Genomic DNA, 72,089 nt, shown 5'->3' with positions numbered 1-72,089 from the left:
TCTCTCTGCCCATAAATTCTATGTTCTGTGGGCTTCCCTCTCACTTCACCTGACGAAAGATCTATGCTCCAAAAGCTTATGATTTCAGTTAAACCTGTTGGACTATAATCTGGTGTCATGTGATTTCTCGTTGTCTACCCCAGTCCAACACTGGCACCTCCACATCATGGCTGAATTATTTAATTGGAACACATACTTTAAGCGTAAACAAAAGGCACACCTCTTTCCATACAAAACATACTGAATTCAAGCAGTAACTGATCACATACTTTCTATCTACAACACTAATATTTTGTATATGATTTTCTGCTTTCCTACATTTCTTACTATAGTCATAATGTACAACTTCTAGCTCCAGGATTCTATCAGAATCAAATCAGATTAGGCATAGTGCAGTATATGAAGCATCTGCAGGACATCTACAGGTTTTAGTTGCCCTTTTTTTTCTCTTTCTGAGTCACCTTAGCCTAAAACTAAAATTAGTTTGATACCTTCGCACTCACAATTTATTAAATACTCATGATGAACTGTTGAGTTTTGCTATAGTAAATTTGGTCTATACAGATATGTCCAACTCTGGAGGATATAGGCATTCTCAAGATAAGAAAGTTTGTTAAAAAATGATTATTTCAATCTTTTTTTTAAAAATGGCAACCATTCCATCATCATTCAATGATACCGATCTTCTTCCAGTGACAAAGTCAGTTACTCAAAACAGATTATTTTTTTCCAATAAATTCAGTTTTCAGTCACTGTTCTCCGACCTGATTGCCAACATTCCTCCTCTCACAAAGTATCAATAAGCCTCTGTATTATAGTTGGCATCCAGTTTTCAGGAGGTTAACTGTTTCATCATGTCTCCTACTTCAAAATAATGTTGACAATCCATCAAAACAGGACTTGTTTGATCCTACCCACCCAGAAGGAACAACAATGTCTCAACAACACCAATCCTAGTGCCTTCCTACAATTTGTAATCTTAACTTGCTCTTTTGACCAGGTGAGTGGGAGCAGGAACAACAGGTAGTCTTTTTATCAAATATGGATAGCAACTTCCACTATTATCAATGGAGCTCCGAGTATCACTGTAGTAAAGGTCCTGCGCAAGAAAGTACTGAAGTTGTCTTGCCAGGCCAATTATGTGACCAGAGAAGCTGGAACCAGAAGATGACCAGAAAAAAAAATACTTTTTTGACTCCTTGCACTGATTAGGGCAAGAAAAACAGAAAATGTTGGGCCTCCTCTATCTTTGGCTTTACTCCACTGACATTGATACTTATTCAAATTCTGTACCAATCACTCACCTGATGGATTCTGATTTCAGGCAATGATCTTTCTCTGCAGAAATATTGTTCTGTTTGCCAATATATATGCTTTCCTAAAGACCATCCTTGTAGTCATCTATCCAGGTGCCACTCCATAAAAGGAAATTTGGCATGTCCGTAAAGATTCTTAACAATTTTCATAGATGCACCATAAAAAGCATTCTATGCAGATGCATCACAGCTGGGTATGGAAACTGCTCTGCTCAGGACTGTAAGAAACTACATGGAGTTGTGAATACTGTTATGGACCAGATCAGGCCCCCCCCCAAAACATTTTAAGAAGGTAGCCCAGACCCTAACTATTCTAGTTGTTTTCAGCAGATGTTAAGGTGGACATTCTAGGAGTGAGGCAGCTGGTCAAACCACTTGGCTTCAAGTAAAACAGAATTTATTTACACACCACCAAAGGAAACACAAACATAAGAAAAAATAATTTAGAATAACAATGATTTGAAAACCTAACCAACACAATCTAACTCAACAAACAGCTGTTCCAAATTCCTGCAACATCCCATAAACACGCCCCTTGGCTAAAAGGTAAATTCAAAACAGGTTCTTACAGGAGAGAGAGAGATGGCAGAGAGAATCAGCTAGGGATCATTTGCAGAATGGAACCTCTTTTCGCTCCAGCAGCTGTTTCTCTAGGTCCCCAGCTAAAAGCTAAACCAAACTAGAAAAATCCTTGAACTGGGAGAACTGGTCACTCCTCTTTCATTGTACAAGTGTTTTAAAAAACCCTAAAGGCCTCCTCTGATTGTTGACTCAGGCAGTTCGGTTAGCTATTATTAAAGTAGCCAGTTCAGATATATCGTAACCTCTGCCTTTGTGACCCCTCTCGTAAAAAAGCCAAGGGCAAAAACTGCTTCTTGTTACCGGAGCAGCATCATCACAATACAGTCCAGTCCATCACACACACAAACATTTCATCAATTAACATCATCTATACTTTTTGCTGCATCAGAAAGGTAGCCAACATAATCAAAGACCCCTGCCACCCGGTTATAATCTCTTCTAATCCCTCCTGTCAGGCAGAAGATATAAAAGCTTAAACACACATACCAACTGATTCAAGAACAGCTTCTTTCCTGCTGTTGTTAGACTTCTGAATGGACCTCTCAAACTTTAAATTTAATGCTAATTTTGCTTTTTGTGCACCTTCTCTGCAGCCAGAACATTGTAGTCTTTGTTCTATTCTATTATCCTAATGCACTTTGTATGGTGTGGTCTGCCTGTACTGCATGCAAAACAAAACTTTTCACTGTACCTGGTACATGTGACAATAATAAATCAAGTTAAATAAAAAAAAGAAGCTAACTTGGCATTCTTGAATGAAGGAATAGAAAGCCTCCCCTATCATGAGATTCCCTCCTTTGACTTATCCAAATTACACACCAACCTGATGTTGACAACTGTCTCTAGAGACACCTGATGCGCAAAATACTACTGCTGCCCAGCAGACTGAGTTAGGTATAGTATATGAAATAACTCCACAGAAGCCGGTATCCTGCCACCAAGTCAAGCTGCCCCTCCTGTCTCTCTCGCTAAGAGGAGCTTTGTGTCTGGCACTGGTGTTCCTAATGCTGTTTCACCCTTCCCCCCCTTCCCTCAGGTCTGGGAAGATCAGATTTAACCTGGTGCAGAGTCTTTTTTCTATTAGCAACTGTGCTGGATGTATCCCTGTAATTCTTGAGGGATGGTTCTGCAATCAAATAGGAACAGGAGTAGACAAACAGGAGGCTGGAAGAACACAGCAAGCCAGGCAACGTCAGGAGGTGAAGTCAATGGTTTGGATGTTAACCCTTCTTCAGGACTAGATGTAGGGTTGGGGGAACTACAGATAAAGAGAGGGAGGGGTGGCGTGGGAAGAGTAGCAGAATGGTGAGATAGTGATAGGTGGACACAGGTAGAGGGTATGACCTGGCTGGTCAATGTGAGGAATGAATCCAGTTGGTAGCTGGAAGGAAAGGTTGGTAGGTGAAACGGAAGGGAAGAGGTGGGGCTAGAAAGGAAGCTGAGAAATGGGTGGGAAGGTCATTTGAAATTAGAGAACTCAATGTTAAGCCCTCTAGGCTGTGGACTGCCCAAGTGGAAGATTTGCAGTCTGATTCATAGAAACAATGAAGGAGAGTGAGGATGGACATGTCAGAGGGGGAGTGGGAGGGGGAATTGAAATGGGTGGTGACCAGAATTCAGGCTGACCATTCCAAATAGGAACTGGGACTGTTTGGTATCGAATGAAGCTGTAGGCTTTTCTTTAAGCCTGCCTTCAAGTTTCAGACTGCTCTTTCCATCATACCATTGACAATGGATGGATTGAAGCTGACCTTATATGCCGAATGCCATTTGACTTTAGGAAGTACTCGAATTCCTTGTTGATAAATGATTGCCCGTTGTCTGTGACCAACTTTTGCAGTACACGGGCTCACAGAAGTGTTGGTCACAGACATGGTCCCCATGTTTGATGAATGAACTCTATGCATGTCTGATCACTTTGAGTGTGTGTCAATAATGACTAAGAGCATTGAAATTATGAAAGGGCCAGCATAGTCAATGTGTAACAATAACCAGGGTTTGTCTGGCCAACCCCATGAATGTGAGGGAGCTGCTGGCAGTAATTTATGTCCTTGTTGGCACTGGGCACTGCCACACCAAAGGGGCTCTGTCCACATCCAAACCTAGCCACCAGACATAACTTCTCGCCAATATCTTCATTTTGGACTCCCTCGGACGACCCTGGTGGGGTTCAGCGATTATCTAGTGGTGACCTTTGTTCAGCACAATCGCTCTTGCTTTCCATAATAAAATGCCACCCTCTACGATGATCTAATCTCACTGGTTCAAGAAAGTTTTCAATTCTGTTGTGATAGCCCTTTCATTTTACCCATCACTATCAGCTGTTTTAGTTTCGCCAGGACCAGATCTTTTTGGGACCACAGTCTAATATTGTCAGATTTGAATGGAAGGATGTCCAGAAAGTTTAAAACCAGAATTGACTCTTCCAGTGATGGCACTATGAGAGTGTATGCACCAGCGGGAGGCAGTTCAAGGCATCCGCATTTGCAACTTAGCTTCCCAAATGGTGTTCCAACTTGTAATTGTGCACACTTAGAATGAGAGCCCATTGCTGAATTTGACCTGAAGCTATGGACAGCATGGCCTTGTCCTCTTTGAGGATCCATAGCAAGAGTTATAAGTTTATGTCTGTCAAAGTATTGGTGGAATTTTCTCACACAAACGTTGACTGCCAAACCTTCCTTCTCTATTTGGGCATACTAGCCTCAGCGCCAGCCAGTCTGGGAAACACACACAGTCTGGGCATGCCTCTCCATTGGGCCATCTGTGAGCCAAAGTTATCCTGATACGGTATGGGGAAGCATCACATGTCAGCAAAGATGGGATTATAGTGTGCCAACACTTTAGACAATGATAGCTGCTTCTTCACTTCCCTAAAGGCCATGTCTTGGCTATAAGACCATTTCCAAGGCTGACCTTTTCTCAATAACAGATGTAAGAATGCCAGGATAGGGGCAAGGTTAGGCATGAACTTTCCATAAGAATTCATTAATCCAAGGAAAGACCTAAGCTCCTGTACAGATGTGGGAGCTGTGACACCTTGGATCATCCTCACTTTATCTTCCAAGGGTGTAACCCAGTATTATCAACTCTGTAGTCCACTTGGGGTGTCTGGGACACACATATTTCCATTCTTACCATCACTGAATACCCTACTATCAACATCCTGAAGGATACCATTGACCAGAAACTAAACTGGACCAGTCATATAAGTACAGTTGCTACAAGAGCGCATCAAAGGCTAGGAATTCTGTAGTGTGTTAATCATCTCAAAGCCTGTCCACCATCTACCAGGCACAATGCAGGAAAGTGATTGATATTCCCCACTTGTCTGAATAAGTGCAGTTCCTAAAAGACTAACAAAGACTGACATCATCCTGTTCAAAGTTCGTTAGAAAGTATCTTCCAAACCCATAATCATTTCCAAGATAGGGACAGCACATATATGGGGATGTAACTACCTGCAAGCTTCCTTCCAAGCTAGATGTGGAAATATATCACCATTCCTTCTGTATTCCTGGGTCAAAATCCCAAAACTGCATTGCTAACATCATTGCGGCCTACCTACACGACATTGCAAGAAATTAGTGGTGAGCTGCTTTCATACTTCATAATGTAATAATTCAGCAAATTGTACGAAATTAAATACAGTAAATTTGGTATTGGAGGACGCAAAAATGGATAATGACTTTTGGGAATTCTTTTCAGCCACGGGCACAGAACCAGCTTGTTCTTTGATGAGCCAAGGAACCACCAAGACGTACAAACTTCCTATCGAGCACCTGGATTATAGCTTTGTGGAGAAATGCACTGATGTGAAGTATTTGGAAAAAGTTCTTATTGTGCTAAAGTACACAGATTATAAATATTTCACATCTGTGGCGTGAAACAATGTTGTCAGTAATATTAAATGGCATTTTTGAAATCTGGGAAGATTGTCTGGAAATTTATTACACAATATTATCGTGCAAATTTAATCAAGTGTTTTGTACTTAAATGAAAGAATCCTGTCCTAAAAGGTGTGATATTCCAGAAATGTGGTTAATGTGTCGTACCAGGTACAACCACTAACGTGTCCTGGATCCTGTAAAACACTTTTCTAAAACAAAAAGTCTGATTCACAGTGCCATATCAAGCTAATTTTGGATGATTTCATCTGTTGTCTCATATATTCTCAATTGTAACTCATCGTCATAGAGATGTACAGCCTGGAAACAGCCCCTAGGTCCAACTCTTTCACGCCGACCAAATATCTGAAATAAATCTGGCTCCATTTACCAGCATTTGGTCCACATCTAAACCTTTCCTACTCATACACCCATTCAGATGCCTTTTAAATACTGTAATTGCACCAGCCTCCAACACTTTCTCTTGCAGTTCATTCCATACACGCACCACCCTCTCCATGAAAAGATTGCCCCTCAGGTCCCTTTCAAATCTTCCCCCTCTCACCTTAAACCTATGCCCTCTAGTTTTGGACTCCCCTACCCTGAGGTAAAGAACTTATCTATTTAATCTATCCACTGTCTCTCATGATCTTGTAAATATCTGTGAGGTCACCCCTCAGCCTCTGATGCTTGAGGGAAAATAGCCCCAGCCTCTTCAGCCTCTGATGCTTGAGGGAAAATAGCCCCAGCCTCTTCAGCCTCTTCAGCCTCTCCCTATGGCTCAAACCCTCCAACCCTGTTAACATCCTTGTAAATCCTTTCTGAATGCTTTCAAATTTCACGATGTGCAGGTACGTTATTGGACTGGGATGGACACAGTTAAAATCACACACCACCAGGTTTTTCACTGTGGCACGTCAGAACTGGTGATCGACGAGTTGAGAATCGTATACTGTGTTCCGAAGAGGGCATCCTTGAGCATCTTCAACCCTGCAACCTGCAACCCATTCTAAAAGATGAAAGACTTAACAGCATCTAGGTTTGTTCAATATATCATTTCAGCTGTATGACACTAATCTTTTGGTATCTTATGATCCTGCTCCACAGCTACCTGATGAAGGTGCAGTGCACTGAAAGCTAGTGCTTCCAAATAAACCTGTTGGACGATAACCTGGTGTTGTGTGATTTTTAACTTTCAGGTTTCATAACATCCTTCCTATTGAAGGGAAATCAGAATTAAATACAGTATCCAGAAGTGGCCTAGCCACTGTCCTGTACAGCGTACAACATGATCTCCCAGCTCCAATACTCAAATGCTCTCACCAATAAAGGAAAGCATACCAAACACCGCCTTCACTATCCTGTATCCTGTAACTCCACTTTCAAGGAGCTATGAACCTGCACTCCAAGGTCTCTTTGTTCAGCAACACTCCCTAGCACCATTAAGTGTATGAGTCCGGCCCTGATTTGCCTTTCCAAAATGCAGCACATCACGTTTATCTAAATTTAAACACCATCTGCTACACCTTTGGTCTATTGGCCCTCTGATCAAGGTCCCTTTGTACTCTGAAGTAACTGTCTTCACTGATCATTATACTTCCAGTTTTGGAGTCGTCTGCAAACTTACTAATGATACCTCCTTACCCCACATGTTCAAATCATTTATATAAATGACGAAAAGCAGTGGACCCAACACCGATTTTCTTGGCCACTGGTCACAGGCATCCAGTCTGAAAAGCAACCCTCCCCCATCAACCTTTGACTTCTACCTTCAAGCCAGTTCTGTATCCAAATGGCTAGTTCTTCCTGTATTCCATGTGATCTAACCTAGCTAATCAGTCTACATGAGTAACCTTTTTGAATGCCACACTGAAATCCATATAGATCATATTCACTGTTCTGCCCTCATCAACCCTCTTCGCTATTTCTTCAAAAAACTCATTTAAGTTAGTGAGACACGATTTCCCACACACAAAGTCATGTTGACTATCCTTAATCAGTCCTTGCCTTTCCAAATACATGTAAATCCTGTCCCTCAGGATTCCCACCAACAACTAGCCAGTAGTTCCCTGACCTTTCTCTACCAACCTTTCTTAAATAGTGGTACCATGTTAGCGAACTTGCAGTCTTTTGGCACCTTACCTGTGGCTATCAATAATACAAATATCGAACAGATATAATGAAATGGAATTGTGTTTGCTGTATATCCCACAAAAACATGAGCAAGGAGCCCAACAATCATTTCCCTTGATTCCCACAGAGTTCTAGGGTATAGCTGATGCAGTCCCAGGGATTTATCCACCTTCATGCATTTTGAGGCATTCAGCACCTCCTGTGTAATATATGGACATTTTTCAAGATGGCACTATTTATTTCCCCACATTTTATATCTTTCGTATCCTTCTCCACAGTAAACACTGATGCAAAGTACTCGTTTAGTATCTCCCTCAGAAAGGTTGCAGTTCTGCACATAGGCAACCTTGCTGATCTTTAAGGGACACTATTCTCTTCCTGGTTACCCATTTGTCCTTAATTTATTTGAAAAGTCCCTTTGGATTCTCCTTAACCCTATTTGGCAAAGCTATCCCATGTCCCCTTTTTGCCCTCTGGGTTTCTCTCCTAAGTATACTCTTCTAGGGATTCACTCGATCCCTACTGTCCGTACTTAAGGTACACTTCCTTCTTATTCTTGACCAAAACCTCAATTTCTCCAGCCATCCAGCATTCCCTCCACCTACGAGCCTTGCCCTTCACCTTAACAGGGACGCACTGCCTCTGGACTCTTGCCACCTCATTTTGAAGGCTTTCCATTTTCTAGTCGTTCCTTTACCTGCAAACATCCGTTCCCAATCAACTTTTTAAAGTTCTTGCCTAATACTGCCAAAATTAGCCTTCCTCCAGTTTAGATCTGTGTTATGAGGTGGCATGGTGGCTCAGTGGTTAGCACTGCTGCCTCCCAGCACCAGAGTCCCAGTTCAATTCCAGCCTCAGGTGACCATCTGTGTGGAGTTTGCACATTCTCCCCGTGTCCATGTGGGTTTCCTTTGGTTTCCTCCCACAGTCACAAAGATGTGCAGGCCAGGTGAATTGGCCATGCTAAATTTCCTATAGTGTTAGATGCATTAATCAGAGGGAAATAGGTCTGGGTGGGTTACTCTTCGGAGGGTCGGTGTGGACTGGTTGGGCCGAAGGGCCTGTTTCCACACTGTAGGGAATCTAATCTAATAAGGGCCACTACAGAAGCTGGCCCAACCAGAGACAACCAAATTCCACGCATGACTTTTTTTAAAGAACTGTTCAATGTTCCTATCATATGGTAATATTATGCAGCTTGGGATGTTTTACTACATTAAATGAGCTATATAAAAAAATCAAGACAAAAGTAGGCCATTCAGCCTCCCTGCTCTGCCACTCAACAGGATCATAAATGATGCAGCATAATTCTCATGGCTATTTTTCTGCCAGTTCTCCAAAACCTTTGATTCCACTACTGACCAAGAATCCATCTATCTCAGAGTGTTCCACATAGACGCACATTGTCATTGTTCCTTCACCAATTTGCACTTGGAGTAACAATCTATAGATTGAGATTTTCCATTTTAATTTTAACCCAAGCTCCTTAAACTCTCTCAGCATAACTTTATTCCAAGTTTTACCTGTGACTTATTCCTATATGAATCATAACAACTATATTCTAGACAAGGTTCTTCTTCAACTGTGAGGAGATACCCTAACCCTGGCAGAAGGCAGGCAGTACAACCTTTGGAAATCTCAGTTATGGCTGCAGAGAACAGTATCTATCTTCCTGACTAAACTATCACTTCACATTCTACTTTTATTCCCCCTATTTGGGTGGCTTCCTGTTACCCTGCTGCCATGGTCAGTTTACTCATCCACCTGCAGACATGCCTTCATCATACAGTCAAAGACACATGTTTGATAGAGGCAAAAATAAACCTTAAACTCTATCTTCCCAAGCTTTTGGCTATCTGCCCTTTGTTTTTTATTTGTTCATAGGGATTATAACCCAGCGACAGTGGCAGTATAGTCTAGAGTCAGGGTTGGTATGTGGTTTGTGGGGGAATTGCAGGTGGTGGTATTACAATGCACCAGCTGTCCATATCCTTCTAAGTGTTAGACATTGAGGCTTTGGAAACCTCTGTTGAATAAGCCTCAGGTGAATTACTGCAGTGCATCTTATTAAGGGTAGGCGCTGCTGCCACTCTACATCCGTAATGAAGGAAATGAATGTTGAAGGCGATAGATGAAAAGTCAGATCAGCATTTTATCAATAGTGCTAAGCCTCAAGTGGTCTTCAAACCACACTCATCCAGACAAGTGGAGGGTATTCTACCACAGTCCTGACTTGTGTCTTGAAGATTGTGGACATACAATGGCAAGACATGAAGGAAGTTACTTTGCAACAGAATTCCTAGCCTAAGGCATGCTCGTATAAGCACACGATTTAAGTGGCTGGTCTACTTCAGTATCCAGTCAATGGTGACACCCAAGATGTTGATGGTGGGAATTCAGCAATGGCAATAGAATTGAACAACAGTGAGCAATGGTTAGATTCTGTCCTGTTGGAGATTGTAATTATCTGGCGCCACAACTCAAGAACACAACTCACGAATGCCACAACTCAAGCCTACATGTTGTTTTGATCATGCTGCGTTTTGACAGACTGCTGCAGTATCTGAAGGCTCATGAATGGAGCTTCTCATGGTTGGAAGGTCATTATTGAAGCAGGTGAAGATGGTTGGGCCTAGGATACTACCCTGAGGAAATTCTGCAGCTGAAATGACTGAAGTCCAGCAACCATCACCATCTTCTTTTATAGAATCATCGTGATTTTACAGCACAGCAAGAGGCACTTCAGCCTATCATGTCACCACTAGTTATCAAGCATCTGTCCATTCTAATCCCATTTACCTACACTTCACTTGTAGTTTTATATGTAACAGCATTTCAAGTGTCCATCTAAATATTTCTTCAACGTTGAGGCTTTCTCCCCTTTCACGCTGTGAATTCCAGAAGCCACAACCTTCTGGGTGAAAAACATCTTCACCAAATCTGTTCGAATTCTCCTGATCTTTACCTTAAAACTGGGCCCTGGTTATTGACCGCTCCATTAGCGGAAAATGTTTCACCTCAATCTACATTGTCTATGTGTTTCATAACTTTGTACAGAACACCTCAACTAAATCTGCCTCGGTCTTCTCTGCCCTAAGGAAAACTGCCCCAGCCCATCTAGTCTCTCTTCATAGCTGAATCACTCCAGTCCAGGCAACGTCCTTATATATCTCTTCTGTTCCCCTTTGGTGGAGTGACGTGCTTCCTATAATATGGTGACCAGAACTGCATGTAGCATTACAGTTGGAGCCTAACTAATGTTATACAGTATACAGCTCCATCATCACTTCCCTTACTTGACTAATAAGGACAAATATCCCACAGGTCATCTTAATTAGTTTATCTACTGTTACCTTGAAGGATCTATGGACACATACATCCATACCCCTCTGATCCTCTGTACCTCCTAGAGTGCTACCATTCAACATGTACACCCTTGCCTCAGTAGTCCTTCCAAACTGATCCACTCCACTTTTCAGGATTAAATTCTATTTGCCACTGTTCAACCCAACTGTCTACATTATTCTGTAGTTTTAAGCTATTTATCATACTTCCACCAAGTACTTTGTACTAGATATGACACCAAACAGCAAAGTTTCCTACCCAATTCCAATTTATTCCAGTCTTGGTAGGGATTCTTGACGTCATTCATGGTCTAATGCTGCTTTGATGTCAAGGTCAGTTGCTCTGACCTCACCTCAGGAGGTCAGCTCTTTTATTTGAACCAAGGCTGTAATAAAGTTGGAACCCAAGCTAAGCATCAGTGATAATTTGCAAGTGCTGATTAATAGCACTGTTCGTGACAATTCCCATCACTTTACTGGTGATGGCATGTAAAGTCTTGCGTTGGTAATTGGCTGGTTTGGATACTTCCAGCTTTTTCTGTACAGGATGTACCTGGGCAATTTATGCTTGAAACATTGATTCTCCTGCTCCTCGGATGTTGCCTGACTGGCTGTGTTTTTCCAGCACCACACTCTTCGACTCTAATCTCCAGCATCTGCAATGCTCACTTTCTCCCTGTTTTCCACATTGTCAGGTAAATGCGATTGTTCTAACTATACAGAAACAGCTTAGCTAGGATATACTGATAGTCCTGGAGCACAAATCTTCAGTGTTGCTGGGAAAATATTGTCGAGGGCCTGTATTCTTTGCAGTGTCCAGTATTCTCAGCAATTTCTTGTTATTGTATGGAGTGCATCGATTTGCTTGAAGACCAACATCTGTAAAGCTGGAGCCCTCAGGAGTGAATGTTAGTGGATGGTATGGAAGTTATTCTGGCAGTTATGTAGTTAACTTAGTGTTGCAATTTATGCCCGGGATCATGTTACAGGGCTCCAGTAACAGATAATGGTAGTGCATTGTGATAGATTAGTTAAATCACTGGAAGATGAACTAATGCTGAAGATGATGGTATTGTAATGTGATGGAGGGAACTAGTGTGGTAGGCAATGATTAGTTTAGAAAGGGAAAGACGCCAGTATGATTGGGTACACTAATGCTATCAGATAAGTGCAGCAAAAATAACTGTATAAATTGCAGGAGAACAAAGCGATTGTGGGGAGTCAGGAAGACAGTTTGCTGGCTCCCATAGCTTTGATTTTGCGAGATTAAGGTTTAATTTTGTAAAGGATTTTCTGCGTCTCCTGGTAATTTTTTTTATAGAACATTGAGCAATTCTTCCACAACAATGGTAGGGTGGATGAATTAGTAAATAAACAAGATGGCAGGATGATATTAGTAGGGTGATAATCACGTAGAGTTGCAGGCAGGCTAGTTAGGTTGGAGGAGTTATCAGTTTGGGTGCCAATCAAATTAGGCCAGGTCATAGGGATTTAGGGCACAAGATTATTTTTATTCATTAATGGAATGAAGGCGTCACTGGCTAGGCCAGCATTTGTTAGCCATCCCAGAGGATAGTTATGAGTCAACCACATTGCTGTGGGTCTGGAGTCACATGTAGACTAGACAAGGTAAGGATGGCAGTTTCCTTCCCTAAAGGACATTAGCGAACCAGATGGGTTTCATGGTCATTATTAGACCCTTAATTCCAGAAATTATTTATTTAATCCAAATTCCAGCATCTTCTATGGTGGGATTCAAATCCAGGTCCCCAGAACATTACTTGGGTTTCTGGATTAACGGTTCAGTAACTGATCTGCTGGAGGGGGGCAACAATGCTCCAGTTTGGGAGGGTAAAGCAGTAGATGGGATGGGGTCAATGTGAGTGACTGAGGAGTTAGTGGTGGAGTTACTGAAGGGTTAGACTAGAATTTTATTCATAACATTTCCTAGTTAACTGTTCAGATAAGTACTCTAAACTGGAGTTGGAGGCATTTTTGGAGGGTTCTGGAGATCAGAAGTTGCTCATCAGAAGTTCAAACATTCCACATTATACAAACAGAGTCAACATGTCATGACCTTTGCAAGATTCTGATAGGCATCATGGGTCATGCATCTAGTCTCCAACAATCAGGAGACCAGAAGATATCTGGGTCATCCTTGCTGTCAGTTGAGGTGGGAAAGGGGGTAAAAATGTCACATTTCTCATTCTACTGCAACAATAGAGGTTAAGAGACAAGTGGATGACAAGAGTTTTGAAATTAATTAAATATTTGCTGAAAAATTAAGTCAGCAGATAGCTGTAATAGCAAAGAAAAGTCATTAAACCAATTGCTTCTCAAGCTGCTGTTTTGTCACCAAATGGCTGAGTATTAAAAATTGCTGTACTTTTATAGGGGACTGAGAGGAGTGCCAAATCTAAATGAAACAGTACCAAATGCAGATTCATTATGAATTACTAACATTTGGACTAATGTAAAGCCTGTTGCAGTATTTCTACATATTTACATACACACGTAGACAAAATTACCTATACGGGTGATTCAATCAAACTCTGAAGAGAAGCTAAAACTAAAGATAACAGCAATTCCTCCACCACCACCACCCCCAAGACAGTCAGATAGATTTTAAGAATCTATTAGTCTCATTCACGACGTTAATAAAGCAACACTCCCTTCCTTCCACCCCTATAAATACCATCTTCAATACACAGATGGATAGGAATAGAGCAAGCGTGATGGCGTGAGCGCGATGTGATATGAGAAGCCGAGTTTTTTTAAAAAATTAACAGATTTATTCCTCCTGCCTTTGACACTGATCCTATTGAATGGGAGCGGATCCCATCATCTCCACGCTGATGTTTTGGGTCTTCTGCTCACGGCTGGGAGGTCCATAAGGACTGATGGTTGCGGATAAACCGCCCGCCGTCCGGCGCGTTGTCGTGGGAACGAGGGCCGGGGCGGGACCAACAGCATCCGGGTGCCAGACCGAATCTATATAAGTGTGTGCCGGGGGATAGGCTGCTCTTTTTCTATCCTGTCTGCTGACGTTGCTGTTGTTTGTCTCCTGCACCATTGTATGCGAGAGTCGCGCCTTCTACTTTCGATCAGGCTCACCTTTTTATGGCAAAGGGCAGTTGTCATCTTTCTCTTGTGGGTCCCCCTATTACTTTTTAAAAATTCCGCCTAAAAAGAGAAGACGCTTTACCAAATCTTTTGGGCCGTTATCTCACGTGAGTATATATTCTGTCGGCATTGAGGGTGGTTGTGGAAAGGAGGAAAGAGAAATGTTTCCGAAATGTCTAAACTCATCAGTCGATGGTGGTGTCAGAGAAAAAGCTTTGAGTAGTGATCAGGTAGGGCCCCGTGTAGTAAGTGATATTGACATTGAAGCCGTGCGAGGGTGTGTTGGTAAGGGCGCGATGGTGCTCTCTGTGCTTGTGTGGACAGCTGGGCTTTGCTTGGCCTTCAACATCATCATAATCCTCCTCCTCCCTTCAAGTGGGAAGGAGGGCGAGCACTATTCCCTTATTCCGCCTCCGCGCTCTGGGCAGGTGCACGATTGGTGAGACCTTCCCCTCTCCCAACTTGTGTGGCTGGATGGGCTGTCAATCAGCTGACATCAGCGCGCTGTGACGTCGGGCTCAGCCCGTTGAATGGAAGTGACGGTTGAGAACGGAAATTTTGAAAAGAATTTTGAAAAAAATAACCGATCAGTAGCCATGGGGATTTAAGCGAATTATCTCCTTTGCTGTCGGTATACATATACATTTATGCGCAGATGTCTGCATGTATATGCATACATATTTAAATTCCGAATTCCTACTAAAGCTTTAATCATGACAGGCAGTTTTGTTTTTCATATTCCCCCCACAATTTATCCGTACACACACACACACATTATATGTGTGTATATTTGTGTGTATTTAATAACTTGATGTTAACGGCGCTGTCAGATACGTTATAGTCAGCAAGTGGCGCAGTGATGGCCGCCATCCATGTGACAGGAGCAAGCCGACGCAACACCTGTTCTTCAAACTTGACGAGAAGGCAGTAAAAGACTCCACTTCTTCCTTTAGGAAAAGTGGTGAAGGCTTCTGATCAAACTTGCAAAATAATTATCTTAATTCCTCCGCTTTAAAAGTATAACGCTGAAAGGCGCAAGCCTGGTTGGTCCTGTTCCTGGGTGGGTTAATAATGTTAGCAGTCGACTGAAACAGTTTAACGCCGAAACAACAACAAAAGTGATCGAATCCGGCCGTTAATTCTGTTTTCCGACTTTATTCGTGGCTGCTGCCAGACGAACTGAGTTTTTCCAGGTGTTTGTTTTTATTGCAAAATCAATCGTTGTGATCCAAGAACAGCCCTCTTTGTCCGTCCCCCCCCAAAAAAACATAAAGTAACACAGAATAATTGGGAACTTTGACGTTCCAGAATAATGGAAACTTGAAGGCGTGTTTTCTTCAATTGTAATTTTCCCTGTGCCGGTTATGTTTGTTTTGGCGACAAGAAACTTTCCAACAATCGTCCCTGGTCTTTAACAGGGAAAAATCATCAAGGGATCATTTCCTGCGCCGCCCGTCAACTTTTGAATACTCGATATTGACACGTTTCCATGTCTATTTACTTTGAAATGAAATTTGTTAACCCCGTCGGTACTTCACCTTAATCCATAAGGTGCAGGATCGAACACCGTGCATTCGGGCTTCTCGTATATGGCAAATAAAAAGTCTCTTTTAAAGCAGTTCTCTCTTCAGTGAACTAAATCAAAACCATATAATGCAGTTTTGTTTGGATTTCTCCCCCACTCCATCTGTTTCTGCGCATAAGAACGCGCGCCGGTCCAAGGAGAGGGTGGAAGATCTGTGGGTGCCGGTGATTCTTTATTTTAAATAATCGGTGGTGACAAATGTTCCGGTTGGGGCCGGCGCAGGCCACATTGATGCTATTGTTGCGTATGGATAATGGCACCGGCTGCGTCTGTGGTAATAAATACAGAGTGAAGGGACAACTGGAGCTGGGCATGCAGGAGTGTGCAGACAGCACATCAGACCATAGCTGATTTAAAACAAAACATTGTCAACGAGTGAAGTCGGTCACAGCTTTCTTAAATGTTTCAGGTAACACTGCCCGTTTTTATTTTAAAGAATCACCGGGTAATTGTTTTGCACTGTGGAAAATAGCTTGTTTTATCATCATCGCGCCTTCAGTTTTACTACAAGTTCTCCCATTAATAACCTGAAAGTTCCTTCGAGAGAAGTTGGAGTTCCTGTGGTCATTGTCAGTGGCCAATCTTATTTTTCCCCAGCTCCATACGAAGTATACTGTTTTATTTTGATATTAAGTGGATAAGTTAGAACAGAAATGGCCTTCAGTAATGCTACATTTGACTGTGAAATGGATTTAGTAAAGAATGACGATAGTCGTTTTATATATACTTTTAGTTAAGAATTAATTCAAATAATGTAGTCATTTGCTATTTACTGAATTATAAATGTCTTTATGGTAGAGCACCAATTAAATGTTATATGTGAAGGAAACCACTTGGTGAAATTGCCACTGAAGCCTGACTTGAGGCACAAGGAGCAGCCCAAGAAAGCTTGATTTCTGGTTCTTGCTCTAAAGATTATCTGCAGCATATTGTACAACAAACAGGCAATAAAGTGTGCTTTAAAAATTAACTGCACATACCAGTGATGATGATAAAAGAGATTGAATGGAAGCTTACTGGTGAGCAAAAAAAAATTCTTGCTTTCTTGAAAATTGCAGAAGATATTCAGTAAGCCTGTAGATTTCAGACTTCTGGCTGTTGAGAGTATGGAGAAACTCTTAGAGTTACATAATTTAAGCACTTGAGTAACATGTTGATAAGGAAGAAATGGGATAGTTGCAGGAGCTTTTTTTTAAACTTGTGGATGCTTGAGTAGAATTTAGCCTGATGACCAAACATAGTTAACTATGCATCTTTAGGACAGCTGAGAGTTGCAACTGAGTGAAATGTAGAGCAACACATGCTGGACAGTTGAACAAATGTGCATTCAGTTGTGATATTCATCTGATTGTTATCTATAAACGTCATAGCTGATTGCATTTCAGTCAGAAGAGATTCAGCTGTTTACTGGCACAAAAATAGATTTTTACCTTTTAGCTGACTCATGACTCCTAGAAAATTATCCTTACCTTTACCATTTCATAATAAACTTGAATTTCTCTGACTTGTTGTCATACCCATTTTGACCACCACTCAACTCCACATTTAATAATGTAATTGAATAACATTAAGGGCTTAGACCATCAGATGCAGAAATAAATCCATTCAGCCCATCGAGACTGTTCTGCCATTCAATCATGGTTGATTAGTTTCACAATCACATTCTCCCACTTTCTCCCTGTAACCCTTGATTCCCTTGATACTCAAGAGCCTGTTTATCTCAGTCTTAAATATACTCAATGACCTGGCCTCCACAGCCTTCTGTAGCAATGAATTCCATAGATTCACTACTCTGGCTGAAGAAGTTTCTCCTTTTCTTCTCTAAAAGGTTTTCCCTTTACTCTAAGGCTGTGCCCTTGGGTCCTAATCTCTCCCATCAATGGAAACGTCTTCTCAACATCTACTCTGTCCAAGCCATTCAGTATTCTCTGTTTCATTTAGATCCCACTCATCCTTCTAAACTCCAAGTATAGACCCAGAGTTCTCAAAAGTTCCTCATATGTTAAGCTTTTCATTCCTGAGCATTCTTGTGTACATCCTCTGACCACAGTCCAGAGCCAGTACATCCTACATGAAATATGGACCCAAAACTCTGCATAGTACGCAAAATGTGGTCTGACTAGAGCTTCATAAGAGCCTCAGAAGTATATCCTTCTGCAGATCCCCCCCACAACAATCACCTCAATGCTACCTGTTCTTCCAGCTATCTTTGTATTGTCTGCAAACGTAGCCAGAATTCCCTCAGTTACTTCATCTAGATTGTGAATGTATAAAGTGAAATTTTGTGGTCCTGGAACTAAGCTTTGCAAAACACCACTTGTCACTGCTGTCATCCAAAGAAGGACCTTATTGTTCACACTTATGAGCAAAACCAATGTAGTGTTCAAAATCCCATGCAAGGACTACACAAAACACTACATAGGACAAACAGGAAGACAGCTAACGGTCTGCATCCATGAACACCAACTAGCCACGAAATGACATGACCAGCTCTCCTTAGTAGCCATGCATGCAGATGACAAGCAACATGAGTTTGACTGGGACAACACTACTCTTATAGGACAAGCCAAACAGAGAACAGCCAAGGAAAGCCTAGAGGAATGGCACTCATCCACAAATTCAATCAATAAGCACATCAACCTGGACCCAATATACCGGTCACAGCAGCGGACAGCTGGAACTGACAACCAGAAGCGGCAGATCCAAACCACTACAAATGCCGGAGGAAAGATCACAGAAGCGCTTCACAGGAGGCTCCCAAGCACTGAGGATGTCACCGAGACAGGGGACGAAACGTCTGCAACACAAATTCCCAGCTCGGCGAACAGAACCACAACATTTACACTCTCTGCTTTCTGCTAGATAGCCAGTCTTCTATTCATGGTAACTTCTTAACTGGTGGCATTCAATACTCTTTATGTAGCCAAGTATCTTATGTCTTCTAAACTGCTGTTTCAGCTTGGAATATGCAGTATTGAAATATAACATCACTAGGTCTACACCATTTCAGAGTAGTACTGAAATATTATTCCAGAATGCATCACTTCATATTGTGCTCGATGAAATTCCATGTGTGTGTGTCTGCTCGTTTCATCAGTCAGTCTGTCCATTTCTTCCTTGAAGTCTGTAATCCTGTATAGCATTTACTCCATTGACAAGGTTTGACTAATCTACAAACAGTTCCCCATACCTATATCAAGGTAACTTACTTTGGCTTGGTTCTTGTATCTCCTGGCCTAATAGCAAAGTCTTGGGGACTTCGATCAGAAAATCTGCCATTATCAGACGTGATCAAATACACTTGTGCTAGAGTTCCCTTCCTCTGACAACTATGGGTTTTTCAGTACAGTTACTGATGGTAATATCAAGCTATCTTGATAACCAGTGAAGCCCCCATCCAGGCTATATTCTGTCTTTGCTCCCCTTCTGTGGTTCCTCCAAGTGATATTTTCAGGAATACTGAAGGCCGTGAGGTGATGACCAATAATTGCCCTGAACCCTTTTGTATATTTGATCTGGGGCCTGAGTCATCTTAACTTTGAGACTTGGGGCTGTTTCCACATGACTAACATGCCTGCAGCTGAGATGGTTCTGTCCTGGTTGAATAGGGTATCTGAGATTGTTACTAATTTTAATTATTCAGTTAATAACAATTCTTATTCTGTAGATTAGCCCTCTAAGTTGTCAGATAGGAATTGAAATATGACATCACTGGGTCTACACCCATTTCAGAATAATAATATTTAGATTATATTGTATCTCCATATTCCTTCCAGAATGCATGACTTCACATTGTGCCAGATTAAATTTCATTGACTCTATCTATACTTGCCTCTGCCTCAAAGCAACCAACGTAATCAAAGATGCTTCCTACTCAAGTTATACTTTTTCACCCTCTTCCGTTGAGCTGAAGATATAAAAGTTTGTATACAAGTATGAACAGATTCAGAGCAGCTTTCTCCCTGCTGTCGTTAGACTTCTGAATTGGCCCCCTCAAATTATAAATTTAAATGTTGATCTTGCGCTCTGTGTATTTTCTCTATAGTTGTGACATTTTGTTCTTCACTGTAATATTAGCCTAATGTACTTTGTATGGGATTATCTGCTTGTATTGCACACAAAACAAAACTTCTCACTGTACTTAGATACATGTGACAATAATAAGTCAAATCTGGTTGACCGGACTGTCTGCTTTGTGTCCATATCTAAGTCACAGTCATCAGATTTTATTTTTCTTAGTTTTTAAGATTGGCTCTCAGTGCCTGTAAATTGGATTCCATGACACACAAATAAACAAAAGTATGTATCAGTATTTATCATGAAGCAATCTCCACAGTTGAGCAGAACAGACTGCAGTCCATATAGGGTAAGGGAGCAGGCTGTCCATATACGGCAAGGGAGCAGGCTGCAAGAAGAGTGTCTTTTCTTTATGTAGCCAAGTGTGCCTTCAATCATACCGCTGACAATGACTTTGTGTAGTTATTTGAAATCTGACTTGTGAAATAATGTTTAGGGTATGTGCAAACAACACAGTCATCTAAGGTTGGAATCGAACCTGATGCTGTGAGGCAGTAGTGCTAACCATTGAGCCACCTCTTTAATTGTGTGAATATTGCCTCCTACAGAATCAAATCAAAGGCACATTGATTGCTTTGTGGCAGGAAAATAAGAAATCAGTTCATTAAGAGCTTGCATGGTTTTACTGGGTGAAGTTTGTTTTGTTTTATTTCTTCAGGGAAATGGAAGGCCAGCATTTATTGCACTTCTGTATTTGCTCACAAAAAGTTGGGAGGTGGGGGAGGTACTGGCTTTCTTACGCTGTTGCCATTCATGTAATGTAGGTATATTCAGCCCATTAAGTCCACTTCAACCCTCCAAAGAGAATCCCACCCAGAACTTCACCTGATGAAGGAGCAGCGTTCCAAAAGCTTGTGATTTCAAATAAACCTGTTGGGCTATAACTTGGTGTCACGTGACTTCTGACAGGGTACAAGAGTACAGTGAAAAGTGTACTTGGAGAAAGTCTATCTTTTTAGCTTTAGTTCTTATTTTCCTAACTTATACAATGTATATCTGTAATGTAGTGTAAAGTTTTTCCTTTATTTTATCTTGTTATATCTAAGATTTGTACCTCAATACTTTGTATCCAAGACGGCATGTCTTGGCGACATTGCACAGCGCAAGAAGGCCATTCAGCACCTCAAAACTGTTCTGTAAAATGTTCTGATTTTCTATCTAAGCTGCAACTTCCCATATTCCATGATTCCCCATAGTATCCAACATCTGTTGACCTGCCCTGGATCCTCAATGACTGAACATGCAGAGTGCTCTCTGGAGAATTCCAAATGTTCAAAAACTTTTAAGTGAAGAAGCCCCATCTTGCTCTAAATAATTGAATAATATTTATTCTGAAACAGTGCTCTATAGTTCCAAGTGCCCCAGTCAGTGGAAACATAGCCTTTACCAAGCTTATCAATTGTTTCGTTTAAATGAATTCCTCTTTTTGTAATCTCTAGGGAATATATGCCAAGTCTATTCAATATCTTTATTTGAGAACGAGCCTCTCATTCCAGCAGCCAGTCTAGTGAACCTTTGTTGCATCCTTTTAAAATAGGTATATTGCTCCTTTCGTAAGGAGATCAAACCTGTGCATCATGCTCCAGTTATAGCTGCACCAAGCTCTGTATGTCATAAGATTGGCTTGCTCTTGCATTACAAGTCCTTTGCGATAAAGGTTTTCCAAATTGATTGCTGTACCTGCATTCTATGGTTTCTATACAAGGATAGAAGTGTCCCTCAGCAAGATAATTCTTTCCAGTCTATTATGGATTCTGCGTTTTTAAAACATGTGTACAATTTCACACCTTGCAGTATTTTCCATCTACCATCCTTATTTAATTTATCTACAGCAAAACTTTTTAACTGACACCTTATGAATCAGCACTCTTGATAAACCGGCACACATTATATCCTTCAAATACCATGACATTAAAGCATTATTCTATCCAATTACTATTGTTTTTAGAATTTTAGTTCAATGAAAGTATACTTGTTCAAATGAATGGCATCACAAAATATCAACAGTTGATTCAGTTTCGTGACAATTTCTCCTTAAATACTGAGATGTCCAAGTAGTCAGTTGAGGTTGAGAGTGAGAAGGCTGTCTGCTGGTAAGTTTTATTTAAGGCAGAATTGCATTATCGATGAGTCATACTGTTAAATAAAGTATGACAGTGGCGTCAATATCCCCTGCATTGCATTTCTATTACTTAGTGGTTTTTTTTAAATTGATTATGCGGGCCTCCTGATTATCTGATCAATATTTGATCAATCGGTATGGTTCTAATCCTATGTGATGGATAATAAAATGTTAGCCTACTTATCTAATGTTGTATCATCAGTAACTGGGGTACATCTCACCAAACCTGCTTATTTAAATCATTGATGTAGATTTGAAAATAGCTAAGACCCCAGCACTGATTCGTATAGTATCCCATTAATCATAGTCTGCCATCCTGTTTAAATCCTGTAGTCCTCTTTGGCAGATATTATAAACCTGATTCCAGTCTCAAGGGAGGCCCAAACTCTTGGATAGTGCCTCATTGAATGTTTTTCGAAAACTGAAATTCATTTTATCCACCTTCATTCACCTTTATCCATTCTGCTGGGTACAATTTGTAAAAGCACTTGTAACAAATTTGCCACATACTATATTCCTTTCATAAATCTGTTTTACTTTGTCCAATTGTATTATATACTTGAAACAAGGCACTAATAAAACTTTTAGCATTTTCACTCATTGATAATGCTGCAGTGTGTCAATGTAAAAATGTATCTGAGGTAACTAACGCAAGGTGGAAAGCTGCCTTTCATTTATATAAAAAATATTTTTGTGCTGTAGGTTTTGTGTGTATAAGTACACAGATGCTTACAGCTATGATCACCCACTGTTTTCCTTTCATGTGTACAGAATCAAAGTGGAGATGGTTACTTCTTTATTCTTGAAAGTGATCATTTTTGTAGATTGGTATAACATATTTACCTACTAATATTTCACGATGGATTTTCATTAATGATAACTTTATTGAAAATTTCATAAATTGGTGGAATCGGCAAAGTGAGTAGTGAGACTAAGCAGCAACGATAAATTGTAAATCATTGATAATGTAAATGTTATCAGTGCTGTTACCTGCAAACTAATTTAGCTTGTGCTATCCTGGTCAAATGAAGAGAAAAGCTTACTGTTATGTTCTAGTGATAGATCTGTAAGTGGCTTTTTGTTGCTAGATTTTCATTCATAGGGTTAGAATTAGAATAGGTATGGCAAGCAGGCAGCATTGTTCACACATTCTGTTCAAAGCATCATGTCCCATATTAGTTAGCTTTTATGACATTTTCACAACCACATTTAAAACAATAAATTTACTGCTACAAATTTAAGGCCAGGTGTCATTTATTAAACCTGTGAGGTATCATTTTACAGTGTAACTTGATTGTTCTTTTAAAATGGGCATTTGATGATTAACAAAATTGGTCTTGGTGGATTCATGTTAAAGGAAAATATAATAACTTGGAGTGCAGAGCATTTAAATTTGATCATTGCTAAGAAAGATGGAAAGTTTGATTATTCCCATTTGTTCAATGTAATGTTTCCTGTTAATGATATTTGCGCCTGTTGAAATTTTCTGCTGTTTTTGATTCTCTTTGAATTGAACCGTCAACACATTACCAAATTATAGGTTATCATATGTTGTCAGTGCAAATATGGATTGGGTTGCAACTGTCTAAATTCATTTTCTTTAACTCCTTTACAAAAGGAGTTAGGAGACTTCAGTGTAAAACTCATTGAATGGGCAGTGAGTTCAGCTGCAGAGTCACTGCATTCACCAGAAAAAGTTGTTCATTTTTTCAAAAAAAAAAGCCTTAATAGAGCAAATTCATGGTTTTTCCACATTAATTCAGTATGGTATTTAGATCAGAGACCTTATGTTGAAGTGCTATGGAACAGGACAATGAGTAGAGTAAGAAATTTAATTGATAGATACCAACATAGAAACAGTAAATATTCACTTTCAAGTTGGTTATAGTATTGTTTGATAATGATCAGTATAGCAACTCATTTATTACCTATACTTCATCCCTTGATATCCTTACCCAACGAAAAACTGTAGATCTTGGTTAATTGATCCAGCATGCACAACCTTTTTGGGTAAAGTTTGCCATGAACACTTTTGGATGTGCGAAATTATTTATTTTAAATTACCTAGCTCTCATTTTAAGATGCTCACTGGAATTCTCCATGCAAGACAATCTTTTTTTCTCTATCCACCCCATTTGAATTCCTTTATCATTTCAAGATCTTACACAGATCAATATTGAGAATATCTGAATAAAGGTGATGGAACTTGCCATGAAATTTAACCCTTTGGTATAATTCTGGTGCATCTACACTGTGCTTAGTCCAAAGCTGTTTTATCTTTTCTGTGGAACAGTCCAAAACTTGGACATAGTGTTTCAGAAAGAGCTGACCAAGGTTGAGTGCAACTGAAGAGCACTTTGCTTTCAATTTCAAGCCCTTCAAAGAAATGTAAGCCATTAATTCACTCTTTGTTATTTGTAAAACATTTATAATTTGATGTTTCTTCCACTTGTGCACTAGCTACTAGTGATTTGTGTACATGGACACAAAATCCCTTTGTTCCATTACAGCCTCAAATCACTTAATGAAGGAATTATTCTGTTTATCCTGGATGACCTTGATTTAAGAATGGACAACTTGACACTATTATATTGAACTTTATTTCCCTTCTGCTCCCAGTTGCACAACCTGTGTGTTTCCTTACTAAATTTCACTTAGCGTTGGATCAATAAGTATCACCTCATCCAAATTATTAATACATACATTGAATATTTCAGATGCCAGGGAATATCAATGGTCATGTTGCCATCAATCAGGTAATTACCTGGTTTCTATCTCTTGTACTTCAACCTAGTTAGGATGAGAGATATTGGGACGTGATGTTGTAGTGGTATTATCATTAAACCATTAATCCAGAGACCGATAATATTTTGGGCATGTGGGTTTGATTCCTGACATGGTGGAATATGAATTTAGTGAAAGTCTGTAATTAAGAGTCTAATGAGGACCATGAAATCATTTTTTGTTGCAACGTAACCCATCTGGGTTCACTAATATGAAGGAAGGAAACTGCCATCCTTACCTGATCTGGCCTTCTTGTGACTTCAGACTGACAGCAGTATGATTTGACTTTCCCTGGGCAATTAGGTGTGTACAATAAATGCTGGCCTGGACAGCAATGCCAACGTTTTGTTAATGAATCAAAAAAGAAATTACCCACTGTACTAACTTGTCTTCAAACTCTGTAGTTTCCAGTGTGGAAATCAACGTCTATATTTGTACAATCTAAATGAATGACAATAAGTCATCAGGGAGATGAATTAAACTAGTTTCTTACAGCAAAGCTATGAAGTGAATTTATTTATCTATTAAGGTTAGTGTTGGCTGTCTAGATTACAAGAGAAAGAATGCTACTTGAAAATTATGGCTATGACGGGAGATTGGATAGGCTAGAGTTGTTTTCCTTACAGTGGAGTTATTTAATCGAGGTGTGTATAATACTGAGGGGCTTGAAAAGAGTCGAAGAGAAAGACCTGTTTGCCCAAGTAGAGAGGCCAGTTGCTAACAGCATAGATTTCAAATAATTGGTAAAAGGATCAAAGCAGATATAAGGAATATCTTTTTCATCCACAAGGTGTTGGATGTCTGGAATTCATCGTCCAACTTGGTGGTTGTGGTGAAAACTCTGAATTTATTTGAAAAGAACCTGGATTAGTTCCTGAAGAGTTGTCACATGCAGGACTTCACACTAGGTGCTGGTTAATGGGATTAGAATAGGTGTCTAGTTTATTGACAATGGGGTGAGTTGCCTCTTTCTGTGATATAACTATTTTATGGTTTTATAGTGAAATCTCAATCTGCAACCTGTCAAAAAAATTCAGAGAAAAATTTAAAGTGTAATAACCTGGTGCACTGACTTTTTTGCATTTTTCCTTGTGGAAATTACTCGAGCCTGCAATTTCATAGGATACTAGCATTGAAGTAAGGAAAGTTCTTTTTTCAGTCATTGCATTGTATTTAGCTGTTTGTATGTCCACTGACTTTTTAAAATAAATCACGTTACAGGGCAGAATTTCTGTTCGGGTGTATAACAATTATCCAGAAGGTCTGGGAGTAACACTCTACAGAGAACAGTTCGACTTCAACGCCGAGCCACCTTGGGACCCCAGCTGATAGTGGTGGTGTTCCATCTCCCGACTTGTCCATGTAAGAATAGTCTATTGGTTGAAATATGTAAAAACAAATGCTTTTTCTTGCTATTACTGTATTTACTGACCAGACGAATCATTTTACATAATGTCATTGTATTCTAAAGTTAGAGGTGATGCTGGGTATCTTTCTGAATCAGTAGCGAGCCTCAAACTATCAAAAAATGGCAATCTGTTAATAAACATCTAAATGGGTGTCTTTAGGTTATCATCTTCCAATATTCAGTGTTCATTAAAGTGCTTCATAAAATATTCCACATAGACAGCAAGTTAAAATGCGAATAATCTACTGATAAAATAAGAGAATTGTAATTCAGTCCTTATTATAACTTATCATAGTGCACTGGCATCTCTTGGACCCTGCATCACACTATCTTTGACAACTTCTCTAATGTTGTTAAATTATCAAATGTTTATCTGATTTCCAGTGCTAGAAGATCAGAAATTTCTCCAATTAAATATTTTGCAGAAGCTGTTGATTTGGGTTTCTGCTCCAGCTCCAATTTCTGTCTACCCTGGCAACGAAAATAGATAGAAAAATATTTTGCTGGAAAAGCGCAGCAGGTCAGGCAGCATCCAAGGAGCAGGAGAATCAACGTTTCGGGCATAAGCCTGAATCCTGAAGAAGGGCTTATGCCCGAAACGTTGATTCTCCTGCTCCTTAGATGCTGCCTGCCCTGCTGCGCTTTTCCAGCAATACATTTTTCAGCTCTGATCTCCAGCATCTGCAGTCCTCACGTTCTCCTAACTAAAATAGATTAGATTCCCTACAGATTCTCCACAGTGTGGAAACGGGCCCTTCAACCCAACAAGTCCATACCGACCCTCTGAAGAGTAACCCACCAAGAAACATTCCCCTCTGATTAATGCACCTAACACTCTGGGCAATTTAGAATGACCAATTCACCTGACCTGCACATCTTTTGGACTGTGGGAGGAAACCCACGCAGACACTGGGAGAATGTGCAATCTCCACACAGACAGTCAGCTGAGGCTGGAATCTAACCTGGGGCCCTGCTGCTGTGAGGCAGCAGTGCTAACCACTGAGCCACCATGCTCACATCCTTGATGCCATACTTAACTCTGGAATGAGTGTCTGACCATGTGTATCATTAAATAAGAATACTAATTTCCACCCAGAATCTTTGACTCTGCCTAAGTTCATCTATGGCTGATGCCCTTTATTGATATTTTTTTCCCCCATTTAGGCTTGAGTATTCCATTGTACTTCTGGCTTGACTCCTAAATTCTACCTCTAAAATGTAAGTCATCTAAAATAGCTGCCCATGTCTTTATCTTTGCTCAACAAGTCCTATTCACCTGCTGTTTGAGTTTACTGACCACATGAACATACAACTTCTTGATTATAAAATTCCTGTCATTGTTTTCAAAATTCTCAATAGACTTGTCTCTGTGATGTGCCTTGGGATATTTTGCAACCTTAAAGATGTTACACAAAGACATGTTGTAATTCAGATAGTGTCATAGAATCCCTATAATGTAGAAACAGGTCCTTAAGCCCAACAAGTCCACACTGACCCTCCAACGGGGAACCCACCCAGACCCAGCTGTCCCCCCCCCCCCCCCCCCCCCACCCCACCCCACTATCTTATTATTTACCCCTGACTAATGCACCCAACCTACACATCCCTGAACACTATGGGCAATTTAGCATGGCCAATTCACCTAACCTGCACATCTTTGGATTGTGGGAGGAAACTCACTCAGGCGTTGGGAGAGTGTGCAAACTCCACGCAGACAGTTGCCCGAGGTTGGAATTGAACTCCAGTCCCTGGTGCTGAGAGGCAGCAGTGCTAACCACTGAGCCACTGCCATCCCAAATAAGATGTCTTAAATAATTCAGATTTTGTTCTGGGTCTTTTTTTACTACTGAAGCACTTTTTTCTTCTTTTCAGTTTGGAGGTGGTGATAGACATTGTCACTATAGTAATTTGCATATAATTGACTAGTCTATGCGAAGTGTCAAAATGAGTAGAGAACCTCAGACAAATCAGGACCACTTAACTGTTATCTTTGTGACTCAAGTCAAATCTCGATTTCAGGCATAGCTGCAAATACACCCTATATTGTCATTCACATATGTAAAATTGCTGCGAGAACTCCTGCATTACAATCTAATAAGTTTTAGATTTCCATCTTGTAAAGCCTCTTGGCTTGAGTACTGGAATTATTAAAAATCTTGTCTGCTACACCAAAGGCAAGCAGATTTTTGAAGCCCCAGGAATATAAGTATCAAGTGTGCATGCTTTTTTAAAAAAAACTGGGCCATTTCCATTCCATTTAACATGATTGAAATCAAAGCCCAGCCCACATTTGTGGTTGACTTGCACTATTATAGGGAACCTTGTACAGGGTCATGTCTGCAAGCACATAAGAACAAGGCAAAGGATAATGCAAAGGAGGGTAGTTTTTGAGGAAATTGTGAAACTAAATGAGGGGATTTGAAACCGGGGCGCAATGTGATATGCCGGATAGAAATAAAGTCCAAAATCAAGAATATGAGCATGGTGGCTGAGTGAATGGTCAGCACAGATGTGAAGTCTGTTTTAGAGCAATCAAAGATGTTTGTGGGAAGATCCAGCTAAAGGTGCAACAATCAATGAACGGATAAGGATTTTGACTCAGTATATGGAGTCAAAGCGAATCATTAAAGTCGAACTGAATAGGACTGGCTAGAATCTGCCAGATGAAAGCTACTGAGGGTTGATGTAGTGCACCATTTAGAAGCACAATACAATAATCCAGTCTTCATAAAAACATCCCTTCGGCAGAGAAAGGTGAATAACTGTTTTTCAAGTACCATTTCACTATTTTTGTCAAGATTAATGCAAGAAAGGGAGACCTTTAGGATCATATGATAAACATAGAAAATGGGGGCTGAAATTAGTCATTCGGCCCTTTGGACCTCCTCCACCATTCGATATGATCGTGGCCAATCGTCCATTTAGTACCTTATTCCGACTTTCATCCTGTAGCTTTTGATCCCTTCAGCTGTCAAATGAAACCTTGGTTTTTGTTTTAAAAACTGTCACATTCTCAGGCACATTCTCTTATAATTTTTCTGTTTTCCATGTTGGCCCCTCATGACCTGACTGGAAGAGTTTTCCATTGACACGGTACCACAACAAAAAATATAGCACACAAAGAAAATTGATCTGAGACTACCAAATTCAGTTTGGATTTTTTCAGTACTGTTACGCTAAAAGAATTATACCCATCGTTTTGAGTTGGACTAAAACTTGGATTTGCCCATGTAATGTTACACCTAATTTTCATTTCCACTTCCCAAGAAAAAATTTTGAAAACCTTGTTTCTCTATTCCACTGTTTAAGGAAGTGATGTCAACAGAATGATGATGGTCAGAAGGTGGAGATTTGCAAAGAAAGACAACGTTGTCTGGGCTTGACTAGGAAATTGTTGAGCTAGCGAGGGGGAGCGGGGGTGGGGGTGGGTGGGCGGATATATAAAACCAATTAATAGCATGTTGGATTGTACAGAAAGGCAAATCAAAACTTAAATGTAATGAAGTCATTTATATTGAAAAGTTTGCCATAAATACTAAAGTTGTGTTTTAAAAATACTTCATAGGGCAGTACATTTGCAGCACAAGTTACCCTGCTCTGTTATTTGCTTGTATCAAAAAAAAATCAAAATCTTTATCGTTTCATCTCAATTCATTCAAGCTTAACTTTCTTTACTTCTCTGCGAAGTCATGTAATTATTTATATATTGAAAATTTCTTCTACACTTTTGTCAGTCAGTTTTTCTTCCTTAACACTTGGTCTAAAGCTAATTCTATTCATTATTATTAAAAATGTTTATTCATGTTTGTCAGAAGGTTAAGGTAAAATACTTTTTAATGAACCTGAACCAACATCTGAAAATTGCAGTTGTGTGAATTAGTGTGATAATGCTAATGATTGTTTTGCTTTGTCAAATTGCATTGGGACAAAATGCAGGAAATAAGTGACACTGGTAAGACTTTAATACCTTTGCAGGTTTTCTGGAAATTTGTTTAGGTGCCATCCTTTTTTTTTTTTCTTGGAGCAGCTACAAAATATCTTTCTGATACAAACATTGTTTTCTTTCGCAGTTTGTTGCATATTTTAAGAACCCCGATATTGAAGGCTCTGTAAGGACCTTCACTTGGTGTTTGGTTTAGGAGCGTTGGTTTGTGTATCACTGAAAGATGAAAGGATTTGTTGAACTAGAAGAGAGCTACCCCTTTGACCTTCTGGAAGAAAAAACCACCCTTAATGATGTTATTGACAACCGTATTCGTGAGCATACTGTTGAGGTAAGTATATTTTATACATTGACATGTAACTCTTACATTAATTTAACATCAATCAGACAAACTGCAAGTCAAAGGTATTAAAATTAAGCATACAAGAGCACTATGTGAAGCCAATTGCAACTTTTATTCACCAGCCAACATTCTAATCACAATGATTACAAGGTCACCTGGTAAGCTAAAATTAAATTTATTTGCCATTGCTTTTGCTGAATTTGCATGTTTTCATTCTATCTGGTTATCTGAATAATTGCATCCTCTGTAGCTGAAATCATAATCTAACCGTACAATCCTCAGCATAGTGTGCTAGACCCAGCCATCTCCAGCTGTTTCATCAATGACCTTTCTTCCATCAAAAGGTCAAAAGGTGTGTTTGCACCCTGTTCAGCACCATTCGCAATGACTCCAATATTGAAACAGTCCATGTTCAAATGCAACATCTGGTCAATATCCAGGTTTGGACTGACCAGCAGCAAGTAACATTCATGCCACACAAATGCCAGGCTGTGACCATCTCCAATAAAAGACCATCTAACCATTGCCTGTTGACATTCAATGGTATTACCATCTGAGTTCTCCAGTATCAGCGTCCTTTGGGTTACTGTTGACAAACTCAATTGGACTCCGGACCCAAATGCAGTGCCTCTGATGTGCTCTTGTAACCAAGGAATACTGCAGCAAGTATCTCCTGCCTCCCTAAAGCCTGTCTGCTGTCTTCAAGGCTCAAGTCAGGAGTGATTGAATGCTCCACAGTTGCTTCGATAAGTGCAGTTCCAACAACATTCAAGAAGCTTGACATCATCCAAGCCAAAGCAGCCCATTTTGCTGATACCACATTCACAAACATCCACTCCTTCTACCATTGGCGCTCAGCAGCTGTGTGTACTGTCTATAAGATGCACTGCAGAAATTTGCCAAAAGTCCTGATACACTACCTTCCAAACCCATGACTATTTCCAGCTAAAAGGACAAGGCACCAAATATATGGGAACACCACCTGCAAGGTCCCCTTCAAGCCATTCACTATCCTGATTTAGAAATATACCATTGTTCCTTCATTGTCAGGGGTGAGAATCTGGGAATTCTTTACATAACCGTATTATGGGTCAGCCTACAGCATGTGGACTACAGTTGAAGAAAGCAACTCATCACCTTTTTCAAAGGCGACTAGGTATGGGCTGTTATGCCCTGGGTTTGATTCTTCATTAAAATATTCAAGCCGTCCTTCAGAGCAGCAGTGGGCAATTCAATCCTTCCACTCAACTCTACTATTTAATGTGATTATGGTTAAATATTTACTTCGATACCATTTTCTTGTGTTATCTCTTGATGTTTTTCATGTGTAGCAATATAAGTCCTGGTCTTGAATATAATTACAGACCAAGCCTGTGGGTGTAGTCTAGGATAGAAAAATACAAAGAATTAGCAACCTCCATGTGATGAAATTCCTGCTCATCAGTGTCCTAAATGATAACTTACTCGGAGCCCATGTCTCCTTGTTCGTGACACCTTGTTGATTGCTGTAAAAATTGTTTGAACGAGATTACCCCTCCAACTGCAAGGAATAAAAGCTCAGTCTTTTTAATCTTTTCTTAAGGACAATCCCTCTAACCCAGGAATTAATTTGATGAACCTTTATCGTACTCCCTATGGCAAAAATATACAGGAGCATGTCTGTGGTGCAGGTTTTCTAGATTTCCAGAAGGCATTCAGTGACATTTTTACATAAAGCTGTTAGCTAAAATTAATGTCCATGGAGTCAAAGGCAAATTATTAACTTGGTAAATACATGTTAAAGGATAAAATTAATATGTATTCAGATTGGAAGGATGTGATTACTGGGTTTCCCAAAAGATCTTTGCTGAAGTCTTGACTAGTCATTGTTGATGACTTGGATACTACAGTACAAAAATTGTATATACAAGTCTGGTGATGCTGGGGTCATCGTAGGTAATGCAGATGGGAGGATAAAGTTGGCAAGCGACACTGATTTAAATGTGAACAAAGCATTGATGTACTTCAATATAAGCAAGTATGAAATGCAAAAGGTAAATACTTAAATACCAAAATAGTTGTTTTAAGTATTTCAGTGATGAGTTTAGAACAGTGGAGGCCTGAAAATGGTTATAGTCCCTTCTATATAGATGACCGATATGGTAATCGGGTAGAAAAGGAAATCAAAAGAGCCATTGGAATGTTGACTTTTATAATGAGCACTGGAACATACAGGGGATAATCTTTTGTTATGGCTATAAAAGTTTGTCCAGAATACGGTGTACAGTTTAAAGCACCAGAAATTCAAAAGGATGCATTTCCCTCAAGCTGCACAGATTCACCAGAATGTTTGTACCAGGGCTCCAAGGATTGAGAGCTACAAGGATCAATTACATACAGAAACTGTTCGTTTAATTCTGTTGTTCACAGACCCACCTACTACTACCACCACCACCTGGTTTTACAGCATACTTCTGTTTTCTCACTGAGTTAACACCATCTTCAGACTTGTACCAACCTTTGAGATGGAAGGTATTTATACCAAGAATGAGAGACTTTAGCTATGCAAAGAAATTACAGAAGCTAGAATTATTCAGAACTGAGAGTTGAAGAGGCATGAAAATTATGGTGGGTTTGACAACAAATGGGAAGCTGTTTCCAGTTATGTGGGATAGAAGACAAATAGAACAGCCAAAGGGAAGATGAGATTTATTTTGTGACCTTCAAGGTGCTGCCTGAGGGTGGCGTAAACAATCAAAATAAAAGCTTTCAAAACAAATTAGATATGTACTTGGAAGGCAAACAATGGCAGGCCAATGGCTGAAAAGCAGAAAAGTGAGACAAATAATTAAATTTGTAGATAGAACGGACTAAATGGCCTCAACTAAGCATTTATTATAACTTGTAATGGATCTTAGTGGTTGCTGGTTGATGTATCCATTTCCTTTACATTCCATTGTGTGTACACAGCTTGCTTTGTCCACTTGATTCAATGGAACCAAACTAGTTCAGCTTAGCATTAAAGATCGATCAAGGTTTGCTATTAGACCAAAGAACTCCAGTATTTGCATACATTTTCTCATTTCTTATAAATGTCATATAAGGGTAAGTCACATTACTATTAGCAGTTTTCAAAATTCAAGAATGGTAAATAAACCCAAGTATCACAGCAGTTTTAACTTGAATTGGACATTGTGGCCTGTCTGCTAATTACTGCCATCTAACTCTCATACCTGAAAAATAAAATAAACTATTAAATAGAACGCAACTTTTGAATGTATTCAGTCTCCAGGGCAGCAGGTTTTCACTTCTCAGTGTGGTGATCTGAGCTCTAAATATTCTGTCATTACTGTTGCGCTGGAGCAAATACTTATTAATGATCCATTCTTAAGACAATGTAGTTGATTCCATGTTGCAGACAACAATCGTTGTGTACCGAATAAGAACTGACAAGACCGATTAACCAGGAAGTGCAATCTTCCTGCTGCCTTTGACAGTAAGGAGAGCAGTTTTTTCAAAAGGAAACAAGAAAGATTTCATAGAATCCCTACAGTGCAAATAGAGGCCCATCAATCCTTCGAAGAGCATTCCACCCAGACCCAGCCCTTCATCCCATCCTGAATCCTGTATTTTACCATTGCTAATCCACCTAGCCTGCTCATTCCTAAACACTATGAACAGTTTTGCATAGCAGATTTTGGATTGTGGCAGGAAACTGGGGCACCCGGTGGAAACCCACACAGTCTGAGAGAATGTGCAAACTCCGCACAGTTGGTCATCCAAGGTGAGAGTTGAATCCTGGTCTGTGGCTAACCCTGCCTAACCACTGCCACCCTTTAGTTTAGCAGAATGGAAAGCATGTGAAAATTAGTGTGGCTTGCTTTGAAGTTAAATACTTTTGAGACAATAAAGAATGAAAACATATGCTTGATGGACAGAAACCTAAGGTGAGTGTGAATGGTGGGCCTCAAGAAGTTCAAGTATACAAGTCCCTGAATTGCGTGCAATTTAGAGTCAGAGAAATATACAGCATGGAAACAGATCCTTTGGTCCAACCCATCCATGCCAACCAGATATCCCAACCCAATCTAGTCCCATCTGCCAGCACCAGCCCATATCCCTCCAAACCCTTCCTATTCATATACCCATCGAAATGCCTTTTAAACATTGCAATTGTACCACTCTCCTCCACTTCCTGTGGCAGCTCATTCTATACACATACCACCCTCCAACCCTGGCAACATCCTTGTAAATCTTTTCTGAAACCTTTCAAGTTTCACAACATCTTTCCGATAGGTTGGAGGATTTAAGCATTAGGGAGAGGCTGAACAGGCTGGGGCTATTGTCCCTGGAGCATCGGAGGCTTGAGGTTTAGTGGTTTACAAAATTGTGCGACATGGATAGGATAAATTGGCAAAGTCTTTTCCTTGGAGTTAGGGAGTCCAGAACTAGAGGTTTAGGGTGTGAGGGGAAAGATATAAAAGACACCCACGGGTCAAGTTTTTCACACACAGGGTGGTATGTGTATGGAATGAGTTGCCAGAGGAAGTGGTGGGGGCTGATAGAATTACAACATTTAAAAGGCATTTGGATGGGTATATGAGTTAGGAAGGTTTCAGAGGGATATGGGCTGGGTGCTGGCAGGTGGGACTAGATTGGGTGGGCTATCTGGTTGGCATGGATGGGTTGGACCGAAGGGTCTGTTTCCATCCTGTACAGCCCGATGACTCTAAAAAGGCAAAAGCCAAGAACCAAACGGGAAAAATAATCTATTTGTGTAAAATTTTGCATATCCCACGATACTGCAATATTAAACTCAAAAGACCGCTCATAACAGATTCACAATTATAATGCTACTGAGTGAAAACCAATAATGACAAACTATTTGAGAGACTATTTCCACTGGAGTGAAAACAGGAAATTTTGACTTTTAAAAGCCATGGCAGGTTTTGATAGGATGACAAACAAAGACGAATCAAGTCAATCATGAAGGGTTAGTAATCTAAAATGATTCATGAATAAAAGAGGTCAGAGGAGATAGTTTTACTTGGTAGCTTGGAGTATGTTTTTGCTTCAGTGTGGCAGAGGCCATTACAGTTGTTAATTAAAAAATGAGAATATTTGAATCAAAAGAATCAAAGCTCTGTGGACCAAATGGTATTCGATCTGGGTTACCTTTGCAAAAATCCTGGATGAACATGATGACCTTAATTGCTTGTTCCTAAGCTTTTGTTTCTGTAAATGGACATTTGATGATTGGAAGGGGAAGAAAAGATTTTAAATTTCAGATTTAGAGTTCTTCAGTCATTATTAATCGTTCTAGCCATTTTAATACTTATGTTTATGTTTAAATTCCAGGAAATGCTAAAACCCTTCTGCTGTTTCTTTAATAGAATCTAATGGTGAATTTATATTGCCAATATATCTCCTGGAGCAAATCTGAGAAGTCCATTTCTGGAACTATAGACACTATACTAGTCATATTGTTTTACCATAGCAGATAATGGAATTTGTAATCAATTTGAAAAAAATCTGGAATTAAGTCTCATGATTACCTGGTCTGGGCCTACATGCGACTCCAGACCCACAGTAATGTGGTTGACACTTAACTGCCCTCCAAGGCAACTGGAGATGGACAACAAATGCTGTCCAAGCCAGCAATGCCTGTAGCCCATGAATCAATTTTTTAAAATGCTATTTTGTCAACTGGTTTTTTTAAGTGTATTTTTGATAATTAGGATGTCATTTTACTAGTAAGAGATGAGACACTTCTAAATTCACTTCCATTGTCTGCAACTTGTGCCCTTTGTCCTGAAAACCGTATTTCCATGAAGAAATGTCGTTTGTTACAGCAAACATTGTGACCCTTTTAGAGTTCTTTCAGGAAAGATATTTTAATACAACTTGTAGAAATGTGCACATAAATCCTGTGTCTGAACAATAATGGCATGCTGATTTATTTAGATTGCTCAGTAGTTTTAATTGTCCTTCAAAAATAGTATGGTAATTCAACAGGCTTCTAAATATTTCCATTCACAAATTTTTAAACCGTTTAAGACAATTGTTTATTTCCTGCCAAACAAGTGGTAGCCTTTAAAGGTAATTTGTATGTATTAGTTTAAGTTGTAGTTGTTCAATTCATAGCTTAATTTGTGTATTTGGACTTAATTTGATTCTTGAATCAGCCAGTTATGTTTGGTAGTACTTCATGCCTCAGCCTATCAATTGAGAAAATCCATATTGTTCCAGTTATCTTCAGAGCTGTGATGGCTATGTCCAGATTGAGATTTTAAACAAATATTACTTTTTTGATTTGGAGATGCCGGTGTTGGACTGGCATGTACAAAGTTAAAAATCACACAACACCAAGATTACTTTTTGATACTTTGTTTACTTCCCCCTCTATCCTTGGATAGAAGAATAGATATTTGGAGCTACAATTCTTAGTGCATTAATAATGGACAGAAATTACCAGCACCACAAATCTGGAATACCCCATTGTCTTATTTGTGTGACTGAGCGTGACATTCTATACTGTGAGCCAAGATTGCTCCTGAAAGTTTCTTCTTTTCAGAAGTCTTGATGTGTAAACTTACTTTTGGATCCCTGGGTATTAGTGAGGAACAATTAAGATCCTATGTTTACCTGGCTGGCATTCATTGAATCATAGCAAGACATCGTGTAGAGAAGGAGGCCTTTCAGCATATTGAGTTCCTGCCAGCTCTTGTTCAGAGTGACTCAGCTGGTACCACTCCCAGCTCTCCAGCCTTAGTCAGCTGAAACCAGCCAGCTCAACAGATTAGGAGTCAGATCTATCTGGGATCTGGACAAAATACTGCGGATGCTGGAAATCTGAGGGAAGCGGAATGCTAGAGAAACTCCAGTTCTGGCAGCATCTATGGAGAGACCAACAATTAAAGTTTCCAGTCCAATACAACTACTTTAGAGCAGTTTGTCAGACCTGATATGTTTCTCCATCATTCCGTTTGTTGCTATCTGCAGTCTTCCCGATGAGCTTTAATTAATGATCAGTTGGACCGTTAGTGTTTTATTTCTGTAATTGCTGCAGTAACCATGAAGAGTAATATTTCAGGTAATGAATCCAGATTACTGTATAGTTTTTGTAATATTTATTAGTAACTGCTTTTCTGATTTCTCAATTGTAGCAAACTGAAAGGAATGCCTTCTTTGTTGCTGATCTTGGGAATGTTGTGAAGAAGAATATTCGATGGAAGAATGTGATGACACATGTGAAACCATTTTACACGGTTAAGTGTAACAGCAGTCACTCTGTAATTGAAGTTCTGGCAGGTCTTGGAACTGGTTTTGCTTGTGCAAACAAGGTGACAATTACTACAGTTTGTATTTTTGTTTCATTTAATTTTACAAATTTGCACTTCATTGTCCAATAATGCTGCTCTTACAATTTTAGCCAAGAGTTTACAGAATAGAAGAATATAAGCTCATATGCCTGAATACCTAATTTATTTCCTCTCACAGAATGAAATAACTCTAGTGCAAAGTTTGGGAGTAACATCTGAAAATATCATCTACACAAACCCATGCAAACAGATTTCCCAGATTAAGTATGCAGCTAAAAAAGGAATAAACATCATGAGCTGTGATAACAGTGTTGAACTTCTGAAAATTGCACGTAACCATCGCAGTGCCGAGTAAGTGCAAAACTTAAAAGAAATATGTAGTCTAGATTGTTTAACAAGTAACTGGAATAATCTTACATTGTGATGCTGTGATTAAGATAGTATATTTTTATTGTAGATTCCGAAAATAGATTGTATCATTCCCTGAGCATGTTATCAATTTGGTTACCAAAATCTGTCATAAATTTTAAATTGTGGGCTGCATTTAAATATGGACATGAGTGGATTTGTTTGAGGGGTTGTCAATTGAAGTGGACTCCATTTTCTCACTGAGAAGTATGATTCAAAATGTGAAGTCAAACCCTACCAGTATTGTAAAACAAAAACTGGATGCACTCCACAGTTTTGTAGATGATTTTCATTTCTTTCAGTGTTGTACAGAAATGGATATTAAGTGCTTTTGTCTAAAGTAATTGCCTCGAAACCTCATTTGTCTCTAAACTAAATGTAGCTGAATTGGTGTGCTTCCTGGAGGGCCAGCGTATAGTAGGCCATAGTACTGGTAAATGGAAATCTAATCTTAGCTTGTGCTTTAAAATTTTAAAACTCAAACTTCCTTGAAGGAGGCTGAACTGAAGAAGTTACAAATTACTGTAGTTTTTAAAGAGTAGACTCTGATTAAATATTTACACTTTGCATAAATACGAATGTTATGAGTTAGGGTGACCAGCAATTTCATGTTAATGAAGGAAAGCTGAAGAATGAACCAGATATCTCACTGCAGTTGGTTTTATAATAGGCATACTTTCATGGTTATTAGTCAGTAGTAAAAATAATCGATGCCTCGTGCCTGACTAGACAGAAAACCTGAACCATCAAATGCAGTACAAAGGCAAAATACATCATGATGATGAAAATATGAAATTAAAACAAAGTGCTTGAAACATCAGTATCTACAGAAAGTAGAACATTAACCATCTCGGTCAATGGCCATTTCAGTTATGGAAAAACTTAAAGGCAAGCTTTGAATAGTATCAAGATGTATAGTGATAGACCAAGCAGTCTGTTAAGCTTTCTCTGCCATTCTATATGATTCTGATTGATCTTCGGGCTCCACTAATTGCTCATTCCCCATGTTCATTGTTTTCCCAAGAGCCCCAAAATCTCTGTTTCAGCCCTAAGTAAATTCAAGAATGGAACATTCTCAACCTCAAGATTAGAATTTTTAAGGAGATGCAACCCTGTGAGTGAAGATATTTCTACTGTTCTTGGTCATAAATGAACTTCCTTTACTCTGAAATGCCCTTACATTCTAGATTCCCTAGCCAGTGAACTAACTTGTTTACCTTGTCAAGCACCTTTCAGAAATTAACATTTCAATGACCTCACCTTTTATTCTTCTAAACTTCACGAATTGTAGTTTCAGTTGGGTAGAATAAGCCCCTCATGCCAGAAAACAATCTAGTAACCTTCTCGCTACTGGCTTCCAATGCAAGTATGACCTTCCTTTAAATATAAAGACTGTGATGCGCACAGCTTTCTAAGTATTGTTTTACCAAAGCACTGCATAACTTTTGTGAGAACTCCTCCTTATTTTAATTCTCAGCTCCCCTTACAATGAAGGCCATTTCCCTTCTCTCGAATGCCACGTTCTGAGGCTAGTGTAACTTTTGAGCTCAGTGTAGGATAATGGGTAATATGTTTGCCCAATAGACAACCTAACCATTTTTTCCTTGTTTCATATATTAATTGTACAGTCTCCTTAGTTGATAGGATTGGTTACAATGGTCTACTTCCTTTGCCTGCATTTTGATCTGAATAATTTGGCATCATTAAAAAACCGGAGTTGATATAAACATAACTGGACCAATACCACAACAGAAATTAATCAGTGAGTTGAAGATATGGGGCCATTGATGTTTCTGCATACTCCTGGAAAGTTCAGTACTGTGGTGCAGATCAAAATTCGAACTGTCTGTTACATGGAAAAACTTCTCAAAGCAATTTTTGTGTCAACAATTCTAATATCTTAACTCCTGCATGGGACATTTACACACTTCCATGTTAAAGCACTGTTTAAAATAATTATTTAGGTGCAAGAAGTATTGTTATCCAACTGTTGAAACAGAAAAATAGAATGTTCCATGCCACAAAAAACACTTCAGAAGTGATCTTCTCAATTAGGAGAGTCACCATTTGAATCTCAGACTGAGCAGCAATCTGTTGCTGTTTATCACTTATTGATACTATAAGGTTTTTAATTGAATCGATTCAATTGCTTGGGTGCCATTAAGTAAGTGTTATTGCTGCACTGTAGAGTCTATATTCCATGGTTGTGGTTATACAGTTAGGCTGATCTTGTGTTTTTGAATCTAAACTGCCCATAAGAAAATAATCCAAGTGGGAACATCTCAAACATTTGGTTTCTAAGCTATAATTTGCAAAATAAAATTGCTCTCAAAGACCAGTGTATTGAGAAAAAATTCATCTGTTTTTATTGGTGGGTTATCAATCATGTGCACTGTAGTTTAATTAAAAGAATTTGATTTATTACATATAAACAATACTAGTTTTTTAACCATTGGTATCATTTTGTGCAGAATTTGTCTAAATGTTAATGTTTATCTGAAGTTGATTCACCTTTCCTGTAAATTCTGTATTTTTAGGTCAAAAGTACTGAATGTTAATTTAAAAGACTACTTCTTTTTTAAAAAGACCTAGCTAGTGTTCATTTTAATACTATTTAGAAATACTGTTTGCTATGACAATCCAGATTTAGTTAAAATGAGTTTTTAAACTGATTTTAAAATCTTTATCAGCAGTTATTGTTCTCTGCCTTTTCTTGCCATAATACTAGCATGTTGTCCAGGATTGGTAAAAGTGACAAAAGTGCTTTGATCTGCTGAACGACTTGGAAGTATTATTAATAACAAACAATAGGAAAAGTTAATTATATTACAATTGAATGTAAAACTGTCAAGGAAATAATGCATCAGTAAGACAGTGAGCAAGGACTACCTTTTAGGCACAGCACTATTGCAATGGAATGGAATTCATTAGGAATGTCAAGTAAGCTATCTTTAATACAATCATTTTCATAGAATGAAATGTTCATCCCAAGGGCATACAAATATCATATGTGAATCAGTACAAAGGAAGATAAAATTTGGTCCAGAAATTGGATTGTACACTGCCTCTTTCTTGGACAGAAATAAGTATTGAATACTCAGATTGTCCTGGGGGAGTGGCATATACCAAATCAGTTGGAGTATCTAGAGTCACCCACGATACCTGCTGGAGCAGTGAATGTTCACTTCAGGTCGACTTTGGAAACTGCGCATGCTGGAAATCCGAAACGTAAACCAAAACCACTGGTGAAGCTCAGCAGGGCTCCACAGTGGTTAGCACTGCTCCCTTACTAGTGGGATGGCGTTCAATTCTAACCTTGAGCAACTGTGTGGAGTTTGTACATTCTCCCCATGTTTATGTGGGTTACCACAAAACTCCGGCTTCCTCCCACAGCCCAAAGATATGCTTGGTAGGTGGAATGGCATAGTAAATGGATTAAAATTCTGTTGGACCATAGAGAGAATCAGGCTTGATGTTTTGAGTCCAATTTCCCTCTTGTTTGGATCAAAGCCTTCCATTTCTGGAGAAGTTATAATTGGGACTCGAAATGTTAATTCTGTATCTTTCTCCACAGACTACAAGAACTGCTGAATTTTTCCAGCACTTTCCAATTCCTTAAAGGAATCTCTAGTCGGTCATCAAAAGGTCAAAGATAATCAAAAACCTTTTTGCCAGTTGTTGGAAAAAGATTTTTGAATTTGATAATTATATTAGTGGTGTTCAATCTGCGTTGTGATATTCAAAACTAGCTGCGTTATAAAGTTATGCAGTTTCACTGAATGTCCTTGACGCTTCTTAGTAAAACTATTTGTAACTATGGCCTGCTCATAGCTGATAAATGTTTCAGAATTGGACAGTGAGTTGCTAGGTAATACTGAAAACTTGATGTGCGTTGTAATACTGTAAAATAATTATACTCCAAAACTAACAAAAACAATCTTGGGTGAGATGTGAACTTGCAAATTTTCTGTTACAGTAGCATTTTTTTGTTAAGATCCATTATTTGCTATTAAAAAGTGTAGAAAAGAAAGCTAGTTGGTTTCTTCTCTTTAAGACATAGCTTGTGCTGAAATACAGAGAGCAATTAGACCCATTCTAAATGTTGAGCCTGTGCAGTATCCATTGACATTGCTATTTTATCATTGGAAAATCTGGAAGCTTCAGTCATCTTCATATTAGGTATTCATAAAATTCTACCTTCCAAAAGGCATGTAGGTAGTTGTTAGGTATAGAATATCTGGTAAAACTTTAAGACTCAACTGTTGTCACACCACTTCAGCTGATGAGCAGGGGGCATTGAAATGATTAGGTCAGCATATGTTGTGTCATTAACAAAGTGGTTTGTCTTAACCAGAAACAGTTACACTGAGCATTTTCTAATTGAAACAATTGTTTTGTTAGTGTTCAGTGCTCTTAAATTGACTTTTGTTACAGCACCTAGTCAACTCATTTGGTGAAACAATTGAGTCTTGGCTTGCTGCATTTCTCCCCCTCTCATGTCCTTTGCAACATATGTAGCTACACATCTAGGCCCTAATCACCAGTTTTCTCTCCTGTGCAGGATTTGTTTTTATTTAGGTTCATGTTCCGAGCTTGGAAGTGGGAGCCCCTGCCATCATAATCTTCATGCTACTGACAGTCTTCAAGCTGCACATGTGGTGATGATGTAAACCAACTGTGCCCCAATCATCTTCCTCTTTTAGGCTCTTGATAGACATTGCAATTGCTGATTCATGTGAAGAAAATGAGATGAGTCTGAAGTTTGGAGCTACTTTGAAGGACTGTAGACACCTGTTGGAATCTGCAAAAGAACTAGGGGTTCAGGTGGTTGGTGTCAGGTAAGCAGTATTAAATTTTTGTTTCAATAATATGAAATGACTGGGATATTGGATATTATATAACTAAGCAATATGTTAATGTTTCCTGAGTTAAAGCTATACAAAACTTTTACTATAAAAATTTTACATAGATCATAAAAATACATGTCTGTGCAATTGCTGAATAGGCAATGTTATTATTTAGCTGGTGTAAAGATTCTAGTGTCTCTTTTCTGTAACTCACCAGTAATCCAGCCTTTTTGGGGTAATTCAAATCTGAGAAATTGAATCAGCAATATGTTGAAAGGGGATAAAAGGAGTGTCTTTTGAACAGTCCTACAGTTCTCTTTCTGATTTCTATTTTCTATGAATCTCTGAAGATGGGAAACTGGGAACAGTTGTTCTCTCAAATGGTTACCTTTTTTTTTAGTCCAGGAGCATGAAAAAGCTGAAGCTTCTGAGTATATCAGCTTCCTGGAACTGTATTTGTATTTGTAGGCACTTTTATATGTTGAGTGACATTTACGTTAGAGCACTCTTGCTTTGTTTATGCCACTTTCAATATTGTTATTCACTTCTTCTATGCAAGAAATATTTTTATTTTTGTATAAAAAGCATTGCATTATTGTCCACCCACTCCATTTCTTGCTTAAGAGATTGGATATCCCTTGTCTTTAAAACAAAAGCTTGGTTGTGTGGCAATGACTTCACTCAAAAATAATGCAGCTTGAGACTGGGGAAAAAATACAAAGTGGACGCCAAATAATTGCCAGCAGGAATGAAATGTGCTGTCCTTGGCCCATTCACAGACCTCCTTAATATCTGGTTTGAGAATGCCATTGGTCAAAAATGAGCATGTAATTTTGATTTGGTATGTGACCACATTTTGGCAAAATACAAGATAAACGAAAATGATATTGCAACCCAAATGTGGAGGGCATATAGATACTACATAACCTTACAACTATTTACAATGTACAGTTTTGCTTCCTAATGATCCATAGGAATATGTAGTTTAAACTTATTTTCCTTACACAGGCAACTGCAAAAGTGTAATACTGTAGATTTCTGTAAGCTAACCTTTTAAGGCTTATGCTGTGATTTTTCTGTCATGGTAAAATGTTTGTCTTTGGTTAGTATGTAAAGTAAGATACATTTTACTTGTTTTTCCATAAGATGATTTAGGGTGGATGAGGGAGGGGGTGAGGGTATCGAGCTAGTCAGTAATGAAGCTTAATTATACTTGGAGAATTGTACTGTGAAACATATATGGAATGTGACCACATTATTAATTTAACTATATTTTTCAAGCCTAGTATTATTTGGCAGTGCGTCCTTTATATACAGTAGTTGTTAGAATATAGAAGGTGGAAGATTTTGACAGCAATTAAGTGTAAACCAGTTGGGCATGATCTTTGGGGACAGATTGCAGATGCTCTTTGGGGAGAAAAACATCTATAGAAATGATCCCTAAAGTAATTAACCAGTTCTAGAGATTCAATTAGCAACTGTTTATTTGGAATTTCTATCGTGATTCTTCGCTGCTCAGGTAGCAATTTATTTTTCCTTTTTAGGTTTTGTCTATTTTTAAAGAGGCACACTGTACAAATGAATCCATTCAATCCATTGTGTCTGTACTGATTCTTTGAATTTTTCTGCAGTTTGTTTTCCTTCAAGTATAGTCCAAATCCTGCTTTAAAGTATTGAAGCTGCTCACCATCCTTTCACTCTAAACAAATGAGGTCACAAAGTATTCACATCTTTTTCAATCTTTTCCCAATTAGCTTGCGACAGAACTCCAAGAGAAAAGAGCAGGAGTAAACCATTCATCAATTGAGTCCACTCCATCATTAAGTTTTGCAATACTAGCAGATCTTGGACCTGAACTCCACATTTTTATCTGTTCTCCATATCCTTGATTTCTTGAAAGACCAAAATCTGTCTCTTCCAGAAGTACAGTAAGTGCTAGAGTATCTGCAGTTCTTGGGGCTAGAGAATTCCAAATGTATACAGTCCTTTGAAGAAATTTCTCCATCTTAAATGATTGTCTCCTGATTCTGAGACTCCGCCCTCATGATTCAGATTCCTCAGTCAGCAGAAACAATGTTAGTTATCTAACTTGTCAAGTCCCTTCATCATCTTGAAAGTTTCAATCTGATCACCTTTAATTCTAGTAAACACTAAAGAATATTGATCCAATTTAACTCATCCTCTCATTAAAACCAATGCTGTCAACCCAAGGACCAACATAGTGAACCTTCACTCCACCCTGTACAATTCAGTTATGTCCTTGCTGAAGTATGGATACCAAATCTGCACATAGCAATCCAACTGTGGGCTTTGCAATTTTTGCGGGGCATTTTTATTCTTTACTCCAAAACTTTTGCAATAAAGACCAGCATGCCATTTGCTTTCCCAAGTGCCTGTATGCTAATTTTTGTTCCTTGTACGAGTGTACCCAGGTGTCTTTGAACATCAACAGTTAGGTCTTCCACAAAATGTCCCACTTTTGTTTCTGTACAGAGATGCATAACTTCACACTCGCCCATACTATACTCTGCCATCTTGTCTGGTCACTTAATCTATCTCTTTGCAGCTTCTCTCTGTCCTCCTAACAGCATTTGTTTAAACTACCTTTGTGATGTCTGCAAACTAAGATACATTACTCCTGTTTCTCATTCAAGTCATTAATGTAGCTGAGGCCTCAGCATTTTTCTTGCAACAGTCCACTATCAGCCTGCAAATGTCAGAATGCCCCATTTATACCAATTATTTGCTTCCTGTCCACTAAACTTGCCATTTGACTAGATCATTGGTGATCTGATAATCCTCAACTCTCCTTTATCCCATAAACCCTCAATTTCCCTATTGATTAAATATCTGTCTAAGCCTTGAATTTACTTAGACCCTGCCTCAACAGCCTTGTGCAGTGAAGAATTTCAGATTCACTATCATCTGAGAGACGAAAAAAAAATCCTCTTCTGGGGATCTAGTTGAAAAATACTTAGAAACATGTCTCTGTATGTTGTTTAATTCTGCCATTTTCTACACATTCAAGCCCTTCCAAAATATGTTTTAAAGTGGGAGCAAAGAACCAGGCATGAAGCTGGAAAATAGATAATTATATGAATATTCAGAGCCTATGGAATTCTTGTTGTTTGCTTAATGCACAAAGGTTAGCGATCAAACAGTTCATGGACTCTCAAAGTAGAGGACCTATAAAAATAATGACAATCAGTATTAATAACTTCAAGGAAGTTATTGTTGCTTCCACATTATCACACCCATTTTAAAACTGTAAATCAAAGTTTTGAGGTAGATTCTAGAGGCTTCATTTAACAATATTTGCTTTGGTTGTGGGGATTGGTTAGCTGCGTGGTTTCAGTGTCAGCATCAGGTTTCCCTGGTGCTTCAGCAACTCAAAGGTCCTTGCACAGGCTCTTTAAATGCTTTCAATGCAATGTAAAAATAAAAGAAAAAGGGGGGGCCGCACAACTAAAATTGTCTTTTGCCCTCAAATAAAAAATATTAGAGGGTACTTTGGTTTGCACCAATACCATTTTTATATTAGTAATTAGTGTGTTTGTACTAATCACTTGTGTATTGGAGACATTTGCTACAAATCTCAAACAGTGAGCTGGAACATGGTTCTAATCTTGTATTTTTTTCCCTCCTGGTTACTGACTCACCCATCAGTGGGAATAGTGGAGTGGCATGGTGGCTCAGTGCTTAGCACTGCAGCTTCATGGGATCAGGGTTCAATTCCAGCCTCTGGCAACTGGCTGTGTGGAGTTTGCATATTCTCCCTGTGGCTGCATGGGTTTCCTCCCACAATCCAAAGATGTATAGGTTAGGTGCATGAATCATGGGTAAATGTAGGGGGATGGGTCTGGGTGGGATACTCTTCAGAGGGTTAGTGTGGACTTGTTGGGCCGATAGGGCCTGTTTTCACACAGAGATTCTAATTCTTATTTACTTTTAAAATTTGTTATAGTAGAGATAGTGAAAATTACACAAGTATACAAATTAAGAGCAGAAGTCAGTCATTTAACCTTTGAACCTTGCTCACCCATTCCGTAAGATCGCAACTAATCTGTGTTTTGAATTAGAGTTCAACAATTTTAGGCATCTCTCATGTCTTCCTCCTCGCTCCACACGTCAGGCATCGTCATTAAATGGGCTACTACCCCACACAACCCATTGTCGGCTACTAATAGTCCAACAGCTATTCGTTCCCCCAGACTGAGCTTTACCCATCCCTCTGTCCAACTGTTTTTCTCTCTTTGGGCTCAATCTCCACTATCATTTACTCCTTCCTTCCTCCTCATCACCCTCTCCCAAAAAAAACACCATTTTCTCCATAAAAGGGCAGCACGGTGGCACAGTGGTTAGCACTGCTGCCTCACAGCGCCAGAGACCTGGGTTCAATTCCCGCCCCAGGCGACTGTGTGGAGTTTGCACATTCTCCCCATGTCTGCATGGGTTTCCTTCGGGTGCTCCGGTTTCCTCCCACAGTCCAAAGATGTGCAGGTCAGGTGAATTGGCCGTGCTAAATTGCCCGTAGTGTTAGGTAAAGGGGTAAATGTAGGGGTATGGATGGGTTGCGCTTTGGCGGGGCGGTGTGGACTTGTTGGGCCGAAGAGCCTGTTTCCACATTGTAAATAATCTTTTAAAAATATACCAACCTTTTCCAATCTACCACCAGTTCTGAAGCACTGGACCTGAAATGTTAACCCTGATTTCTCTCCACAGGTGGTGCCAGACTTGAGTTTTTCCAGAATTTCTGTTCATGATCATTTAATTTGTTGCCTACCAATAATCTGTCTACCTTTTTGTTTTAACAACTTGAAGAAACCTCCACCACCTGAGGCAGAGATTGCCAAATGCATACAAACCCTCGGGGGGGGAAAAAAAGAACATGAAGGACAACCCTTCAATTTTTTTTTTTTAAGTGCCCTCCCTGTTCTGGTCTTGCCCACAAGAGGAAATATCCTTTCCATGCTGTCCTTGTTGAGGCTTTTAAGGACCTTGTGTACTTTAAACAAGTCACCCGTCAGTGTTCTCAACTCCAGTGCATGCATGCACAGTATGTCCTCCCCTCTAGAAGACAAATGAAGTCATTCTGGTAATCTAGTGAATACGTCCCTTTAACTTATGCTGCTCTGAATAATTCCAATTTCTTGGAAATATGACTTAGGAGCATACAATTTCTGGTTGTTTTGGAATCTGTATCTGCAGTTTGCCAATCTAATTAGGTAATTTTATAAATTCCATTTTAAAAATGGAACCAAGTCGCTGTTGTTCAAGGTAAATAAGTTAGTGTTTCATTGTATAAAAAAACCTAGCAACATGTAAGCTGACAATGGAATGAAAAAACTAAGTTGTAATTCTATATTTGCATAATGCAAGAATCTGATTATGATTAAGTTTAAAAGCAGGCTTGCAAATGTTTATGGACTACTAAATGATTGCAGGCTTATCTCAGTCATAATCATATAATGTGCTATTTTGTATACCGTTGCCAGGTTTCATGTTCCAAGCTCAAGTGGCAATATGGAAGCATATTTACACGCTTTGGCTGATGCTCGATGTGTGTTTGATATGGCTGTAAGTACCTTAATTTCATTAAATTATTGAGAATAGCTCAATGTTAGGATGTGTGTTGTATTGCAATATTGAATTTATTCAGTAGAGGGTGCTGCTGTCACTAATTTGGTTGGTTTACAAAGTTTTGCTACTATGAATCATACATTAATGGACCATCTCAGATATTCAAATATCTGTCAAAAATTACATTGACTATATTAAACACAATGTTATAAGAATATAACTGATATTGTGACCTGTTCAAATCCTGTTCTTCGCAACTGAGCATCTGTTTTGAAAACTTTCTCTCCTTTTTATCGTCACAACCGGAGTCAAATCAATTAATCCTTCCGAGCAACTTGAGTTGAAACATGTCTTCCAGTTTCTTTGTGTTGAAAGATTTGTTCTTTTCTTTGTTTAACTTAATGGTGGTATGTGTTAGTTTTCAGGAAATGCAGTTTACATAGCAAAGTTAGATGCTTTGAAGCAAAATTAAGTAAACTCTGATTGCTACTCTTCCATTTTAGGCAGAGTTTGGTTTCAACATGAATATCCTTGACATTGGAGGTGGTTTTTCTGAAACAGATGGGGAATTGGAGCTTGAAAAGGTATGGCAAGGCTTTGTTCCAATTAGTAGAGTCATGGAGATATGCAGCACAGAAACGGGCTCTTCTGTCCGACTCGTCTATGCCTGCCAGATATCATAAATTAATCTCGTCCCATTTTCCACCACTTGGCCCATATCCCCCTCAACTCTTCCTATTCATATACCTATCCAAATGCCTCTTAAATGTTGTAATGGTACCAGCATCCTCCACCTTTTCTAGCAGCTTGTTCCATACATGCATCACCCTCTGCGTAGAAAAATTGTCCCTGCAGGCCATTTTATATCTTCCCCCTCTCTCCTTAAACCTAAGCCCTCTAAATTTGGACTCCCCCACCCCAGGGAAAAGACCTTGCCTATTTACACTATCCAGGCCCTTCATGATTTTATAAACCTCTATAAGGTCACCCCTCAGCCTCTGACAATGAAAGGGAAAATAGCTCCAACCTGTTCAGTCTCTCCCTAAAACTCAAACCCTGTAACATCCTCGTAAATCTTTTCTGAACCCTTTCAAGTTTCGCAACATTCTTCCTATAGGAGGGAGACCACAGTTGCATGCAAGTGTAAAAACAAAACATTCATGTTGCTATATCAAAGAATAATACAACATGTGTAATTTCCTGATACTGTTGAGTCTTGAGTTTCGCTATACTTGCGTGATAAGTGCTGAACATTAATATGTAACCAGAAATCTTGCACACTCGCCAGTGGCTGATTACAGAAATTCATCAGCAAAGCTCTGAATAGGTTATCCCAACCACACGTCTTTTCAAAAATATTCATCTCATTTTATGAATTTTTCTTCAGAATAAGAAATTCACAAGGTATTTTAAAACAATCTTTTTGGGGAAAAAGTGATTTGACCATTTTGATTTGCTGTTTGACTTATTTGAAATATTTTGTTTTCACTATGTAGATGAGTTTCTTCTTAAATTTAGCCAGCTATTGCAAATGTTTCTATTTCATAGGTTTAGTAGCTGTTACTTATGTATAATTCAAATATATGAATATAGTTTGTATTTTAGTAACAAGTTTGTCTCCCATTCTAGGTTTGTGATGCAATTGATCCACTCCTTGATATTTACTTTCCTTCCGAAAGTGGCATTAAAATCATTGCTGAACCTGGTAGCTACTATGTGAATTCTGCATTCACTCTAGCAGTTAATATTGTAGCCAAGAAAGCTGTTGCAAGAGATTCACAAGATCAGTCTGGAGGTAACTCCAAGCATTCTCATTGTGTTACATTAACAGAATAGTATGCTGTTGATTTCCATATTCGAACATTCATATAATAGTCTTCCGCAGGATACAGTTGATTCTGCTACAACCCTGTGTTTTAAGAAAATTGTGTAATAGTAGCACCATTTAAACTAATGGGATCAGAATCACATTAAGCCAATACTTTCAATAGAAAATGTCCCCAGTCCTCAATTGTGTTATAGCGAATTCGCATTAACAAAAAACACGTTTATAGCAGAACAACTTGTACTTGAATTGATTTTCAACAATTGTTACAATGGCTAATTTTTAGGATTTCATTATATCTTAAATACCTTCAGTTCTTTGGCATTAAAAGAAAAAGATTTTCTCCCACTTGAAATGTCCCTGATGACGTGAAGTTTTTTTTCTACATTTAGATGTAATGTGAACAGCACTTTGTGTTTTGGCTTTGTGGCATAGTTTTATTATTGACCATACCTTAAAGGAATAATCCTAATCGCTATCCATTAATTTCCACACACCCCTAAATTTGCTTTGTAATTTCCCTGAACAACTGTCATGTTTGTTGGTGAATTTATACCATGGATTTTTGACACATTTGGAAGAGGATTGGCTAATAGAAACACTCAATGATTAATGGAAATAGGAGGGGCCCATTTGTTAACTTAGTTCATCTTGGTGTAGCAACTTAGAATTCCTTTCATAGCAGGGTCTAGTCTGCCTCAAAGGGGTTGGAGTACTGTACTCTACCTCAAATATTAATTTCTGTAGATGTTTGCCTTATTCCAATTTCCCTATTACTAGTTTGTCCCTAATGCTGTCTTGCCTTAAACATTTCTGGTTTAAATTGAAATATTGCTCAGGATTAACTTTTATTCCATGAAAAATATTGCATACTTCTAAAGTTTCTGGTATATTTTAAAGCTGGTGAGGTTTTTCTAAACTTTCCTGTAAAACTCATCTTCCATAGATTCTTTCAATTGTTTGACAAAGTTTGACACATCACACTGAACTGATTTGACTTTATCAGAAGTGCAGTATACAAATCCACTGAGCATCAAGTTCAGTGATGCTATTTTTTAGAATTAAACAACAATGGCCAGGAGCCTAATTCTGAAAATAATTATTTCCTTATCCCTTTTAGTGGTTGTCTCCTCGGTGAACGATGAACCATTCTTCATATATTACATAAGTGATGGTGTTTATGGCTCTTTTGCAAACAGCTTATATGGCACTGTGAATGCCATTCCAATTCTTCACAAGGTGAGATTATTATATTGCGGATGCTAGGAACAGGAATTACGTTGTAAATTCAAATCTATTGATTTTTTTGTTGAGAGAATTTGTTAGATACATTTTAAGCATTTAGATCCACTAAGTATGATTTTTGTATGTCAACTTGACAAAGTCAGAGCTCATAATTAGTGCAGTTGTTATAATAAGTATGTCTTTCAAAACTGTATTTCTCAGGGAAGGTCTTCTGTGTTCGGAACTGAAAAATAACTCAAGCTGCCATCTCAATTTTTCTGAAGCCAAAAATGTTTTTTGTTTACAGATTACTGTCTACTTGAAACCTAAGACCATCTTTGAAGCTCTATTGTGCCTTTGGCTGTGAAACTCTGATGGTCCAATGTAGCTGATAAGTCATTTTCCTTTCTTTCACTATAGAAGCCTAATTCAGGAGAGCCTGTGTTTGCTAGTAGCCTATGGGGACCATCCTGTGATGGGCTTGATCAAGTTGTGGAACACTGTCTCCTACCTGAACTAAGTGTTGGTGATTGGGTCATCTTTGAAAACATGGGAGCGTACACATTGGAGCAGTCTGCTTTTAGTGAGCTCGAGAGGCTGCCGGTTTACTGTGTGATGTCAATCAATGATTGGTAAGTCTCCAAAATTTAGTGAAGCCATGAAAAAAAATAGTGGCTTCAATAATAACCAATTGATCTATCAGAAGTAGGTGAAAAGTTAGATGCCTTTTAGATGTTCATCTCTAATGGATTATGATTTGTCTCAGGTATTGGATGCAGGAAGTTGGTTTAACCTTGGAAACATCTGTGAAGAACTTCTCTTGTGTGCCTTCGTGTTTTCAGCTAAACCAAGAAGAAGGCTTTCCAGCTGCAAGTTTGTCTGGCATCAGTGCTTAAGTTACTGAATTTTGCAGTTCTGTTCAATCGCATGTCTGGTTTGTGTTCCAACATGGAAGACAACCAGTGGAACAATCCTGCTTTGTTTCTTTTAATTTTTTTTTGTTAAATTTTAACTCAAAAACTTGAAATAGTTAATCGGGACCAGGCAGAAATCAGCTAGAATAACTACAAGTGGTCATGTGGAAAAATTAACATTTTAACCATCTGAAATGAAGCCTGCAAGTTGATGTAACTTTTTACTTTCTCCTTCTTCTTTCCTCCCCCACCCCATCATCCCCATCCCACACAAACCAACAATAAAATATGCAACAAAATGGATGACTCGGAAGAGATGGAAACCTATCGCTGGGTTCCCTGCTTAAACAGTTTACATGTTCACAATTTTTATACAGATATTCTTATAGATGTCTTTGAGGTTTTTTGCCCAGTTAACAGAATAACCAGAGCAATTTGACTTGATGTGTAAAATGTTTAGGATGTGTAAAATATGTGCTTTGTTCTGTAGTTAATAAATGTAAAATTGCAACAAACTTTCTATGATCTTATTGTCCCTGTTTTGATTTCCAATAAAATTATATAGCTTCATTTTGGTTTGTTACGTTAATTGAGTATCATGCCAAAAGCAAAGTACTGTCAGTTCTGCTATAACGCATGTTTCTTCAACATGAATTGGCTTTAATGCTATTGAAGAATTTAGACAGTTTGCAAACTTTCCTTACATATATTGGCTATAACATGGTATTGGCCCCATTAGTATAAATGGTGCAGCTATTTGCATGACTTTCTTATATTGTGAGGTCGCACAGAACTGAACTGTCAGAACTGACTAGTTGAGCTAGTTAAAGATTGGAGGTAATAAATACATTTACCACTCAATATAAGGCATTGTTCTGCAAGTAACACTTAACATCGTTTGCAATCTTTCTGTAATAATTGGTCACCTGAATTTTCCTTACAGGCAAGATCAGTGTAGTTAGTTTCACTTTTACGTATCACGTTTATTGAAAAATGTTGAAAGTTCAATTACATAAATACCAAACTGTCTCGAAGGTCAAGAACAATACAGATTGGCTAGCTATTTTCATTCAATAACGGGATAAGGCACTACATCACATCAAATTATCAGTGACTAATTGTAGACAAAATAGGTTGGCTTGACTTCCAGTTACATTGTATGAAACCTGAAAGACAGCAGTTAAAAATGATCACTTCTGTGGTTGCTTTTTCATGAAATTGTTTTATTCATATGTTGCAGCCATTAAGATGGCTGTAGATAATACAAAGTTGACCTTATCCATTTTAAAAATCCCAGCCTAAATTTCATCACTGGAAAATGACAGCCACTGTTGAAAAAAATCACTTCATTCTAAGGTTCAAAATAAATGATCAACAATGCAATAGAAAAATACTGCATTTCACTGTTTTGCTCTTCAAGGCCTTGTCTGTTGCATCGCATCCCAAGTGCACCAAACAAGCAGATCCTCAAGCTGGTAAGTAAAAATGTGGGATTTTGAAGAAATTCTCTAGCTGCATTTGGACAGTAGGACATTCTCTCCAAATAAAGAACCGTGCCCTTTCAGCACTTCAGCTGGATTGTCATAATTGATAAAGTTTTCATGCTATATGAAGAAAAAGTCAAGAATGTTCACTGTTTAAGGTGGGGTGTTCTGGAAAGCTGCAGGACAAACAATCCCTTTTATTGTGAATTGCTTTTGGAGCTGTGCTTGTACCAATTCAGAAAACAAGCAATATCAATTGCTCCAAATAATTTGCTACTAGCTAAGTTTCTTCCCTGAATTTGAGTGAAAGTACTTTGATGCCTTGTTTCTGATCAAAAATGGTGCATAATTTTCAAGGAATTAAGTACCATATATACTTGTGTGTAGCTAGAATTTAGACTAAGCTGAAATTAGGAGGTCAACTAATACATGAGGTATTGTTTGCGAGGGGCTGAAATTCATGCTTGGTATAAGTCAAAAAAATGGGCACACTAGCCCGGTCTCCCTACAAAATAATAAACAAAGAAAAAAGAACAATGGCCATTATTGAATATTTATCTAGAAAATAACTATCTCCATTCTGCCTGCTACAGTAGAATGATGCAGTAGTCCCCCTCATACCCAATACCTACTGTAGAAGCATATCTAAAGCTGCTTTGTGTATAAATGGTATAGTTGAGGCAGATATTATTCCACAGCAAGACTTGCAATTAAATCAGTCATATGATGGTAAGCTGCTCTTAAATCTCTTGTACTTTGTATTGTTTGTATTTAGAGTCATAGAGATGTACAGCACAGAAACAGATCCTTCGAACCAACTCGCCCATGCTGACCAGATATCCCAATCCAATCTAGTCCTACCTGCCAGCACCTGGCCCATATCCCTCCAAACTCTTCCTATTCATATACCCATCCAGATGCCTTTTGAATGTTGCAATTGTACTAGACTTCATCTGCCAGCTCATTCCATACACTTACCACCCTCTACATGAAAAAGTTGTCTCTTAGATCTCTTTTATATCTTTCTGCCCTCACCCTGAACCTATGCCCACTAGTTATAGACTTCCCTGAGACTTTGTCAATTTATCCTATCCATGCCTCTCGTGCTTTTATAAGCCTCTATAAGGTCACCCCTCTGTCTCCAACGTTCTAGGAAAAACATCCCCAGTCTATACAGCCTCTCGCTGTAGTTCAAATCCTCCAACCCTGGCAACATCCTTGTAAATATTTTCAAGTTTCACATCATCTTTCCAATAGGATGGAAACCAGAACTGTACGCAATATTCCAACAGTGGCCTAACCAATGTCCTGTACAGCCACAACATGAACTCCCAACTCCTGTACTCAATACTCTGACCAATAAAGGAAAGCATACCAAACACTGCCTTCACTGTCCTATCTACTTGTGACTCTACTTTCAAGGAACTATGAATCTGCAGTCCAAGGTCTCTTTGCTCAGCAACACTCCCTAGGACCTTACCATTAAGTATATAAGTCCTGCTAAGATTTACTTTCTCAAAATGTAGCACCTTGCATTTATCTAAATTAAATGCCATCTGCCATTTCTCAGCCCATAGGATCTTGATCAGATGGACCAGTTGCAATCTGAGATAAGCTGCTTCACTGTCCACTGTACCCACAATTTTGGTGTCATCAGCAAATCTAATAATTATACCTCTTATGGTCACATCAGTCATTTTATATAAATGATGAGAAGTAGTGGACCCAGCACTGATCCTTGTGGCACTCTGCTGGTCACAGGCCTCCAGTCTGAAAAACAACCCTTCACCCCCACCCTCTGTCTTCTACCTTTGAGCCAGTTCTGTATCCAAATGGCTACTTTTCCCTGTATTTTGAGAGATCTAACTTTGCTAACTAGTCTCCCATGGGGAACCTTGTTGAATCCCTTACTGAAGTCCATATAGATCACGTCTACCCCTCTGCCCTCATTAATCCTCTTTGTTACTACTTCAAACAAATCAGTCAAGTTTGTGAGACATGATTTCCCACGCACAAAGCCATGTTGACTATCCCTAACCAATCTTTGCCTTTCCAAATACATATACCTCCTGTCCCTCATGACTCCCTCCAACAACTTGCCCACCACTGATGTTCGGCTCACTGGTTTAGAGTTCCCTGGCTTGTCCTTTCCACGTCAACCAACCTCCAGTCTTCTAGCACCTCCCCTGTGACTATCAATGATACAAATACTTCAGCAAAAGGCCCAGCAATCACTTCCCTAGCAACCCACAGAGGTCGAAGGAACATCTGATCAGGTCCTGGAGATTTATCCACTTTTATGCGTTTCAAGGCATCCAGCACTTCCTCTGTAATATGGACATTTTTCAAGATGTCACCATCTATTTCCCTCTTCTGCCCTTTTCCACAGTAAATACTGATGCAAAATACTAATTTAGTATCTTCCCCCATCTCTTGTCGCTCCACGCACAGGCTGCATTGCTGATCTTTCAGAGGTCTTATTCTCCTTAGTTACCCTTTTATCCTTAATGAAGTTGTAAAAACACTTTGGATTCTCCTTAACGCTGTTTGCCAAACTCAGTACTCGAAGATGAAATGCAAATGACAATCAAGACTGGAGTACAAACTGTTTTCTTCACTGTGTGCCCCATACTCCACCACTGCAGATATTGACCTATATAATATGAAAGTGGAGGGTCCTAAAAACCTCCAAATGATAATGTAGTATATGTCACACGTATTGTGCATGCATATATGACAGCTCAGCATAGGTTCAGCTGCAAGGATGCTAAACTGCACTTCCTCTTGCACAGTAACTATAACATCCTTTTCTGGTTGGGCAACATTTTGTAGCTGCTTGATCAACCAAATTATTCATGAACATTCAGGTCAAGTCAAGATTTAAAAACTGTTGAAAGGTATACATTACATTTAGGAGAAACAATGTAATGTTCTCAAGTTCCACTACATATCCATAAAATTTTCTTGGTCGCAGTAGATTTTTTTTGTTGGTAACTTTGTTCCTGGCAGAATTGTAAAGGTAGCACAGATGGTGACATAGTACAGGCAAGTCTCAGTACTATCCATTTTCACACAAATTTATTATTGCAAAATGAAATTTGCTAATTCCTGAATCCGTTCTCACCTTTGTCAAGTGAAGCTTTAGTACAGTAGATTGCCCTAAATGTGTATTGTGTAAAAAGTTAGAAACATGGACAAAGTTAACAAAATGACATGACCCCACCTCCCACCACCAAACCATCATCTCCCAGACCATCCATCACCACCTCTCCTCAGGGGATCTCCCATTCACCGCCTCCAACCTCATAGTCCCACAACCCCCCACCGCCCATTTCTACCTCCTGCCCAAAATCCACAAACCTGACTGCCCCGGCCGACTCATTGTCTCAGCCTGATCCTGCCCAAACTCATTTATGCATACCTCGATACGGTCCTGTCCCCCTTAGTCTAAGAACTCCCCACCTACGTTTGGGACACCACCCACGCCCTCCACCTCCTCCATGATTTTTGCTTCCCCGGTCCCCGTCTTATCTTCACCATGGACACCCAGTCCCTGTACACCTCCATCCCCCATCACGAAGAACTCAAAGCCCTCCATTTCTTCCTTTCCTGCCGTACCAACCAGTACCCTTCCACTGACACCCTCCTTCGACTGACTGAACTGGTCCTCACTCTCTTTCCAATCCTCCCACTTCCTCCAAACCAAAGGAGTAGCTATGGGTACCCACATGGGCCCCAGCTATGCCTGCCTCTTCGTAGGATATGTGGAATAGTCCATCTTCTGCAGCTGCACTAGAACCACCCCCACCTATTCCTCCACTACATCGATGACTGTATCAGCGCTGCCTCATGCTCCCATGAGGAGGTTGAACAGTTCATCCACTTTACTAACACCTTCCACCCCGACCTCAAATTTACCTGGACCATCTCAGACTCCTCCCTCCCCTTCCTAGACCTCTCCATTTCTATCTCGGGCAACCAAATCAACACTGACATTTACTATAAACCGACCGACTCCCACCCTGCCCCCTGTAAAAATGCCATCCCATATTCCCAATTCCTTCGTCTCCGCCACATCTGCTCCCAGGAGGACCAGTTCCAATACCGAACAACCCAGATGGCCTCTTTCTTCAAAGTCCGCAATTTCCCCCCCAGACGTGGTCAATGATGCTTTCCACCGCATTTCCTCCACTTCCCGCTCCTCTGCCCTTGAGCCCCACCCCTCCAATCGCCACCAGGACAGAACTCTACTGGTCCTCACCTACCACCCCACCAACCTCCATATACATCGTATCATCTGTGCCATTTCTGCCACCTCCAAACGGACCCCACCACTAGGGATATATTTCCCTCCCCTCCCCTATCCAGCATTCCGAAAAGATCGCTCCCTCCGTGATTCCCCCGTCAGGTCCACACCCCCCACCAACCCAACCTCCACTCCCGGCACCTTCCCCTGCAACCGCAAGAAATGCAAAACTTGCGCCCACATCTCTCCCCCCCCCCCCCCCCCCTTACTTCCCTTGAAGGCCCCAAGGGATCCTTCCATATCCGCCACAAATTCACCTGCACCTCCACACACATCATTTACTGCATCTGCTGCACCCGATGTGGTCTCCTCTATATTGGGGAGACAGGCCGCCTACTTGCGGAACGTTTCAGAGAACACCTCTGGGACACCCGGACCAACCACCCCGTGCTTCAACACTTCAACTCCCCCACCCACTCCACCAAGGACATGCACGTCCTTTGACTCCTCCATCGCCAGACCATAGCAACATGACGGCTGGAGGAAGAGCACCTCATCTTCTGCCTCGGAACCCTCCAACCACAAGGGATGAACTCAGATTTCTCCAGTTTCCTCCCTCCACCTTGTCTCCACCCTCGAACTCAGCACCACCTTCCTAACCTGCAATGCTCTTCCTGCCCTCTCTGCCCCACCCCCACTTCGGCCTATCACCCTCACCTTAACCTCCTTCCACCTATCGTATTTCCAACGCCCGTCCCCAAGTCCCTCCTCCCTACCTTTTATCTTAGCCTGCTTGGCACACTTTTCTCATTCCTGAAGAAGGGCTCATGCCCAAAACGTCGATTCTCCTGTTCCTTGGATGCTGCCTGACCTGCTGCGCTTTTCCAGCAACATATTTTCAGTTCTGATCTCCAGCATCTGCAGTCCTCACTTTCTTCCAAAATGTGAACAAAGGCATCATCTAATTTTTGTAGCTGATGTCATTCTCAAACAATTCCAGTTAAATATAATTGCAAATTCTGCAGTTCAATGTTAGATTGAAAACTCATTACACAAGATTGTTTTGCAAATCTTGGAAATCTGATCAGGATTGACTGCAGGGAAATAGTTGCAATGATGAGGCACAGAGATTGAAGGCAACCGTTTAAATACATACCATATATACTCATGTATAAATCGACCTCATAAGTCAACTTTTTGTTTGGCCAAAAAATCTTGTATTTTCCATAAATCGACCCTAGTTCTTCACATTAACAGTTCAACATATGTGTCAGTGCGCCTGCCCGCTGCGCTCCACTCCAGTTTTCCAGTCTGCTGGCCACACCGCTCTGTTCCGTGTCCTCCAGCCATCTAATTCCACTGCATGATTTCAGAATTACTGTAATCCATGGAGTCTGTTTCTGCGATTTCAGTTACCCGTGGTTGACCGCAGCCCGAACATATTCCAGGAAACGTTCCAAAACCAGGAGACCAGTTTCTCGCTTAAATGACAAAATGGATATTGACTTTTTTGTGATTGTTTTTTAAGTACTAGTGAGAGAAAGACAAACTCAGTACTCGAAGATGAAATGCAAATGACAATCAAGACTGAAGTTGGTTATAGTTCAAAATAGCAGTGATATTGTAAATCAGAAAGTTGGAAGTGTGCAACAAAGGTGATACAGTAATGATAGGAGATTTAACCTACGTTGAAAACTGTGTAAACCTATTTAATAGTAATCTTGACATGAATGATTAATATTGTGCAGTACAAAATGACCAATTTATAATCCCATTGTAAATTAAATGCCTTTGCAATAGAGTGATCATTAGATACTTAATATTTGTGTTACACAAATGCCAGGCAGTTACCTTATCCACTAAGAGACGATCTAACACAGGCCCATGACAATTCAATGGTGTCACCATGACTGAAACCCTAGCAATCAACATCCTGGGGTTACCATTGACCAAAGACTTAGCTGGACTTGTTACAGTAGCTACAACAGCAGGTCAGAGACTAGGAATACTGTGGCAAGTAACTCACCTTCTGGAATGTGATGAAATACTCCCCACTTATTTGGATTTGTGCAGCTCCAAAATCACTCAACACATTTGACACCATCCAGGACAAAGCAGCCAACTCGATTGGCACTACATCCGCAAGCATCTACACTCTCCAACACCAATACTAAATGCCAGTAGTGTGTATTATCTACAAAATGCACTGCAGAAATTCACCTAAGATCCTCAGATAGCACCTTCCAAACCCATAGCAATTTCCAGCTGGATGGACAAGGGCAGCAGATACATGGGAACACCACCATCTAACTTCCCCCACAAGCCACTCACCACCTTGAACTTGGAAATATATCACTCTTCTTTCATTGTCACTGGGTCAAAATCTTGAAATCCTCCATAAGGACATTGTGGGTCTACCTACAGCACATGACTGTAGCTGTTCAAGAAGTAACTTGCTGGCTGCTCAAACACAGATAGATAGCTAATTTAGAAAGGGATTTTGAATACATTGGTCAAGTAAAACTCTGAAATCACAGATACTCACCCACCTGACACAGTGCAAACATTGCGTATTAGCATAATGTAAAAGGCAACATTTATGCTGGATAGACACATACCCCCAACAACTTATCCACTGAACAAAGGAGGGCCCAGACAGAAAGGCACTGGGCTCTTCGACAACAAAGAAACTAACAGGAGCTGGCCATCTAAATGATTGAGTCTTGTTTCAAGCTACTAGGTTTATCTCTCTAATTGACCAGAACAGCTCCAGAAAACTGTCTAAAAAGGTATAAAACAGGGTTCACCTGCAGACGTCTCTCCTGGAATCTTCTGAGGAGACCAGCAAGGCAAGAGGCGGAGACCAGCTGACCATCCACAGAGAGAGAGAGAGGGAGGAAGAAAGCAGCAGTAGACACTATGTGCTGTAGGTAGACCCACAATGTCCTTATGGAGGATTTCAAGATTTTGAGCCAGCAACAATGAAGGAAGGGTGATATATTTCCAAGTTCAGGGTTGTGAGTGGCTTGTGGGGGAAATTAGATGGTGGTGTTCCCATGTATCTGCTGCCCTTGTCCATCCAGCTGGAAATTGCTATGGGTTTGGAAGGTGCTATCTGAGGATCTTGGGTGAATTTCTGCAGTGCATTTTGTAGATATGAGATACTTGGGAAGTATTGTAACCTTAAGGGGCCAAATAGGATTAGAGACTGCATGTTTAGTATTAAAGGCTATTGTAACTTAGCTCCTAATAAAATTGTGATTGCTTTGTCTTCATGTTGATTTGACCGCTTTGATATTATGGGACATCTGGATAAATTCATTCATAAAGTTCTGGTCAGAGTTGCCTAACTTGTATTAAGGACAGACTGGGAGAATGTGAGGATGCTGGAGATCAGTGTCGAGAGTGTGGTGCTGGAAAAGCACAGCAGGTCAAGTAGCATCCGAGGAGCAGGACAATCGACATTTCGGGCATTAGCTGATGAAAGGCTTATGCCTGAAATGTCGATTCTCCTGCTCCTCAGATGCTGCCTGACCTGCTCTGCTTTTCCAGCATCTCACTCTTGACACTAAGGACAGACTAGATAAAACCACAACCTTACAAGGCAACTGGGAGTGGATAATAAATGCTGGCTCAGCCCACATTCCACAATGAATAACAAAAGATAAATGTTAGAATCAATAATTGAGGATGAGATAATAGGACACTTAGAAAATAATTATTTGACTTGATTTGATTTATAATTGTCACATGTACTAAGATACAGTGAAAAATATTGTTTGTGTACTAACCAGACAAATCTTTGATTTGACTTGATTTGTTAGGAGAAAGTGAGGGCTGCAGATGCTGGAGATCAGAGCTTTAAAATGTGTTGCTGGAAAAGCACAGCAGATCAGGCAGCATCAAAGAAGAAGGAGAATCAATGTTTCGGCCATAAGCCCTTCTTCAGGAATGAGGAGGGTGTGCCAAGCAGGCTAAGATAAAAGGTAGGGAGGAGGGACTTGGGGTAGGGACATTGGGAATGCGATAGGTGGAAGGAGGTTAAGGTGAGGGTGATAGGCCGGAGAGGGGGTGGGGGCGGAGAGGTCGGGAATGAGGCCAGGAAGAGGTCTTCTTGCCGACCCCAGATATCTGCAGAGGATCAGTCATTGAGTAAGTCTGAAATGGAAAAAAATTTGCAAATTAAAAACATTAAAGGGGATATAGCAAAAAATGGTGTTGAAGTTGGAAATCTCATTGAATAATGGACATCACTCAAAGGGCTAAATACGGACTCCTACTCCTAATCTTTTGTTTTTATATTCTTCAAAGCAGGACACCCCATTCTATCATAATACAATTTCAGCTTGAATTTGTATCTCTGTGAAAGAATACAGGTCATGTTTTGTTTCTTGAATTCGTTACCTAGTCATCAGCATAATCTTAAATGAGCATACAAACTAGGAGCAGGAGAAAGCCATGTAATCCCTCAAGCCTGTTTTGCCATTTGATATGATTATGGCTGACCTGAGTGGGGCTTTAATTCCACTCTCCTGTCCCCAATAGCTTTTGAGATCCTTGTTAGATAAGAATCTACTTCAACCTTAAGAATATTCAATGTCACACTTCTGCCACCTCTGAGGAAGAAAATGCTATAAATCCTTTGAGAACATTCTCTTCGTCTGAAATGCAAGGCCCTTTGTTTTTAAATTGTGTGTGTGTGTGTCTTTGTTCTAGTCTCCCACAAGGTGAAGCACTTCTCAGCATCTACCCCATTACGTCTGCTTGCTATCTCATATGTTTCAATAAGATCACCTCACATTCTACTAAACTCCAAGGGATACAGGCCCAGCCTGTCCAAACATCCTTCATAACAAAGAAGATAATTCTGTTTGCTCAAGATTTATTCATTAAAGGCAGAAACCCTTTGAACAAATAACAGAGCTGTTAATGGGTGTAAACACGTGTACTATCAATTGGACTTTAATGGCTCCTTAAATTCATGCACATTATTTAATTGGTGAAAGTTCCATATGAACTCATGGGACTCATTATTGCTGCAATCTTAGGAAGGTCTCTTGGGTTGATGACACCTGTCTCTAGATCAAGGTGATGAATTCCTTCTCGTTGCCAAACAATGTTGTCTCATGCTCCAATATAAATAAAGGTGTACTGCAAGTTTCTTCACTTGGAAGTTGAACACTAAAAGGGCTTGAAAGGAGCCCGTAACAGAAGTTGAAGGCCACGGTAACTTTCACCCTGACTGGCAGAACGAGCCAGGTTGCTAACATAAGAACCAGGAGCAGGAATAAGCCATCTGGCCCTTTGAGCCTGCTCTGCCATTTAATAAGATCATAGCTGATCTTTTTGTGGCCTCAGCTCCATTTACCCGCCCTCTCACCATAATCCTTAATTCCTTTACTGTTCAAAAACATTATCTATCCTACCTTTAAAAATATTCAATGAGGAAGCCTATCCTACTTCACTGGGCAGGGAATTCCACTGATTCACAACCCTCTAGTGAAGACGATCATCCTCATTTCAGTCCTAAATCTGCTCCCTTTAATTCTGAGGCTATCCCTCCACCCGCCATTGGAAACAACCTCTATATTTCTATCTTATCTTTTCCCTTCATAATTTTATATGTTTCTATTTATTCTTCTAAATTCCAATGAATATAATCCCAGGCCACAAGTCTCTCCTCATAAGCCAACCCGCTCAACCTAGTGAACCTCCTATGCACCCCTTCTCGTGCCTTTCTCAAGTAAGGAGACCAAAATTGCACACAGTTCTCCAGGTGTGGCCTCACCAGCACACTATACAGCTGCAATATAAATTTCCTGCTTTTAAACTCAATCCCTCTAGCAATGAAGGACAAAATTCCATTTACCATCTTAATTACCTGCTGTATCTGCAAAGCTACCTTCTGCAATTCATGCACAAAGACACCCTGGTCCTTCTGCACAGCAGCATGCTACAATTCTTTTCAAATAATAGTCCTATTTTTACTGTTATTCCTATCAAAATGGATGACTTCACATTTATCAACATCATACTCCATCTGCCAGACCTTTGCCCACTCATCTAAACTAACTGTATCCCTCTCCAAATGTTTAGAGTCCTCTGTACACTTTGCTCAACCACTCATCTTAGTGTCATCCACAAACTTTGACTTCCCCAACTCCAAATCATCTATGTAAATTGAAAACAATTGTAGTCCCAACACTGATCCCTGAAGCACACCACTAGTCACTGATCACCAACCAGAAAAGCACTAATTTATCCTCACACTTTGCTTCCTGTTAGTTAACAAATCCTCTTCCATACCAATATGTCATGCACCTTTATCTTACGTAGCAACCTTCTGTGCAGCACCTTGTTGAATGCCTTTCAGAAATCTAGATACACCACATCTAGTGGGTCCCTGTTGTCCACCACGCTCGTAGTGTCTTCATAGAATTCCAGTAAATTAGTTAAGCATGACCTGCCTTTCATGAACAAACTTTAGAAGATCTGACCACAAAGTTCCAAGATTACTTCTTTTGATGAGACACAATGGCAAAAAAAACAGTCATTCTCAGGACAGTCCATCAATCATGGCACTGTCTGTACATCTGAATCTGAGCAGTGCAGTTTGTTGATCACTCTTTATCTATGTGGAACTTGTCACCCTTTAACTCTCTGGACAAGAGAGATTGCTGAAGACTTACCTGCCTTATATTACATTTTATATTTCTGGGCAGTGGGTGTGATAAAGACAGACAAAAAAAAGGCAAAACCACTGCAGCAACCAAATAGAAACTGGTTTAAAGCAATGAAAGTGCCAGAAAAGCCACAGGAAATTCTTAAATGCTTTTTTTAACAAAATGCCAGTTCTTATTTAACATTTCCACCTGGCAAAGAAGCATTCTGTAGACCAGGAAGTCCATTTCCGCCAGTGCATTGTGCAGTATTAAAGGTGCCTGTTTTGTAAAAGCATACACCAAAGACATCTCACTTGTATAGTGAGCTAACAGGAAATGTGGGCCAGGAAAGTATTAACCTATACTTCAAAGCTTTTAGTGAAGCCCATTAACTGCAAGGATGCTTGTTTCCCCAGTCAGAAAATAATGAGCAATGATCTCTAGCTTTTTCATTGCTGGTACTCAAAGTCCATGGCTATTTTCCATCTCATCCTGTATTCACAACAGGGCTTAGGAGCCAAATATTCTCATAATTTAAAAAAAACGCTCTTCACATGATTTTCCTCCCCTTTGTTCTGGGTTTTAGTTAGCATTCTTGCTGTGACTTTAAAAGGAATAATATCCTTGATCTCTTCCTGTAGGTGATGCCTGACGTTCTCCTGATCTTTAGGGTGATCAGCCTCTCACATTCAGCTCTGCCTGGCGACAGTGGTCCAATGTCGTGTCCAAGTTTTGCCATTAGTTGTTCCCACTTGTTGGAACTGCTGTTTTCCCAGTTAACATACTCAGTACATAAAGCCTTTGTATGTTACTCTTGAGCAGGCAAGACATATAAGGCACTGATGAGGTATTTTGGCCCTCCATTATGCTGACTGATTAGCCTATTCAGAACAGTTTTTCAGTTTACTTCTTGCCCTCTAACTCTTCATACTTAGCCGTGTAGGTTACAGCTCCTCATCTGCACATCTGAATGTTTTGTTTAAATGGAATGAGGATTTCTGCCTGTAGCAAATGTTCACTCATAGAGTCAAAGTGATGTCCAGCACAGAAACCAACCCTTCGGTCAACTTGACGATGCCAACCAGATATCTTAATTTAATCTAGTTCCATTTGCCAGCACTTGGCCCATATCCCTCTAAACCCTTCCTATTCATATTCCCATCCAGATGCCTTTTAAATACTGTAATTGTACTCACCTCCACCACTTCCTCTGGCAGCCCATTCCATACATGCACCACCCTCTGCGTGGAAAAAGTTGCTCTTACCTTAAACCTATGCCCTCTCATTCTGGACTCCCCAACCCCAGGAAAAAGACCTTGTTATTTACCCTATCTAGATCCCATATCGCTTATCCGAGAAACTCACCCACCTCTATACTCGTGTGCTAACAATTGCTATTAATCTATGGTTATTGATCCCTGTCAAAGGAATAGTTTCTTCCAATTCACTCTGTCTCGGCACCTCATAAATTTATACACCTTGATTAAATCTCCCTTCTCATCCAAAGAATGCAATCCCAGCCCATCTAAAAATAAAATACTAAGGATGCTGGAAATCTGAAGTTAAAATAGAAAAAGCTGGAATTATTCAGCAGATCTGACAGTATCTGTGAAACATGCAAACTTTCTTCATTGAATCTCTCAACTTCTGCCTTATCACAAATTCTAGTTTTTAGGCTGAATCTTCCCAGACATTGATAAAATCATACCTACAGTAGGCTATTTGGCCCATCGAGTCCACAGCAAACCAGCAAAGAACAGCTTACCCACACCCACACTCTATCCATATATTCGGTATAGCTAATCAACCTAGCCTGCACATCCTTTTACACTATGGGCAATTTAGTATGACCAATCTACCTAACTCACAAATATTTGGACTGTGGGAGGAAATCGGAGCACCTAGATGAAATCCACGCAGATACAGGGAAAATGTGCAAATTCCACACAGTTGCCTGAAGGTGGAATTGAACCCAGGTCCCTGGCCCTGTGATGCACCACTGAGTCATTGTGCCATCCAGATAGACATGAACATTGGCGAGAAAGTTTGGAGAATCACTTGAAAGGTCCAGCAAGGACCTTCTCAACCTTAAGAGCAAAAGGGTCCACTTGGAGGGTGAGACAAGATTCTCACCAGTGAGTGGCAAGAGGTCTATTGGAGGAGGTGTATGGGGGGGAGAGGATGTTGTGGTTAGCTCGTCCTTGGCTACTCAGACAAGGCTGAGTCTCACTGTACCAAGCACAATCTGTATTACCTGCCATCTATGTGTGAATCATAAAGTCACACTCCAACTGAAAAGTCACTGCAGCCAATGTTGGAGTGGCTGATGTTAGTGTCTTTTTTCAGTCTGGTCTCTACCTGTGAATGATGTGAGGCCCTTCAATGGGTATTTGCATTAATCAGGCAATGTGCACAATGAAGACAATTGTAACCACAGTATCCTGCATGCGAAATGATGTGGGATACAAACTGTGGGAACAAAATACTGCAGATGCTGGAAACTGTGCTGAAAACAACAAATGCTGGAGATTATAGCGGATCAGAGACCATCCAAATGCTGGTCACAAACAAAATGAACCATGACAGTGGTCAGTGCAGATTGATCAGTCAACTATGTGAAGCAGAAGTAATCACAGGCCATCTTCACAGTTACACCTGCAGGCTACAATTCAAAAAGACAATTCAAGGTTGTGCAAGCTGCGTAGGAGCCTCTTACCTTCCAGTGTGTGTATTCACCAACATGCTTTTAAATTCAATAGCGCCCTTCTTGGGGAATGTGGGACTGGAAGGAGAAGGTCTCAGTTCTCATGCAGTAGACACAATCTTCTACTGTCTCTTTCCAACATGGCTGGTGCTGCATTCATCGGAATAAGGTCCCTATGTAAATGTTCCATGTGGTGAAATTCCATGGCGCTTCTTGTCGGGGAGCTTTATGTCCCACTGTACGGAGGACCATGCTGACCTGTGAGTGATGCAAATGCTGACTGCCACATTACAAAGAACTGTTCAGTTTCTGAAATTCCACACAGGAAGTGTAACCAATGGATCCAACCTCAGCAGCGGTTATCATCACAGTCGCTGTAGTGCGATGAAGGGACAGAGAAATGGAGCAGGACCAGAAGCACCAGCAGCAACTCCAAGGAGGAGGCAAGGCACCTTCTATTTAAGAGTTTGAGGCTAAAGGTCCCTTCACCATGCAGAGGAGGTACAGGAGTCCCAGAATTTATCATCCTCAGTGCCATTTCCTCCAGATGAGCAAGATACAGTGTCACCATAGACTGATGATTTTCCAGGGCACTGTCACAGACTAATGCCAACCACTGGTATAGGATTGATTGCCTGGAGGGATGGCTGGCATCTTAATCCAGAAGTAATCAAGGTGACAGCCACACTAAACCTTTACAAACCTTTATGGTCATACATTGAACAATGAGAAAATTGTAGATTACACTGGGCATTGGGGAAACAGTAGAACTGACTTAGACAGGATTGTTAGATGCGGTAAGGACAGGTAAGCTGCATGGCTTCATTCTTAAGTAGAGAGTGTCAGCTGTGTGCCTTGAAAAGCATTGGCTTGTAGTTTACTCTCCCACTCTGTGCACAGTGAAGGACAACATTGATGCCAGCACAGAGTGAAGGCACATCCAGACTTCAAAGCTAGGATCCTGGGATAGCCCAGCTGTGATAAATAATTCTACCTGCGGTGAATTGGAGAATGTGATGACGGGGGAACAATAGGACTGGAGTATATAAACAATGGGGTGAGTTGGAGAAGGTAATGTAGGAAAACTTGCTTGACCTAATGGACAGAAACAGGCCATGAAACTCACTGAAATTAATACATGGCCGATTTCTGGTAAAATTCGGCTCTTTGTTCTGCATTCCCCTCCTCTCCTTTCATTTGCTAAAAACCTATGGTTTCTAACTTTTCCTCAATCTGATGAAAGATCATAGACCTGAATCAATAACTCTGATTTGCTCTGGATGGGTGTTATCTGACCTGTTGAGTAGTTTGAACATGTTTTTGTTACAGGATTAGTGGTGCTGGAAGAGCACAGCAGTTCAAGCAGCATCCAAGGAGCTTCGGATGCTGCCTGAACTGCTGTGCTCTTCCAGCACCACTAATCCAGAATCTGGTTTCCAGCATCTGCAGTCATTGTTTTACCATGTTTTTGTTACAGACTATCCAATCTATATGCATAGCTGAAAATTCGCCATTCCTGTCAGCATCATCACAAGCCTCCGTTTTGCCTCTCTCGTGACCATATCCTTCCTACAATGTGACAAGAACTATATGCAATACTCTAACAATGACTGCATTAATGTTTTACATAGTTCTAGCAATATATGTGCTTTATATTCAATGCCTTGGCTTATAAAGTATCCTCAGCAGAAGTGGGTACTGCAGATGCTGGAGATTAGAGTCAAGATTAGAGTGGGGCTGGAAACGCACAGCAGGTCAGGCAGCATCCGAGGAGCAGGAAAATTGACATTTCGGCAAAAGCCCTTCATTTTGCTCTTCGGATGCTGCCTGACCTGCTATGCTTTTCCAGCACCTCTCTAATAAAGTATCCTGTATACTCTCTTACTCATCCCAACTGCTAATCCTGTCATTTTCTGGGATCTGTAAACATAAGTATCAAAGTTCCTCTGTTCCTTTAGACTTCTCTTACCTTGTTTGGCCTCTCCAAATACAAAAGCTGTCCCATGGAATTCCATTTGCCATTTTTCTGCCCTCTTGCAGCCCAGTGATTTTGCCCTGTGGTTGACATCCTTCCTCACCATCAACCACATCACCAATTTGTTGTTCAATTTAATGAGCTTTTACTTTTCTGACTACTCCATCAGAAGTCCCGTTAAAACCCAAGTATACTACATCAAACTTCTCACTGCATTGACTCTCCTTCTGATCTTCCAAAAATCCAAAGTTAGAAAGACATGCTCATCCATAATGAATTCATGTTGACACTCTTGGTTAACAGTTGCATTTCTAAGTGTCAGTTTACGTTATCCTCAGAATTCTTTCAATAATTTGCTCCCCACCGAGGTTAAGTTGGCCTGCAGTTACAGTATAATTATTTCAATCGTTTGCAATAGTAGATTTTTAAGTAGTGCTCAAGTCAAACTGCACCATGCCTGTAACAAGAGGTGATTAAAAAATCACCAGAACTTCTATTATTTCTTCCTTTTTTTTCTCTTCACATTCTGGAATACATTTCATTTGGGCCTGCTGTTTAATCTACTTTGAAAGATGCTAAACCTCTGAATATTTCTATTCTCTACTATATCTATTCCATTCAATATTTGACACTCCTACTCCTTAACTACAATATCTACATTGTCCTTCTCTTACAATGACAGTTGCAAAGTTTTTACTGTATCAGTGTACTCTACCCTTTGATTTTTAACTCAAGAAATCTTGCCCGGCTAATGTTTCATCAACAGCGAGTAAATGAATTGACAAATGCATTTTTTTTTAATGCAAAGTGTCTGCTACAATTAAATAAGGATGGGAGAAAAGGGGAACCATTTCATCCTCATGTCTTGGTCACAGCAAGATGGTTACTTATCTTGAAGCTGCAACTGGAGGAGCTTGATGGTGTGTAATTACTATGTTGGTAATTTCATGTTTTGTCAGTTGCACACAGGACAATGTGCTTCTTTTGCAAAATAGTTTCATAAAGCTTGGAAGAATTTAGGTTCTATGGTGCTATACTCCCACCCCAACCCCAGGAATCAAACCTGGGTCCCTGGTGCAGGTTTGTTATTGTATTAAAATCAGAAAGGGGTGGCAAGTGGCTATGTGATTACCACAGCACCAGGGACCCGGGTTTGATTCCACCCACAGGCAACTGTCTGTGTGGAGTTTGTATATTCTCCCAGTGTCTGGGTGGGTTTCCTCTGGTGCTCCGGTTTCCTCCCACAGTCCAAAGGTATGCAGGTCAGGTGGATTGGCCATGCTAAATTGCCCGTAGTGTCTAGAGATATGCAGGCTAGGTGGATTAGCCAAAGGCAATGTGGAATGGGAGTGGGTCTGGGTGGGAAGCTGTTCAGAGACTTGATGGGCTAAATGGCCTGCTTTCACTCTATGAAGAAGGTCCTGGAAATACTCAGCAAATCTGGGAGCATCTATGGAGAGAGAAAGAAGTATTAATGTTTGAATTGAATAACCTTACTACTCAACCTAACCTTCCAGTCTTCTACCTCCCTTTGTGCGACCAAGTGATTTCTGACACGCTTTAATTTTATGTTTGTGTACCTTACCAGAGCAGAGTAATTTCACTCTGTCCACCTCAGTGATTCTGACCATCTGGATCACTTTCTGATGCTCGAGAGGATACGAGGCTTGTCTTTGCAATCTATCCTCCTAATTTGATTTCTTTATCATTGCAGTGAATTTGGGCCTGAACCCCCCCTCAAAACCAATATGTCTTTCATCGGCAAAAAGCACAAAAGAACTGCAGATGCTGGAAAACAAAAACAAAACCAGAAATTGCTGGAAAAATTCAGCAGGTCTGGCAGCATCTGTGGGAATAAAGCAAAATTAATGTTTATGGTGCTGTGACCCTTCTTCAGAACTGATTGTAGCTAGGAAGAGGTTTGGTATATATAGTCAGTTCTGATATACACGATAGTTCCGTTCTTGTGCAATCTCGGGTTGTAAGAAAATCATGCAAGAGCTGCGTCATTTAAACTAATGGGGCCAGAATTGCATTATAGCCGTTACAGGTAGGAAATGTTTGCATTATACAAATAACAGTCTAAATTCTTCAATTGCGTTAAAGCCAATTTGCAATGAAGAAACATGTGTTATACTGTATCATGAAGATACTGTGGGGGGAGGGAGGGAGGACTAAACATTTGATGGTGATGGAGACCAGAGAGCGAGAAAAACAGTTTGACAGACAAAGGAATGGATAAAAGTCAGGCTGGGAGAATCAATAGCTGCTA

At 39.9% G+C, this 72,089-nt stretch overlaps 1 protein-coding gene across 1 annotated transcript; it reads left to right on the top strand.

Moving 5' to 3' along the window:
• The first annotated feature begins 14,280 nt into the window (after nt 1–14,280).
• LOC140477221 (antizyme inhibitor 1-like) lies at nt 14,281–53,316 on the top strand. The gene is made up of 12 exons (XM_072570736.1): nt 14,281–14,492; nt 26,175–26,315; nt 30,432–30,635; nt 37,793–37,969; nt 38,127–38,299; nt 43,060–43,194; nt 48,699–48,780; nt 49,287–49,367; nt 50,413–50,578; nt 51,729–51,847; nt 52,253–52,464; nt 52,599–53,316. Exons 3-12 carry the CDS (start codon nt 30,528–30,530, stop codon nt 52,726–52,728), a joined length of 1,383 nt encoding a protein of 460 aa, XP_072426837.1. The 5' UTR covers nt 14,281–14,492; nt 26,175–26,315; nt 30,432–30,527; the 3' UTR covers nt 52,729–53,316.
• The last annotated feature ends 18,773 nt before the right edge of the window (nt 53,317–72,089 follow it).

The sequence above is a fragment of the Chiloscyllium punctatum genome, chromosome 5 (assembly GCF_047496795.1).
Source record: "Chiloscyllium punctatum isolate Juve2018m chromosome 5, sChiPun1.3, whole genome shotgun sequence".
Taxonomy (NCBI): domain Eukaryota; kingdom Metazoa; phylum Chordata; class Chondrichthyes; order Orectolobiformes; family Hemiscylliidae; genus Chiloscyllium; species Chiloscyllium punctatum.
This window is presented reverse-complemented; position numbering and strand designations above follow the sequence as displayed.

Excerpts from the sequence above, each read along its gene's own strand:
- LOC140477221 (XM_072570736.1), top strand. The coding sequence starts at position 30,528 with ATGAAAGGATTTGTTGAACTAGAAGAGAGCTACCCCTTTGACCTTCTG. Across the intron at positions 38,300-43,059 it reads CGTAACCATCGCAGTGCCGA|GCTCTTGATAGACATTGCAA; the intron begins GTAAGTGCAAAA and ends TTCCTCTTTTAG. Across the intron at positions 52,465-52,598 it reads GTGATGTCAATCAATGATTG|GTATTGGATGCAGGAAGTTG; the intron begins GTAAGTCTCCAA and ends GATTTGTCTCAG.